Here is a 72,089-nt window from a genome sequence, read left to right as displayed (position 1 = left end):
AGAGGAGTGGCACAGGACGGAAGGAATGCATTAGTGAGGAGACATGTGGGAAGATTGTGTGAACAACACGCATATTAATGAGGCAATATGAATCACACTGATTACAGCAACAATTAAGGACTGGTCGCTCTGCAGCATGTGGCAGAAGGAGGGATGAAGGAAGAGGGCAAAGCGAGACAGGAGCTTGTCAGACAAAGGACTGTTTGCTTAAGTGGATGGAAACTGATTTTTCATAGTCATGTATTTATTTATTTGTATATTTATTCTAATTTTTTAAAAAAAAGTTCCCATCTACTTAAATACACCAAGTCGAGGAGAAGGGTTGGAAGCTTTGCAGCAATTTTGGCATTGAGACCAAATCATGTTACCACAACTTGTGTGTTCATGATTCAGACTGACCCTTAAAGCATTTTCCATCAATACAATCACTGATAAATGAGTTGCTCTAAAATGGTTAAAACATTTTATGTTATAAAACCCAATAAATATACGAGCAGAAGTCACTCTCTTTGGGCCAATAATAGGAAATTGTATATAACCCTGTTATCTCACTTACTGAGCTCTTTGGACCCCAAAGTTACACATAAGACATCCTGTAATCTTATAGTTCATTATCCAGTTCTTCATTTGCAAGGAATAGACAAGACAATTACAGCCACACTACAAATAATTTAATCACAACAGAACGTTTACAAAAGGAATCCTTTCATAATAAATCCAGTTTAACGAAAGACTGATTTACAGGTGGAAAGCTGAACAAACCTGACATGGCGTCCAGGTGAGCGTGTGCTGCATTGCAGTCTGTGGGTAGATCGCACCTGTAAATGCAGTCAGCATCTTTGTGACGATCCTCGGGGAGATTGGCAGCTAATGCATTTAATGTAATGTTGACAGCTTGTGATCTGTACGATACAGTCTGCACTGGCAGTGTGTTTGCTCATTTATGATGAAAATGTCAACTTTTTTCTTTGTTTTGTTTTTACTTGCCTTGTACTTTGCATTCACTTGCCATTTGGATAAAGGCAATAAAAACTATTTGGCTAGGTAAAGGAAAGGGGGGGGGGGGGGTGTCCTTTCAGACCAGTTACCTTCTTCACTGGAAATTTAAGAGTTGCGAATAACACAAACAGATCAGAAGATGCCAAAGGCCACCTTCAGTGTAAATAAGCCGCACCAGCCAGGTACTCGGTTTCTTCCCACAGTCCAAAGACATGCAATTAGTGGGGTTAGATTAATTGGTGATTCTTGCCCATAGGTGTGAATGTGAGTGCAAATGGTTGTCTGTCTCTGTGTCAGACTGGCGACCTGTCCAGGGTGTTCCCGTCTTCTTGCGCTATGGCATCTGGGATTGGCCTAATGGACGTGAAGGGGTTAACTGCTCTCTTCTTTTAAATTGATTTCTTTATTGCTTGATTTTTATAGACAACAACAAGAAGAAAATTAGTGGGACATTTCCTTTGCCTCACCTTTTTGTCACACCAACCGCTCATTTTGAGTGACCAAGCGTGATAGTTTCACCCTGGGTTTCAAAACTTAGTTTGGTTATGGGAGGTTTTACTTGTCAGGTGTACTCATACCCTAAAGTGCTCTTTTGAAAAGAAGCATATTTGACTAAAGACAATTCTCTATGCATTTTAAAAACATGGTTATTGTTATTACTGTTGTTGTTTGGGTTTTATATTTATAGCGCATTATCTAAAATGACATTCGCTTTTGCTTTCACTTCCAAATAATTGCCAAATACTACACTTAGTTGTCTGTTTGCTCATTTTTGCTTCACCTAATTGCATCGCTGCCGAATTTCAGCGAAAGAAAATGTTATATTACAGTAATTACAAGGAAGTCTGAAATAAGGTTCTAGGCTTGAAGAATCTCCCTGTAACCATTTAGTATCCTCTAATTCAAACATTAGAGAAGCAGTTTTGTGTCACTTCTCAGCCATTTCAGCCCTTCCAGATGGTGTCCATGTGAAAAGCAACACTGGTTGCCACTGCGTTCTTGAGCAGGTGTCGTCTGCCTCATGTTAATTTATTTTCACTTTTTCGTCTTTTTGTGTTGCCATTTAGATTCAAACACCGGGGATACCGAGACATAACACTTATATCTTACTTATTTATTCTTTGTTGCTAATCTGCATTCTGCTGAGGAGTGATTGGCAAATATTACAAAAAGCATCGCTGTGTGTGTGGAGGAGAAGCAGAGAAAAGAAAGGTGTTATTGTAAAAGAAGAGCCGCTGCTCATCTTTGTAACATGGACAGGAAGTGTCCTTCTGTAACTGTGTGCATGCGTGTGTGTTTGACCTGCAGATGTTCCAGAGCTATACCCTGGTCAGGGCCTTTAAAGGGTCAGCTGCAGTCTAGGTCCATTCGTTTCCTGTCTACACATACACACAAAAACATGCAGGGAAAATGTGTGTGGGTCTTTCTTTGTACATGTGTGAATTTGGCTGCATGTTTCTGTGTGTGTGTGTGTGTCTGTGTGTGTATGTATATGTGTGTGTAGCCTCTAAGCAGGATGTGTGCAGTAATCTAATTAGGCTGTAACTTGGCTTGCCATGACCTTACTAACCATAGCGAGACCCTGCCTAGGCCCAGATCACACAGAGGGTCCCCTGTCTGGATAAACAACACATAGAGACAGGCAGGCAGAGCGAGCCAGAAACAGGTTTTAGACTCACACACATAAAGCTATAAAGATGGACTAACATTAAATGGTGAGTGTGAGAACCGAGGGTGAACTTTAACAGTTTTTTGTGTGTGTTTTTGTTGTATCATTATCTACTCAAGCCTTTTTTTTTAACCCTTAAAATATAATATAGGAAACAAGTACACATCCACAGTCCAGCAGCCAGCATCTCTCTTGCTTTTTGAATATGATTCTCTGATTGGAAATGTGTAAATGTGACCTCCACTTAAGCCACATAACAACATAATGATTTCATAAATCCTGGTATTTATTACTGCATTTTTACCTTAAACTGAAAAGGAGGATGTAGCTGTTGTGGCTTAACCCACTGTTTAGTGAATGATTTTTTTAATTTTTCAATAGTAACATTAAAAAAGGCTGGGCAGTTCCTCTTATTCCGTATTACTGAATATTTTTATATCCAAATTTCTTCATTAAGCTGGCACATTTGGAACTGTTTTATGGGAGCAATGTCTCGGAGACCTGACAATGAAAAGCTTATTAAAGCAGCTGTGAGCTGCTTTTTATCAGAGATCAGAAAGTTATTGCAAACTGTAAATCTTTCTGTTGTGTGGCTCGTCCAAGTTTGGATTTTTAGTGTTTGAAGCATCCAAACCAATCGCCCGTGCAGCGGAAGACACGTCAGTCGCAAAAGGTAGTTCCTTTTTTTTCTACAAGGATTCGTTTTAAGCTTCCCTCTTTGGGCAAATAGAAAATTTGCTTCTGTTAATGTAATTTTGAAAAGAAAAAACGATTGTGGGCAATCCTCAGAGATTACCATTTAGACGTGTCACATAGGAGAGAATTCATCCCTGTGAGTTTAGGTTTGAAAGTGCACGTGTTTACATGTGTGCTTATTCTGTGAGCCTCCGGGGCAGAGGAAGGGAGGGACACAGCTGTCTAAAATCACTATTGGGACAGAGAATAACCTGGGGTCTGCCAGGCCTTTATGCTCGCACACACACACACACACACACACACACACACACACACACACACACATCCAACACACGCAGCTCGTGAAGGAAGTGTTGTGTACAGTAGAGCCTTGGGGTCAGAATTCGCTGGCCTTAAATTACATTTCTCAACATGACAGAAACAGGAGCAGTGTGGAATCATTGTTTCATTTTGGATTTGTTTGGGTGCTAAGGTGGCTCACAGAACAACACTAAACTGCTTTGCTATGTTGTCTTTCCATCGCGCAGCCACATGTACCTCAACAAAATAAATGCTATCCATACAGCATCTATAGATCTTTTTCATTTTTTGTTGGCATCATCAGATCCTATCCTGTCTTATGAGGCTGTAGCTCCCCACCACCACCACCACTACCATTTATCTTAACGACAAAATATTAGTAACACTTTTTATAAGTGATTTGAGTATACCACCACCAACAACTACACCCCAGAAAAAGTATCTATGCTTTTTTTCATTAAATGGCTTCTAATACACTGCCAGAACACTATATTAGCAACTTTACAATTGCTTATCCCTAAAATGCTCAAATCAGACAATTGTGGAGCAGCTGTGTAATTCATAAAGTCCTGCAGATACCAATTAGGAGCCATGTTAAATGCTTAAATCAAACTACAAGCCAAATTTGTCCATACATTCATACAGTGCATTGTTCTAACCACGCATGAATGTCTTTGGACTGTGAGAGGACATCAGAGCACCTGTAGGAACCCCACAATGGTACAAGGAGAATAGGGATGGGAACTGATAAGAATTTAGCAATTCTGATTCCATTATCGATATCACTTATCGATTTGATTCCCTCTCGATTCTCTTATCGATTCTCATTGGGTTAGTGAATAAAATATACCGGAAACGGGTAGTAGGCCAAAAAAAAAAAGTAGAACAAAATTAAAACTGGTATAAAAAAAATAAGAATTCATCATTCAAAAGTAATACTATTAATATTGTAACATTTTAACATAAAATACAACTGCAAGGTGTGCGAGAAGCAGCCTCTGAGCCAGCCAGACTCTGGAAGTCATCATCAACTAAATGTTACAGAAGATGGACATTATTCATACAGTATAGTGAAAGCAGTACAGCAAAATAGGGCTGCAACTATCGATTATTCCATTGATTAACATATTTTAACTTCCATATTGCAGTTTTTTTTTGTTTGTTTTTTTGCTGTGTGAAACAAACAGCAGTGGATGGAGCAGCTACAAAGTTCTCTGTTCTTTACTTACTAATCAGGTGGTTGATGAAGGTCCTCCAGCTGTTTCAAGTTAAAGGTTTAAAAGGTGGTTACAGGGAAAAGCGCTGCTGCTCTGGATGCTAGAAAAACATTTCCTTTCGCTCCATCCGAGCTCACCGTCTCGGTAACAGCGCCGCCTTTTAGCGCTTCCTGCGTGTGCACAGACTGCTGCTGCTGAAAAACTGTGAACGTAATTTTGTAATGCCTTTTATCTTGACGCTTCTGTCTTCAGGCTGTTGGATATATTACGAACCAAATAAGGCGTGTGTGTGATGTAATCACGTAAATCCGTCCTCATGTCAATGGAATCAATAAGCGGAATCGTTAAGCAAGCAGACTAACGATTCCAAGGAATTGACTTGCTGGGAAGTGATTCTCTACAAGAACCGGTTCTCAATTCCCATCCCTAAAGGAAAACATGCAAACTTCACAGATCATAAAAGCTCCAGGTGGGGTTCAAACCAGAGACCCTCTTGCTGTGAGGCAACAGTGCTATCCACTTGTGACGGTGCAGAGAGAAAAGTTCCTTTATTTCTGAACAATACGTGCGGTACACTGACGGTGTAGAGAAGAGAGAGAGAAAAAAACAGTTCTTACTCTGTAGTATAGTACAATGCAAAAAAAAGGAATAGGCGCCCCCTTGAGGTGATACCTACTCATGTCTAGGAACCCATCCGTATACTGACTGTTACATATGCCCCCCTGGTAAATAAAGGCTGTCCTCAGCCGCACACGACTATAGACACCAGTACAGAAGTTAACAAAGCAACACATAGCTGTAAAACTGCAGGCACACATGGGGCAGGTATCAAATCACACCTGTACACATATCAGTGGATAACCATATAGCCAGCTTGGGTTCCAAAAACAAACATAAAATGAGTGTAGAAATCTTCTTCGTTTTATGAACACAATCCCTCCAAAAGACAATCAAGGGATAAACAAAAGTCTTCCTATGTAACTATGGGCGACAGCAAAACCACCATCATCCCAAATAATCAAAAGCTTTTGTGTGCACGTTTGTTTTGTTTAGTAACCACAAAATTTTCAACATAACATATTTAACTGAAAATTACATGCACATATCAACCTGAACAAATATAACTTTACACTCTGTCAAGCCTGTCAGTATGATAGATATTTGTCCATTTATGATCTGACCAACCAGTCGTGATCCTGGGATGACGCCGGGCTCTCAGATTGTAACGGCCAGCACTACCTGAAGCTTGGCCAGACTCAGTCTCATCAGCATGGGTCTCACCGGCGCTGAGAGGCACCTGTGAGTGTTGAATGTCATATGGCACATCACAAAACACATCACCTGGAGGGAGGTCAAGGACGGCGTCACTCTGAAGAGAACCGTCCTCAAAGTCATCGTCCATGTGATCCACTTGTGCAGCCGCACCGGCAGTCTTCTTGCAGTTGGCAGAGTCCCAAGTATGGAAAGGCTGCATGTTCACGACATGGAAAACCCCAGCATCGGCTCCAGTTTCAACATCTATCAGTCTGTAGTTCACGTCGCTTAGTTTCTGACTGACACGAAAAGGGCCTTTGAACAGCGGTGCCAGTTTAGCTGTAAAATTGGCCAAAGCATCCGACCTTGGGTGAGACTTCACTCGAACAAGATCACCAATCCCAAAGGCAGAATGGCGGCGTCTCAAGTCGTAGTAGTGTTTCTGTCTTCTATGGCTGAGGTCCAACGCAGCCCTGGCGTGGTGATGAGCATCCCTGAGGGTGGCTCTCAGAGTCTCCGGATACTGCACGTCTGGGTCATCCAGTCCATCACAGCTTGGCTGAGTGATCAGATCGAGAGGTGTGTCCAGCTCACGACCATACAACATCATGGATGGGCTAAGACCTGTGCTGTCATGCGGGGCTGTGCGAAGTGCAAAACAGATTTGTGGTAGAAACCGGTCCCAAGCAGTGTGTTTGTCACTCACATAGGCACGGATAGCTGTTTTGAGTGTTCTGTTCACGCGCTCTGTCGCGTTTGTTTGTGGGTGATAGGCTGTAGTAAGCCTGTGTGTTGAGCCTAGAGCTGACACAGTGTGTTCAAACAGCTCACTAACAAAAGGAGAGCCTCTATCTGAAATGAGGTAGGTGGGGCTACCATGTCTAGCAAATATTTCACTTAAGAACTTGGTAGCTGCGACCTGAGCTGTGGCTTCTCTAACTGCACACACCTCAATCCACTTCGAAAAATAGTCCACAAAAACTAGCAAATAAGCATTTCCCGATTGAGTACGGGGCAAGGGACCCACAAAGTCCACCCCTGTGTATTCCCAAGGTTTTTGGGGCATGATAGGGACCATGAGACCAGCTTGTTTCTGTTGACTTGGTTTTGTGAGTTGGCAGACTGAGCAAGAAGTGACATAACGTTTGACATCACGTGCCATGCCAGGCCAAAAGAACCTGTGTCGTAGTCTCATTAGTGTTTTGGAAACACCAAGATGGCCAGCAGTGGGGTGGTCATGGTAATAGCTCAGCAGGGTTCCACGAAGAGATGTTGGGGCAAAAAGTTTAAGTTCCTTTAATGGGTGTAAACTGCACACAGCCTTTCGGTCTCTGTAGTACAGCAAACTGTCGTAGACAGTATACTGTTCTTGGCATGTACTGTCCATTTGAGCTGATGAGTCTGATTCAATGTCTCTGAGGATCTGACCGGTCACAGGGTCATCCATTTGTAGCTGCCTCATGTGCGAACGATCCGACAATAACACTGGGGGCAGGGAACGGAGGTCCAAACTGCCTAGAACAGCGTGTTCTGGCAGGATATCAGTAGGACTGTCACTTGGATTTGACAGGGGATTCCTGGAAAGAGCATCAGGAACTGCATTGTGTTGTCCTGGCTTGTGGACAATTGAAAAGTCAAAGTCTTGTAGTCTCAAAGACCATCTAGCCAGCCGGCCAGAGGGGTTTGGACGGGACATAAGCCACCTAAGGCTGCTGTGGTCTGTGAAAACAGTCACGTGAAGGCCCTCAACATATGGCCTGAAGTGCTCCAGAGCCCAGATGACGGCCAAACATTCTTTTTCAGGGGTTGAGTACGGTCTTTCAGCCTTGTGTAGAGAACGACTCGCATACGAGACCACAATATCTCGGCCTTCTTCATCTTTTTGCATCAAAGCAGCACCCAATCCTAGATCACAGGCATCAACATGAACGTAGAAGGGTCTGGCAAAGTCTGGAAATCTTAACACAGGAGCTGACGTGACTCGGTCTTTCAAAACATTCATGGCTTGCTGACATTTGTCGTCCCAGTGAAAAACAGTGTCCTTCTGTATGAGCTTATGGAGTGGGTCAGCATGCCGCGCATAATCCTGGACAAAGCGCCGATAGTAGCCCGTGAGTCCCAGGAACTGTCTGACCTGTTTCACTGTAGATGGCGACTGAAAATCAACGACAGCTTTGATTTTATCATGGTCAGGTTTTATGCCTGCCGGTGTGATGCGATAACCCAGAAATGTGAACTCACTCAGACAGAACTGGCACTTTTTCAGTTTTAAAGTGAGGCCAGCTGCTTCGAGTCTGCTCAGGACCTCCCCCAAATCTTTCAAGTGCTGCTCGAATGTGGGCGATGCCACCACGATGTCATCAAGGTACACCGCGCATGTTTTGTAGATCAGGCCCGCTAACACTGAATTCATGAGCCTTTGAAATGTTGCTGGCGCATTGCATAAGCCGAATGGCAGCACACGGAACTGGTAAAGGCCACAGTGAGACACAAAAGCTGTTTTTGGTCGGGAGTCCTCTGAAACAGCAACTTGCCAATATCCTCGAGCCAGATCCAGGGTGGAGATGTACTTTCCTCTTGCCAGAAAGTCGAGGGATTCGTCAATACGTGGTAATGGATAGGAGTCCTTTTGTGTGACTTGGTTTAAACCCCTATAATCCACACAGAATCTTGGATCAGAACCAGGTCTATTCACAACCACCACTGGAGCAGCCCATGGACTGGTGGAGGGTTCGATTATGTTGTCCTCTAGCATTTGTCGCACTTGATCCTCTATCAAACGCTTTTTGGTTGGTGATGAGCGATAGGGTGGAAGATTTATGGGCTTGGCGGTTCCGGTATCGATCACATGTTCTGACATTGCAGTGTGTCCAAGGCGGCCATCAAAAGTGGAGCCGTGGTGAGAAAGAAGATCATACAGATCTGATTTTTGTGCCTCCTCCAGGCTTGCCTCGGCCACTTTTGACTCTATGGTGTCTGACAAAATAGTTAGAGACATAATAGTCTGTCTAACAGGAAACATTTCAAGGTTGTGTTCCTCATTTTCATCCACGGCAGGACATGGACTGTCATCAATAAAAACTGTTCTTGTTGGTATATGTATGGTTACTGAGGCTCTCATCATAAAGTCCATCCCTAATATGAAAGGGGAAGACAGGTTATGGATGATGGCGAAGCGTTGATAAAAACGCTTGTTCATAAAGCCGATACTCAGCCAAACCACTCCATCTGGAAGGCAAGGGGCGTTGTCCGCTAGGTTCACTGGTGGCCCCTGCCACTGATGTATTTTCTGTGGGCAAACCCCATTTGCATTAATGAGATCTGCACGTACAGCCGAAAGTGAAGCGCCTGTGTCCAGAGTCGCCTTGATGCAGGTTCCATTAAAGTTCAGTTTAGTCTCAAATGGAGTGTTCCAGGTAGAAGTAGAATCGTTGTCCTCCACATGACCAAGGACGTAGAATTCATTCGCAGGAGGGTGAGGCTCGGTTAACGTCTGGGGGGAGGATTGCCTCGACGAAATATCCTCCCCCCCCTGAAGTTTCCCATTTGCCTTTGGGGTGCTGTGTCTACAGGTGGGCTGAAGTTTCCATTGTCCGTTTCAGCTCCCGGTGTGTCTAGGGAAGTAGTGGGAGTGATCTCATTATGGAACCGAGCCGACATGTGTTGTTGACTACGGTCCTGATTGCAGGAAGGACACGTTTTCGATGTATATCCGGGGCTTGAGCACTTATAACAGTATGGCTCAGCTCTCTGCTGCCGCCATTGTCTTTTTTGGGGATTCTGATGGCTATCAGGTCCCAGTACAGCATGCAGTTCATGAGCCCTGAGCAACAACTCCGTCACAGAAGACACGGGCGAGCCATACAGCGCCACCCTGTATTTTTCAAGTGAATGTTTACATATTAGTTGAATACGCTCTTTTTCAGGTGGTGGGCAACTTAGTTTATTAAACTCACTCAACATGTGAGCCACAAATGTCGGTAGTGGTTCCTCAACCGACTGGACACAGTCAAGTATGCCTCTGAGAATTCTTTCTTGGTTGTCAGTGGGCAGAAAGACTGTTCTGAAAAGTTGGCAGAAGTGCGCCCATGAGTTAATGTGTGAACTAAGGGCTCTAAACCACTTTCTAGGCTCTTTTGTTAGAAAATGGGGCAACTCATTCAGAATCTGGACGTCCGTTAAGTTCAGAGTAGACTTGTATGCTGACACAGCCTGTAACCAGTCCTCTGCCTGCGCGTCACCATCCCCAGCGAATACTGGTGGTTCCAGCTTGGCGTGGTGTAGTGCAGCAGCAATCACTCTTGTGGTGTTGGTTAGCTCAGCTGAAGGAGTCTGTAGTAGAGAGCTATGCAGGTCCCTCTGAGTTCCAGGATTAGGGAAGGTGTCATTGGATTGCCTCGCACTGATATTCACAGGAGGCACATATGGTGTTGAGGTGGCCACAGGAGCTGCAGGAGACTGTTGTGCAGAAGGTCCCCCAGGCTCACAGGAACTAACTCTGTCCAGATGATTCAGCATTTTCTGTTGCAGGGACAATGTGTTATGAAGGACATGCCTCAGCTGCTTGACATCATCTTTTAATTCCAGAACCTGCTGACGGAGGTCTGGAGCTCCCTGATGTGGCGATACAGATTGACTAGGTCTAATATCCATGTCAGGGTCAAAAATAGAAAAATCTGGTTCAAATGCCATTTCGTTCTTTCAACCTTTATGGTAGAGTCCAAAAAAAATATGAAATGTGAAATCTTCTTGTACAAAGAAACAAACGAGCTCACAGGCGTATTTCTCTCCACCGCCACTGCTGCGTTATTTGTGCAGCACCGTCTGTCCGTATCATTGTCATTTAAATATATACTCCTCTTCAGCAGACTAGCACAGCTCTCAGGAATTTAATCCGACCGGGACAGTTCATTACGAGGTCCAGCGATATGCAGGCAATGACTAGCTCCAGCTAACACTGATCACGACGTACTCCTCTCAGAAACTGTACTCACCCCGTGAAACAGACATCCACATCCACCGTGAGCTTGTAAACATTCACCTCTAGTCTGAAGCTGAATCGGTATCCAGGAGGGAAGGTCCAAAATATGTTCGGGCGCCAATTGTGACGGTGCAGAGAGAAAAGTTCCTTTATTTCTGAACAATACGTGCGGTACACTGACGGTGTAGAGAAGAGAGAGAGAAAAAAACAGTTCTTACTCTGTAGTATAGTACAATGCAAAAAAAAGGAATAGGCGCCCCCTTGAGGTGATACCTACTCATGTCTAGGAACCCATCCGTATACTGACTGTTACACACTGCACCACTTCGCTACCTTGTTGTAATAAGTCGATAACCACTCTTTATAAATGTACTGACCAGAAGCGCATCGCAAGTCCAACATTGCAGTTGATGGGCTGCAGGAAGACCACATCAGGTTACACACTTGTCAACCAACAACAGGCTCACCAAAAGTGCCCAGCTGAAGACTGGAAAAATGGAGCCTATTCTGATGAATCTATAATTCTGCCAAAGCTGCAAATGGGAAGCCCAACATTTGGCATCAATGCAATCAGAAAATAAAGCACTGTACTTATTACACAGGGGTAAAAGTACTTTTGTGGTTTCTTATAGAGACCATTGGTGAACATCTGATTATAATTTTGCACCATTAAGTACAAAAGTGGATATTTTGACGTCTTAATATCCACCAGATCACTGGCAGCCTGTATACAATTACGGTTGGGCTTTGTTTTGGCCACATGCCAAAAAGGCAAATTTTCAGAGACTAGAAAATATAATATTTCAGTTGAAATTGCATACATCTTGGTATTATAGTTTTCTGTTTGGTTGCTACAAGCACATGAAATTTCTATTTAAAAAATAAAAAGGCATGGACATTAACCAAACCCAGGCTTGTACCTGTACCTGTATTCTTTTGGTCCACAGAAAGATACAGGTAGTCACTCTCAGGTTCAATATTGAGCCCAGATACATTCACGTAGACTGCATCCCTAGGGACAAAAAACTGGCTTTTAATGTCCCCCTGTTACTCACAGTTTGGCATGAATCTATGGGGAAGAGCTGGTTTTTGTCAACAGTGAAGTATTGTTATTGTTATATATTGTTATATACTGTAGTATTGTTCAGACCCTGTGGATCCCCTTTAGGTCACAGTGTATGATCTGGCTACTTGTACTGAGCAAAGTTCGCCCTCGATAACCTCCCAGTCATCAGACTTGAATAAACAGGATTTTTGGATGTGGTAGATTGGTGGCATGAATGTGCAGCTGGTAAACTTGTGAAAGAAAAAAAACGATCTGATACAATCATTTCAACAGGAAGCATAAAGGTAGGAAAGACAGAATCACTTCCAACACCTTGCACACGCTATTGAACCAAGAACTGAGGTTGCTGGAGAGCAAAGGAGGGCCCTAATCAGCATTTGTGGTTCCTTATAAGGTGCTCAATAAATGTAGCTCAGAGGTGAGTGAACATGTAACAGAATATAGATAATTGTTACATTTAATTATTTCCTCATTTCCAGTCTTAAAACCAGTACTTCATTAGGCATTAATGCTGACTGAATTAATGATAAGTAAATGTTTTCCAGTCAATTCCAGAGCTAAGTACTGCATTATGGAAGTGTTCTTTTAATAAACGGTTTATAAAGTAAAGACAAGTCCTGTAATAATACACTGGTTATTAACTGCTGTATTACTGCACCGTGTTCCCTGCCATTCTGAGTTTCTTACTTGGGTAGTGTTCATTACAGTGTCCTCAAGGCTTATGGCTCCAAATATATTTTAACAGCCATCTGCGCCAGTTGGCTATTCTTAATCGCTGCACTGTGTGTAGAATGTGTGTGTGTGTGTGTGTGTGTGTGTGTTTGTGTCTTTGTGTGTTTGTGTGATATTACCAACCCTACTGCAATGGATAAAGAGAGTCATCAGCAACACTTGGCTCAGGCAACGTGCCTCTGTGGTATATGCTGCGATGCCAATATAAATGGCAACGGAGGAGTCTAAATGTCACTCATGCACACGCAGACACACATGCAGAGTTTTGAGGGATAAGTCTTAATGCAGTAGCACGGGCTCCTTGGCACAGACTGCTAGCCAGACTGGTATGTGGTCTGGGGTAAGTGGGGAGGCGTTGGCTGGGCTGACACACTACCAGACGTGACATAGTGCACTCTATTCTCTCTTTTCCTGACTGTTGTTCTGTCTCTGAGCTGTGTAATCATTCCTGTCCACAGACTGCTTTATGCTACCCATAATAAGTGACATGATGTATAAAAATGTTAGCAAGAAGTAGAAATTACACCAGAAAAATGCGGTCAAAAAATGGGCTGTGCAGAAAAATGCAGTGGATTATACGATATCCTCCAATAAGCTTACAGATAAATATCATAGTATAAAAAGCAAGTCACATTTGCCTAATGAACGCCAAAAAGGAGCATGATCTGATTTCCCATGTCACCCTCCGTCTTTCCTATCTGTATCCAAATAGTTCACATTTAACTGCAGTCCATAAACATCAAACTGCGATGTAAGTTTTCCCAGAGGAATAATTTACATGGATGTTTTCTGAGCTTTAGCCACTACGGTTAATGCTTGGTTAATGTTGGGCATCTGAACTAAAGGGGAACTCCGCTGCTTTCAGACAGGAAAATTGGGTTTACTGGTGAGTACTGCACAGTCTGTGAAAACAGTGGTATAATGTCATCCAAGGCCCTCAAGGGAATTTTGAAAGTGTGAGAAAATAAGCCATTGATGTCATCAAGGTTATCTTGGCTTGGGCTTCAGGCTTTCAAAAGAACTAGATGTATGGGATTAGAAAGGGGAAAGAGCCTGAGACTGCCTACTTCAGTCCAGGTTGAAAATTCCCTGCACACCGTGCACAGGTTGACCGCCTGGATCCAGAAGAATATCTGGATTAGTTTGTGATATTTTCTTGGGAACAGTTTTCCAATTTTTCATATTTCTCTTTGATATGTCCTCGTGAATATGACACCAAATATTTAATTTTCTCAATGGTAAAGCTTTCCAGAAATTCCTTCATCCAGATCCAGATCAACTCTAAAAATTAAAAACTTCTAAGTTGAATAATTTTAATTCAGCTCACAAATTAAAAACAGACTAACAGACTACATGAACTGAATAAATCATGTATGGTACAGCGTTGCAGTATGGGAAATATTAGGTTTGGGGGTTTTTGGAGTTAAACAAGAATTCAGCAAGAAGATGACCAAACTCAGTGGGTTACAATAGGTAATGTGTTATCCTGGTGGGTTACCCTGCCATATTATGTGCTGGTCTGATGCTGTGTCCATATTTGTGTGCAAGAACGACTTCCCAAAATGAACATTCAAGTCTTTGAAAATGAAATAATATAAATGTCAATGGGGTGCGGTTTGGTTTTCATGTGAGGCAGTATCCAGAGGATTTAATCAGGTCAGGTCTGACAGCTGTGTTTATAGGCCAGGTTCAGAGCTTGGTTTGGTTTGTAGAATTTTAACCTGGAGCTGTAATTTAGATTTAAAGTCAGGATATCGCACTGGCTTGAATTTGACTTTTTTTTTATCCGTTACATGGCTCAGTGTTGAATTACAGCTCTTATATCTTCACCTCTGAATACAATTTCCTTAGAAATAATGGCCAGCCTGTAATAATGAACTAGTTGAGATGAAAAATGATAGAAAAGCTGGCTTGCTCTTTGTAAAAAGTAGACATCGGGCATTTGGTTCTCTGATGAAAGAAGAAGAACAGACTCTTGGTTTTTGAGGGGAGTACATGCTGTGATGGCCAATTTTAGGAGGCATAACAAAGAATGAATGTGAAACATCATAAATAATCCAGGAACATGCCCTACACTGAGCCTGCTCTTCTTCCATGGAACAAAGTGGCAGAACCATCCCATGGTCCAAAGATTGTTGATCTGTGAGACTGACTTTCTTTGATTGCCTCCTTTGCGTCTGCCCTGCCCCATCTGACCACCCTTTCTCTCAGATGAATTAGTTATATTAGAGGGATATTGTGTTTGGCATAAGGGAGCCATTACCCACACCCTGTGATGCATGTGCCAGTTTAGCCAAGGTCCTTTCTGCCTCTCCATTCAAGCCCAGCCTGGCGGGCCATGCAAGATGCCAGGCTCATCTAGTCTGGCATCACTCCCAGCTTGGCCAATAGATGACAGAGGGCTACCGGGGATGACTGGAGACAGATAGAGGGGAGGAAAAGAAAGCTAAAACTGTGCAGCATGGAGAGAGAAAAGGAAGGGGAAGACAGGGATAAAGCTACAGAGGGGAAAGCATGATCTTAAATGAAATGACTCACTGTCATCTGAAGATGTGCCCGTTCCTGATGACCCCTGGATGTTGTCAGTTGGACTTAAACGCTCTGTGATGACTTATGATGATTATTTTAGATGATTTGGCACATAGGCTTTGTCCAGTAATAGCAAAAGCAGTTAAACTGTTCTTGTTGCTTATAAACATTTAAGACCTGCTTTACTGATGTCACAAAGTGAAAAAATAAATAACAGTTAAAGAAAAATATTCTAATGAATTAAAAAAAAACTTTAGTTCCTGGAAATGATCGGTTATGTTTTTATCTGATTTCAGATCAGATAAAAACATAAACAAATCAGATAAAACCTAAAATATGAAAGAAGTACTCTTCAGTTTAATTTCTTATTTGTCCATTTCTGCAGTGCAGATCAGTTCAGCTGTCTGGTAATCATGAGATGTTGGTCTGAAAAAAAGGCTTATCAGCCATAAACCACCCACCAAAACATCTGCTAGAATGTGGTCAGTACGACTCTCGGGGTATGTAGTGGCGTCTGAGATAAGATTATTAGCTGCAGGTCATTTGGATCCAGTGGGGTCACCACAGAGTTTCAGCGGGGGCTTTTGGTACCTGTGTCAATGTGCTGTTTGTTGTGTCATTAAGCTTTTTTGCACTGTGGCTGCCATCATCCCACACTGTGTCACACTGTGAGATATTTCTGGTGCAGAATTTTGTCCCAGGCTGTAAGACTGCGACAATGCCCAGCTTTACGCTTTCTGAAAGTGCACCATAGTACCACACTCAAAGATACTGCCAAGATTTTCTGACACTAGTCATCTTTTATTTGGGATAGCTTAAAATCACATAGTGTATACATGTAAACCCAACTTTAGTGTAGAAGTCACGCCTTTCTCACTCTTATTGGTTTATGACGTCTGATGACCTCATTTGCAACATATCTTCAGTCTTTAACCTGAACAAAGGCCAAAGTCGCTACAGCAGAACAGCTGAATAATAAAACCCATTACAAGCACAACATGTAATTCGACACATATTTGGGGAATTAATGAACATGGATGGCTGGCAAGTTTCTGTGATTGTTTTTGCATAAAAACATTTTTTTCACACACTATATTTTTACGCATTTGCATAATATCAACACTAAATCAGAAATCAAAAACAAATATGTGTCATTTAAATATTTAGTGATATTTTACAGTCACTCTCATACAATGTGAAAATGTAATCACACTGTTTATCACAAGGAAATGTTAGATTATAACCAGCTGTCTGGAGACGGGAGGGTCACATGTCTAATCTGACGATAACTAACAACACCAATACAGCGAATAAAAGAAGCATGGTTATGCACATTTTGTTGTGTTCGAGCCTTGACTTCAGTTCAGATGAGGAGGAAGAGGATGAGCTGGAGATGAGGAAGGAGAGAACACTGGTGGAGGAGGCCGAAGAAGAAGAGAGAGAGAAAGAGACAGAAATGTGCAAACATTATGTAATCTTTAAATTAAAGATGCCTAATAACTGACACTTTTCAGCAGTTTTTCAGCTAAATGTAGGTGTTTAGTTGTTCATGAGATTTTCCCCGTTCTTTCAGGATTCTCATTATTCTGTTGGAGCACAGAGGGTTAAATCATGTGACAGCAAGCGCAGCAATCCTGCTGTTTGTGGGGAAATGTGTGAACATTTGCTAGTCAGATAATAGACTTATTTTAACCGATGATGAACTATCTATATTACGTGGGGTACTGTTGGATCCAGGGTACGGGTCCTGATCTGGACCTCGCATAGTTAACAAAACATGTCAGTTCTCTCACACTGGCTCGCATTCCTCACCAAAATGAGTTTAAACAGTCCAGTGTGTCCTGTGTGTTTTCGCTTAGACATATTTCTATAGCCTTGAGTCACTTCTGTCACTGTGGACAAATGTTCAAACCTCTAAAAGTGCAGCCATATGTTGACTGCCGTTGTGGAGAAATCCAAATTATTTGGCCACTGGTGTTGGAGGGCATAAAACTTCAGCATGCGAAGCGGGAAAAAGGGGACTAACGTGTTCTGACATCAGAAGAAGCGTGGGTTAGGAGCTACCCTGGTGACGTGGAGGGATTTAAACCCTGTGGCGCAGGGAGGCATTAATGCCATCGCCTTCAACTTTCACCTCTCGCCTCACTGGCCATGAGGATCGCTGCCACACAAAGACAGCTGACTCGAACTTGAGCCTGGAATATAAATGTACCACAACAAAGAATAGGCTCTTTTTTTATCACAAAAGTTCAGGAGTATTTGGATTTAAAGCGGGAGCTGTAATGAAAGGATTATGAGAAGGATTTCATGTTTGTTTTCCTGTTTTTGTTGCTCCAAATGGTCAGCATCTGCCAGTCTGGGAAAGCATAAAAGTTGTTGGAGACTTCAGACCATATTTTCAGAGAGTGGTTCATCCAAGAGTTAGAAAGACAAACAGTGTTAATGATTAATGGGAGACAGGAGGGGCTACAGCGTCTACGAAGGAGTCCAAGTTAATTATCGTGCCATAAGTGCTGCTTTCAACTTTACACACAAGTGTGCGAACAGTGCATGTGTGCCTGTGCTTTAATTTCGTGTATGTGTCTGTCTGTGTGTGTGTGTGTGTGTGTGTGTGTGTGTGTGTGTGTGTGTGTGTATGGGCTGTGTCAAATTACTTGACTGGTAATTGGTAGCAGCAGGCCTGAGACTGTGAAATACCATGTAAAAAGTATCACTTAGTGTCATATCAATTAAAATAATCAATTTCTAATAAGATATTTTGATAAGAATTCATCTGAAATTATATGCGATATCTTGACATAAAGGAGAACACTGTAAAAAAAAAAATCACAAATCACACACATTTAAATTGTCTTAATAAAGATATAATGACTTCAGTCTAATTTGCGTGGCATAGTGGAGGATGCATGTGTAGCTGTGTGGTACAGTAGGAGGTGTGTGAAAGCAGGAAGCAATGGTTTTGGAAAAACTGTCACCATAAGGAGGTGTGGACACGACAGAAAGCCTCCCAGTGGAGCCAAGCTGGGAAACCATCCAGCTCTGCCTCAGCAATGAAAACTAGACAAGGTTGGATTTTAAGAGGGAATAAGATGACATTTTGAATGTTAGCCTATCTATGAGGCACCACAGTCATGAGAAGACTGCCACACCAAGATATTTAAAAGCTCTTTCTGGTATTCTTCAAACTCTTTGTCTTTAACAGACCTTTTTCTAGGCAGAAATGTTGCCTTGTTGCAGAATGGAAAACACAGGTGTGTTAATAATGGCTGCATTCCACATTGGTAAGGTCCCACTTTTGTTCATGCCGCCGACTCTCAGCTAATGGAACTGAGCTACCATTAATTCCATGTGTGCTTTCCCTATTGTGATGAGTCAAAATGTGCTGCTTCTACTTAACTTTCAGAGGTTTAAGTCATCACTGCCATCTCTAACCCTAAGTTTGGACACAATATAAAGGAAAAAGATAAAAATAGTTTTTGGTTGTGTGACATAATGATTTTTTTGTCCCTTAATTTCCAAGAGAACATTTTTTAAAAGAAAAAAATTACATATTTTGACAGTATAGGATTAAGCCTGACCACCAAAACACTCTACTTTCAACCAGAAAACTACAAATTGAGTCTTTGTCATTTTTCAATTTTATTTGCTCTCACTGTTCAATTAGGATTTTAGCCTGATAATAAGCAAGTATAGTTTAGGACGTTGCCTTTCAAATCAAGTGTCTTCCATACATTTTTGCCATACAGATGTCTCCTTCAATAAGCCAAATAAGGGGGTGGGTTGATACACACACACACACACACACATATATATATATATATATATGAACTTAAGCTAAAAGCTAAAGATGTCACTGGTGACATGATTAATGTTCAGGTTAATTTCAAAATGTAACTATCTAACATAGTTTGCACAAATGACCCCCAGGGTCATTTTCAAGGGGTCTTTATTGTTATAACACAGCATATCAGCTGAAATCAAAGCAATTTCCTTGATACTGAAGAATTCTCATGCCAGGCGCTGCACTTGAGGGTGTTGCTGGTGAGGTCAGTTATGAATCCAGTCTTTTAAAAGAAGAACTGGAGCATGAAAATATATCTAATTAGTGATTAAAAAGAAGGAGAGAGAGAAGTCAGGGAGAAGGTATAAAGGTAGTTCTCCAGGATTAATTTCCGACTTAGTAAGAATGAAGATCTCAGAGGTGCACAGAAAATGTCAGCCGTTAGTTGCTGCGGTGCTGGCTAGTGCTTGAGGAGACATTGGTTACAAGTGTTTGATTTAAGTATCAGATTTTAACAATTAAAGACCAACTTCATCTACTGTCAGTGGCTGCAGCCGTGTGTACGCTCAGCTTCCAATTCAAAACAGCTTGTGAAAAAGTTTTGAACAAGTTCCAGTTTCTGTAGAGTGGAGTCCTTGCTGTTCCTAACCACAGTGGTTTCTATGGGCAAAACCAGAAAACCTTATACACTACAAGTGGGTAAACCTTTCTGAACACATTAGTTATGCTGATGTTCGGGAAACATTTTCATTCTGATATTACAGAAGTGTACAGCTCTTGTCTTTTGCAGTCTTTTAGCATCTTCAGCTACTCCTTGCTGTCCGCTTCATTGTTCAAATCTTATTTAAGTTCTTAAACACTTCACACATGGCCTCTGGATTACAGTGAAGGGGTGGGGCTTAATATGCATTATTCCATGTGTCATTGATCTGATGATAACTTTGATACAATTATTCTAAGTGGCTCTTGAGGAGGCCCAAGCAGGGTGTGGATGTGCCTGCATCCACGTCTTTTTCCTTTAATTCTCCCCTCTCTTCATTGAAGATAAATGTCTTGATTTGCAGTGCCTGTGTGTGTATGACAGAGATGTCCTCAGTTCACAGCGGGGAACCGTTCCATTAAAGTTGGCGAGAGGTTTTCATGGGGATCCTGTTCACTCTGCGCTCGCTCGGCTCTTGATCTCACTGCACGATGAAAACTCACGGCGCATTAAATGAACAGCCCGGGTCCTCGCTGCCTACGGAGCATATGGAGATGACTAGGTAAGAAAAATAAATAAATAAATAAAACACAGACTCCCCAGGCTGCAAGCTTCAGAGGGGAAACTTTTTGAAAGTGTGACAGAAGAGCACTGATAAAAACAAAAAGGGAAATGTTAAGTTTAGTCTTTAATGAGTGTGTGAGGTGTATAATAAGAAAACTTTAGTCAGGTGTATGTGCTGCATGTATGTGACTAATATGATGAATATTTCAATGGTTGCTGGCCAACTTATAAACTACTGAAAAATGAATCCCAGCTAAGCAGCAGACCTACTTTCTTTACTTTATGTTCTTCAGGTCAAAGTTCAACTCAAAGGTGCTTTCTCACATTTAAAGCCACTAAACCCGTTCGTCGTGTTTGTGGTATTTGAAAAAATATCCACTCGGGTTGAGTTGGTGCGACTTACGGACGATAACGACGAAACATTAACGTTGAAATCCACAGAATTCTGGGGGCAGAGTTTTTATATAACTCTGTAAAGAATAATAACCTGATATTATGCAGCATGAAATAAGTGACTTTGCTGTTCAAATTAGTGATATTAAATGCTGATCTGATATCAGTGGATAATTAAGAAGCTGTATTCATCATTCTACATAAGCTTAAACTTCTCCCAGCTTTGTAAGATAAAATGTATCCAGTAAATTCATCCAAGAATAGAAATTTCCTGAATTGGCATTTATTAGTAATAATAAATCATAATAAGAGCAGGGTTAAAAAAAAATGAAAATAAAATGTTTTTCTTATTCACCTATCTTTCATTGGAGCTCATTGTGACAGTTTTTACTGAATACTGCTCTCACAATGAAGGCACCCACACACATCACAGGTGCAGTGAAGGTAACAAAACAGGTGATGTGAAAAACAATATTAATCTAGTTATGTTAGCATGCAAGCAATAAAAGCTTCTAGACAAGTGTCACACCAACAGCATTAGAGTAAAGCATCATCATCATCATCATCATCTGAGCTAAAGAAAGGCTGCCAGCGTTTCAGGCGCCAAAACATCCAAACCGCTGGTGCTCTGCTGCTGACGCAGGACATCGCAAACAGAACAACAGAGAACTGAATTGAATAGATTTCCCATGAACTACCTGCTGCCACAGGTACAAAATCCAAGTTATGCATCAGGATCACCAGCATCTGGTCCGAATGTTGACTTCATCACTACTTCACACATTACTCTGCTGACAGCACCGAGAGGAGCTGCTTCCTCACTGAGAAGTTGGAGTTGTGCGGCCTGTGGTCTGCAGCTCAACTTCTGCTTGTTCCATTACAATCACAGTATTTCAGAGTGCTAAGCTCACTGACAAATTCCACTTCCATCGAGTACTTCATAGCAAACGTCTGCTTGTGTTTCCCTAATTCTATGCTTTTCTTTATGTGAAGATGCAGCAGGGGCCTCAGTGCACTCTATAAAGTTTGGGACAAAAACACAATTTTTGCAGTTTTGGCTCTGAACGCAGTAGACTGTAAATCAGAAAATCAATATGTGACTGAAGTGCAGACTTTCATCTTTAATTCAAGAAGTTTTACAAAAATGTTTGCCTGAACTGGAGAATTGCAGCCATTTTTATACACAGTCTCCCATTTTCAGAGGTTCGAAATTGGACGAACTAACATAAATTTAAATATAAAGACTCTTTTTAAAACTTGGATGAAAAAACTTTGCAGTCCATGTCTGTGTGAAGTCTAGAACCCACAGAGATCACCAAATATTGTGTTTCCTCTCTCTCGAGTTGTTCCATTAGACCTTTCCCGCAGGCACCTTGAGCTGCTGCTCATTTGTGGGTCTCTCTGTGTTTGGTTTAGTCTTCAGTAGCTTAGACAGAATCATGACATAGATACTGTATACTGCAACCAGCCACCAGGACACGGTAAAGGTGGCAATATAAATGAACAACAACCAATCGGCAATCTTAGAGAACAAAAACTGGAGTCCACTGCAGGCCACTTGAGACCATCAAAATGTGCTCTGCATTTGAATGGAAACCTGACAGAAGCAGATTGTTTTTACAGCATAGTGTGTTCGGTATGTCTTTCTCCATTCTTCACTTTGAATATGAAGCATTTAGAACACAGACATTCAAAAAAAAAATCTTCCAATTCTCTCACAGAGTCAGTAGCACCATACAAGTTGAGCTAATAGCTAAACAGTTACTTCATACTATTTGTGCTTTGCTGTAAGCCTAATTAATATCAGCTTTCATGTTATTTCATATGCTGTCAGTTCACCTTTGTATCATCACACTGACAGGTGCTCCTCACCTTCTACCCCCTGCAGTATCGCTTTGTTGGCCTGTTGCTTTGGAGTCACCATCTCTCCTCGGGGTTGCATTAGAGTCTCTGGAGGTGAGGCAACCAGTTAGAGACCTGACGCCACGAGCACATTATACTACACGCTGGTGTTTGCTACAAATCATCCTCCTGCATCTGCAGGTGAAGTGACAATTGTGTCGTTCAGGTGATGTCAGCTCACCTCTGCCAGAATAGGTTTGGACATGTTTGTGCATGTGTGCGAAAACAGACAGGTGCAGTTTACTTGTGTTCAAGTGTGCTTTTCATTTTAAACTTGCGTCATACTTACCCCATGCTTGTCACTGAGTATGCTGTAGCAGGAACTGTATATTTTTGAGCACATATGCTGTCATGTGTGTGCATTTGTGTATTCACTTTAATCTTGTGTGTGTGTGTGTGTGTGTGTGTGTGTGTGTGTGTGTGTGTGTGTGTGTGTGTGTGTGTGTGTGTGTGTGTGTGTGTGTGCGCGCGTGTGTGTTGACACTGCTCCCTGTCAAAGGCGATTTGAGGCCAGTTCAGTCACTGTCAGGGCCGAGGCCAGCTGGGTTGTGGGGCGTCTGTGTTTATCAGCTCTGTTAGATCCTGTCATCCACCAAGCTCAGAGCAGAGCACTGGGGACTGATCATCATCTCCTCCAGCAGGTAAAGAACATTGAAGTGACAGGAAAGGACCTCCAACCACACACCACATGCACACACTTACACTTGAAGAAAAAAATACCCAAACTGTTGGCCAATCTCAGTGCCAGCTAAACCTTCAGATGTAGAAGAAAGGTATGTATACAAAGAGTATTACCACTAAATCCGAGTAGAGTGCTGTGAAAAAGTATTTTCCCACTTCCTGGTTTCGTTTTTTTTTTTTTTTTTTTTGCACGTTACATTTAAATGTTTCAGGTCATCAAACAATTTTAATATTAGACAAAGATAACATGGGTAAATATAAAATATAGTTGTTAATTAATGATTTCATTTATTAAAGAAAAAAAAAGCTATCCAAACCTACCTGGCCCCGTGTGAAAAAGTAACTGCCCTCCTCCTGTATTAAGTCATGATTTGACTGTGATTAAACACGTTTTGTGGAAGGCTGAGTTCGATACACCACACCCAGTACCCACTAGTGGTGATAAACTCGGTTCATTTTATAGACTCGGGCCAGTAATGTGGCTCACTCAGTAATGTGATCTGGTTCACTTAAGACACCCCCCACCCACCAACATAAGATTAATTAGATTTCACATTTTTATTTTACATTTTTATTTTAATTTATATTTCACACACCAAAAGACAAGAGTTAAACGAAAATAACAACAAAAAATGACCAAAACCGGAAAATTACAATTACAAGCTTGTAGCTATAATACCAAAATTAAAATATATTATAATAATGTAAACTTAATAAAAACATAAAATGCCTAATGTGCCAAAGGTAGAAGTTGAATATAAAACCATGAAATACAGATATATAAATAAAAAATGCAGGGTGCAAATTAGAATATAGGCTAGAAAAAGGCTAAATGTGCAGATGACAATAGCATGTGCATAAAATCAGCCACATAATGAACACCAGTGCATTTACATACTTATTTATTGCAATATTTAACTTATTATTTACCTAAATGACTGACTGGAGTGAAGTCAGTGAGCTGGCTCAGCTGAATCAGCGTGTTTCCAGCTAGTCCATTATTAACGCAGTTCAGCCGAATAAACCGGGTGTGCCGTGTTTTCAGTAAGTCCGCTACTCCGTTGCCCGTTCTTATTCACTCACCTTTTGGACTTAGCAGCAGCAGCTAGTCAGAGGACTCGTATGAGCCGGGTTAATGGAGGCCTCGGAATCGTGATGCACGATTCAACTCGTTAACCCGGATGATTCAAGAACCGGCCAGCGCTAGTAGCCACACCCAGACCTGATTACTGCCAGACCTGCTGAATGAAGAAATCACTTAAATAGAACCTGTCTGACAGCTAGGCTAAAAGATCTAAAGAAACTCAAGTATTTGCCCCCTTACAGATGAGAAATGAAGTCACTGATATCTATCAGTCTGCAAAGGGTTACAAAGACTTTTCCAAAGCATTGGACCTCCAGCAAACCATAGTAAGAGTGATTATCCACAAGTGGAAAGAACTTGGAACTTGGAACAGTGGTGGTTCTGTTACATCTGGCATAAATCTAACTCTTCCTAAAGAGAGCATCATGCCAACAGTCAAACACGGTGGTGGTAGTGTGATGGTCTGGGACTGCTTTGCTTTTTCAGAACCTGAATGACTTGCTAGAATTGATGGAACCAACCTGCTCTCTCCCAAAAATCCTGAAGGAGAACATCCAGCCATCGGTTTATGCCCCGAAGCTCAAGTGCTCATGAGTTATGTAGCGGGACAACGATCCGAAACACACCAACAACTCCACATCTGAAGAGCTCAAAAAACAAAATAAATACATTTGATTGACAAGCTTCGGCATGACCTTAAATGCTTGAAAACCCTCCAGTGTCGCTGGATTAAAACAATTATGCAAAGAAGAGTGGGCCAAAATTCCTCCCCAGTGATGTGAAAGATTCATTGCCAGTTCCCAAAACCACTTGATTGGCTGTGCCACCCTTGGCAGCAAGAACTATAGTTACTAGATCTATTAGGTTTCTAATTAGACCATCATTTAAGTGTCAATTGACTTTAGGATATTATTGTATTTGATTACTGTCTAACTGAAGAACGTATAATTTTAGTTTTCTCTAATTTGATGTTTTTTAAGAGTACAGCTTGTTATATCATAATAGTGTGACAGTGTATAAAATAAAGTGTGAAAAACATACTTACATGCGAGTGCAAAGAAATAGACTAATAAAATTCTAGAATTCCACTGAAGCACAAAGTTAAACATCCTGGATTTGGGTTTGGTTGATGCCCACCTGCAAATTAAGGTCCGGATTTTGATTTGTTTTTTTATACTTTTTGCAATATCTAAATGGTAGAGCCATATGCTATGTATGACGTTATCTTTCCCCCTTTGTTTCTTTCTTAGCCAAATGAATGAAAATGTATTTATCAATTGTCCCATTAATTTTGATTTTTTTTTTGTGAGTAAAAAAGAAAACAAAAATAATAATGAAAAACCATCAGTGGGCCAGAGTCTTTACTGATTTCCCACATTTGGCTATAGAGGCTTAACACACATTTATATAAATAATTCCTCTTTGTGTTGATATTAGCTATACACTATATAAAAAGAAAGACGTCACCACTAACAGCAATGATATCAAGGTCCAGCTTCAAGGTTCTTTGCACTGGGTAAGTTACATGTGTAAGAATAATATTTTCCAGATAAAAATGATCACTAATTTCTAAGTCCTACTCAGAGCACTCAGAGCAACAACTGACCTTCCAGAAAAAAAGCAAAGGTTCCCAAGTTAGTCTAGTTTACTAAAAATTTCTACTACTGCTAAATTACATGGTAAGCGAAAACAATGAAGAATAAATAACTGTTTTGTGTGTTTTTGGTTTTTTGCTTGTGCTTATGTCCAGTCATCTAAGATGAAGACAGTATCATGACATAGATATACTGTAACCAGCCATCAAGACACGGTAAAGGTGGCAATACAAATGAACAATAATCAGTCAGCAATCTCAGGGACCAGAACCTGAAGACAATGCAGGCCACTTGAGGCTGTCTCAAAAAGTGAATCAGACCTCATAACTCCCATGCTATAATAATCAGTTAAGTCACATTGAAAGGCATCCTCACAGCTTGGTACAAAATAAATGTTTTTAGCCTCTTTGGAGTTTGGATTAGCTAGTTAACAGTATCAACCTTTAAAAGTAATTGGTAGACATTAAACAGTCAGAATAAGCAGAAAATTCATACCGCAGGCACAATTAGTTTTCTAGCTAATTCACAGGTTCAGCGCAGTTTCATGTGTGGCAGTGGCTGAGGGACCTGGGGATTTAGGCCATTCCACAAGTGAGTGTTTTCTGTTAAACAAACATCTGTTCATTGTTTTCGCACAGTGAGCTCACCCACTGGACAAAATTACCCAGGAAAAACATGCCCATCAAACAGTGTTTTTTTTATTTTTCCCCCTCAGTGTATTAGCCCTCAAACACTCAAAAAAAGAGTTCACTCAAACTTTACTCTTGTTTTTGATATTATAATCATTAGCAACACCCTTCATACAGAGAGTCTTAAATAAGTGAGAAATGGAAATAGGAAATAAAGCAGGAGGTAGACATTAAGTTAGAAATGTAGAGGGATGGAGATGCTATAGAGTGGAGGTCAGGATAATGACTGTGGACAGGTCCAGAGGAGCAGACCGCCAAGCCGTGTGCTCCACCACTAATAGGATTAAGAAGGACGGGATTCCCCCGGAGGACTGGACATACTCACACCAGAGAGAGACGGAAGGACCAACGTCTGTGCCTCGCCTGGCAAATACACCCGCAGGACTGGATTTAAGTGTGTGTGTACGCGTGCATGTTTTACTTCACCGAAGACAAAATGTTCTCACAAGGATACAACGATGGAGAAAAATCTTACAGAACCAGGGTTGTAATAGTTTGGTATTTTACATTATAGTTGTTTTATTTCATTTTAACTTTTTTTTTCTCTAATTCATTTTTAATTTGTTTTTAAGTGGTTTTGCTCATTTTTATTATTTATTTAATGCTCAGTTTTAGTTTAGTTTTCATTAGTTTTAGTTTTTCATACTTTGTCAGGCCGGACGAGCTACTCAGAGATGCTAGCTTGATTAGATACTCACTATTAGGCCTGAATTAGTCCTCCAGGCTGGATCTTTGCAGGCTGGAGTACGCAAGTGGCCATCAGTGCATGTCACGTTACGTCATAGGTTACTGCGTAGGTTCAGAGCGGTTTCTGTAGCTGCCTTGTGCGCGTTTTTATTTATTTTCGGTGCAGTTTTCAGTTTAATGTTTTTTTCAAATTCAGTTTTTGTTAACGATAATAACCTTGGTCAGAACTGGCCTGGCTGAAGGTGCCTGTTGTACATTTTTAGACTTCAGCTTACACCGAAGGTTAGATGAGTTTAGCTTAGTTCAAGGCTTTTAGAGGGGTGCTTGAGGGGACAATCCTGTGATCACTGTAAATTGCTTATGCCATGAATTGTAAAAGTAATTTATATTTGTGTTTGAAATATTTTACAGATTTATATTTTACATTCATTTTACATTCAAACATTAACAAAAAATAAATAAATTAACCAGTGGGAACTAAGCTGTCATTGGTGATGGCTCTGTCTCTGACCCTATCAGAATATGGAAGTCCCTTTGCTTCACTCTTCCACGCCAAGCAAACAGATGAAAATGGAACTTGAAAACAGTCCCTTGAAAATGGCTAATGGACTTCAGGGGTGGCTGTGATTCAGGTGGGAGAGTAGGCCAGTTGGAAGGTCGGTGGAATGATCCCTGACTCCTCCAGTCTGCATGAGTATCCTTCAGCAAGATACTGAACCCTGTGTTGTTTGTAAAGCAAGAGTTGCTTAATGCTTAGGCATAGACAGAAGTGCTGTATGAATGTGTGTGCCATTGGGTGAATGAGACTTGCAGTAAAAAGATATTTGAGTGCTCAACTGGCACTATATACGTACCAGTTCATTTAACATTTATAACTGTTCATAAGTAATAACCCAATCCTAGCTCTTTATTTTGGAGAAAGACAAAACAGACGTTACTTTTTTAAAAAGTTTATATAGTTTTTGATGTGTATCAGAATTACTTTTACTTGTTGTTGTTCTGAGTCTGCCAAGAGTTGGGTGAACAACTGAATTTTAAAACGATGTTCTGAATTTGTAGGGTTAAAGTTAGAGTTAGGGCTGGGGTTGGGGTTGGGATCATCACAGATGATGGTTAGAGTGAAAAGACACCCGTATGTCATTCAAGGAACCCTTAAATGGGCGTTCTAGATAGTCGGAACAAACAACCAATATGATTGTTTGGTTGGGGAACTGTGTATATTCTTTTTCGTAGTGTTCTCTAGTTTTCTCAGAGTCTTTGGTGTTGTACTTTTGCCTCTAACTTATTAAAGTTATGACTGTGTAACAACAACAGAATCATTCATGCAAATCCCTCACTCCACTCCTTATACAGTACCAGAGGGAAAGCAGGAGAAAGAAACGCCCGTGTGTGATGGCGAGTGATGGTGACACAGAGCACTGCCTGAGAGCGTCTTCACGACTCTGTCCAAAACATTTGAGCCAACAGAGATCCAGAGCTGCACGAAGCCTGCAACACTGCTCTTTCCCTTCTGACACACTCACATACATTCCCATTACCACGATTTATGGCCTTTGTAATTTTGCATATATGGAGGTGGAAATGTGCCTTTACTCTAAATCACTGGTCTTCTTTTCTGAGTTGTCTAATATATATTTTTGTTTTAGCGTATTTATGCATGCTATGTTTTTCAGTGTGGAATTGTTTTAAGCATACTTATGTTTGTGCTGATAAATTTCTGGACTCAAATATAAAATATATATGAACTATATTGATTATTTTATATCTAAATATATAAAAAGTTATTTCAGTCAGTGACATCCCATTCTTACTCCACAAGGTTTAATATGATGTCGGCCCACCGATGGCAGCTATAACAGCTTCAGCTCTTCTGGGAAGCCTTTCCACAAGGTTTAAGAGTACTTATGGGAATTTTTGACCATTCTCCTGATGATGGATGAGAAGGCTTGGGTCGCAGTCTCTGCTTTAATTGATCTCAAAAGTGTTCTATTGGGTTGAGGTCAGGACTCTGTGCAGACCAGTCAAGTTCTTCCACACCAAACTCACTCATCCATGTCTTTATGGACCTGCTTTGTGCACTGGTGTGCAGTCATGTTGGAACAGGAAGTGGCCATCCCCAAACTGTTCCCACAAAGTTGGGAGAATGAAATAGTCCAAAATGTCTTGGTATGCTGAAGCATTAAGATTTCCTTTCACTGGAAGTAAGGGGCTGAGCCCAACTCCTGAAAAACACCCCCAGATCATAATCCCCCCCCCTCGACCAAGCTTTATACTTGGCACAATGCAGTCAGAGAAGTACCGTTCTCCTGGCAACCGCCAAACCCAGACTCATCCATCAGATTGCCAGACAGAGAAGGATGACTCTCACTCCAGAGAACACGTCTCCACTGATCTAGAGTCCGGTGGCAGGGTGCTTTACACCACTGCATTGTTCTTGGTGATGTAATTCTTGGATGCAGCTGTTCAGCCATGGAAACCCATTCCATGAAGCTCTCTATGCACTTGTTCTTGAGCTAATCTGAAGGCCACATGAAGTTTGACGGTCTCTAGTGACTGACTGCAGAAAGTTGGTGACCTCTGCACACTACACACCTCAGCATCCACTGACCCCTCACTGTAATTTTACATGGCCTACCACTTGGCTGAGTTGCTGTTGTTCCCGATAGCTTCCACTTTGTTATAATCCCACTAACAGTTGACTGTGGAATATTTAGTAGTGAGAAAATTTCACGACTGGATTTGTTGCACGGGAGGCATCCTATCACAGTACCACGCTGGAATTCACTGTGCTCCTGAGAGCGACCCGTTCTTTCACACATTTGTAGAAACAGTCTGCATACCGAGGTGCTTGATTTATACACCTGTGACCATGGAAGTGAGTGGAACACCTGAATTCAATGATTTGGATGGTTGGAAATAAAGCAAACCAAAGGGTTTTTTTTTCCTATAAACATCTATAGAGCAGGGCTTCATTCCACAGGAGTTGCCCCCTGCTGGGCATTAGAAAGAGTGCAGGGTGAAGTTACGTCAACACTGGCATTGACTTTTTAAACCTGAAAGCAATATTGTCCGTACAACCTCTGATAATCAGGTTACCACATCTTCAGAAAGAAAAGAAAAGGTAAAAATGGTCCTACTCAAGACTCAAAAGTCAGTCAAATCAGATGTCACATTTCTTTTAAGATGGAAACACTCCTACATGTAACTACAGGAATGCCTATTTGCATTCCAGGCAACCACAATTCTTGCATTTCTTATGTGATATTTCTATGAACACATTGGCCCCATAACCTCTGGCACTGTTGTTGTTGTTGCAGTCCTTAAACTACATATCTAGCTTTACCTTTTTTGGAGCAAACTTCTGTTTGTGAAATAGTTACTGTATTTGTTCTATTGATTTGTGTTTCTGGACACAAATCTTCTGGGACTCATATCGTTTGATTCGTGTTCAAAACTAAAGATTGTTCACTTATAAATGGCAAAAAAAAAAAAAAAAATGGAAGAACAGTGGATAGCTTTTTATGTGGGTCAGCTAGAATGATTATTTTCCTTGCTCCCTGATTGCAAAGACTTTGAGAACAGATGTGACATATTCTGATCACTCAGGGTTAGGGTTGGTGATATCACCGACCTTAGAGGGTTAAAATGAAGTGGTGGCAATTTTGGGGTTTTTTTTTGAAGCTCCGTTTTCTTTGTTGCAAGAGATGTGTAAGGCACACACACACACACACACACACACACACACACACACACACACACACACACACACAAACATGTGTGTGTGTGTGTGTGTGTGTGTGGTGTGTGTGTGTGTGTGTGTGTGTGTGTGTGTGTGTGTATATATATATATATATATATATATATAGCTAAGCTTTTATTGTTCAGTTTAAATAGGTCACTATTAATGGCTCTACTGCTGAGCATGAGAAATGTAATAAAAAGTCTGTGATACATTTTCTTTAAATGGTGTACAATCTATTTAGCAGCACAAAACAAGACAAATGCACTATGGGTGCAGGGTGACCTGCTGTAACCATCAAACTTCCACATTAAATTGCTCACATTATGTATCGTGAGCATTCACTTTATTCTAAATTCTTTCTTTTTTTTTTCTTTCTCCTTTCCTAAAGTCAGCCTACATGAAGCCCCCCCTGCTCTTTATCCTTGTGTTGGCCCTCATAGGGATAGCAGCACAAGTAGACACACAGATTTGAACACACACATTCCCATGGGTGCCATGTTTGAACACTCCCCAACCCACTCACCCACCCACCCTCCAGCTCAGTAGTTAGGGAGCATATGCTGGGTGCTGTCTTTGTGTCCTCGGAGGCCCATGGGACTCAGGCCCCTGCCCGCCTGCCTCGTATGCCTATTTTATGACCAGAGCCAACTGGACAGGGCTGACGGATGGTCCCCTGAAGCTGGGGACAGGCTTGGGGGGGGGGGGGGGGGGTGATATGATGGTGGTAGTGGTGGGGGGCAATTCCTAGGCAATTACAGAAAGTGTGTGTGTGTGTGTGTGTGTGTGTGTGTGTGTGTGTGTGTTGAGGATGTGCTTGAATGCAAGAGGGAGAGGTGTTTGGGGGTGGGGGGGGGCAGGCATCGTGTGAGTTGGACTTTCGGAATCCATTATCAGTGGGCCTAGCTCTAGGTAGAGTTATGTCGACACGCTGAACCTAGAGTGTGTGGTGATGTGACAGATCGGGTGTGTGCACGCTGCATTTCTGCATACGTGTGTGTGTGAGAGTTGTCCACAGATGCATCTGATGTGCAGTAATTGCTGCCCTTTCCGTTAACTGTTACAGTTTGTCTTGAGAGGGGAAACTCAGTTCAGTCAGCCCGGTCTGAATCTCCCCTAAAGAAAGAAGTTAAGTTTGGCAGCAGCAGAGACAAAGTGGTAATTCAGTGGAAAGCGAAACATTCCTGCTTTGTGTATGGCACTCTGTACATGTTGTAGCATGCTGTGCAGCATTTATTCCTGAATTGTTTGACTTCCTGCAGAGAGCACAATCACTGTTGTGTTTCTGTAATTGACACCTTTGCACCAGGTACTCCTCTCCATTAAAAACTGTGGCCTGCAGAGCTGTTCTCCTCTTAAAGGTGCTATGTGTAGTATTTTTTTATTGTCAACACATCAAAGCCAAATTAGTCATAATACTTTTTACCCCTCAGCCTCAAAAGGCTGGTGGGGGATTATCATCACCCCGCCAGGTGGGTGGGTGGGTGTGAGGCTGACTTTCAACATTGTGATCACGATGATTTGAGAATGAGGCGACTTAGGATTTTCAGATTGATACCATAGATGCAACTAATAAAAAACTCAGACGGGTTCCAATCTCAGCGACCTTAACCTCAATGTCAAGGTCAGAGGTCAAGCGTTCTGAAACTCTTGTGAATGCAATAGTTTAAGAAGGAGGTCACATTGGGGTTTTTTTTAAACAATGCCATAGGTGTATTTACTCAGGAAGGATATCACATAGGCTTCTGGTACTGATAGCTTAGCTACACTGACGATCTCTGACATTCAATTTGGCAACCTTGATGCAATTTATGTGATTTTTATTTTGCAGGTTTCTCAGTGGCTCAATATAATGTGTAGCTATAACAGCACCACTGTTCAGTCTTTTGACAAAGTTACATTCAAAGTTTTTTCCCAATTTTCATTCAGTGAATTTTCATAATAAGAAGCCTTCTGCTGTTAGATCTCATAGATTTTCAGGTCAGGGTGCAATTTGATAGCAGAAGTGTTAAAAGACATTCCACAATTATTTTTTCACTTTAGAATTTTTTGCCTTTTATGTAAACATGGACGGGAATGTTTTGTCAACATTGCTGCAGTTTATAGTCAAAATAATGACGAGCTTCAAAGAACTGACTCACATGTTTCACAGATGTAAGTGTTTAATTTTTTTGATCATTTGTTACATAAGGAGAGCTGATGTGTTTAGAAAGACCTCTGACAAACAACCAGCAGTAAAGTGTAATCACTGTTTGGTCATGCATACTGTCATGGCTATGCAGGGAAGAATACATTGTGATTAACAGAGCATTCATACATACTTCTGGTGACATAGGTGTTTCAGGGTATGTTTGTTTTTTTTTTTACATTGATAAGCATTTGTGGCTGCCTGCCTGTTTTTAAGTGATTGTGAGATTATTCAGTTTTTCCAACAAGAAATTATGACCGAGGGCTCTGAAACACACCCGGCAGGTTCACTGGAAGAGTCTTCATTTCCTTATAGGGTTGGAAAGACATATTTTTATGTTCCTGCATGCACTAATGAATGTGTCGGTTTCAAACAACAGTATAATTATAATCTTGAACACCCGGCGAAAGATCTGAAAGAAACACAAAAATCACTACTTGGTCATTTAAAGCCCACAAAGCACTGTGGTGGAGACTGATCATATACATCGCCTCCCATATGCTAAGAATCATCATCGTTTTTCAACTTGAAAACATTTTATCAGGATTCTTTTGGGATGAAGATGTTTAAGGTAAAATATCACAAGGCTGATATGCTAATAATTTCCGTGTATACCGTATGTTATAGCTCATCTGATTAGTCGCTCCAGTAACTCTGGAGTGCAATTGTTGCACAGTGTAATAATAAAGCAAGAGTTATATTTCTGAGGTCAAAAATCATAGAATTATTATTTTCTCTGTTCCCAATTTCCAAGACTTTGAAGAACAGTTCAAATAAGAACTGCTTATTCTGATAGCATAGAGCCAAGATTAGGGTTAGGGTCATTATCGATGATGACTCAGACCTTACAGAGTTCAATCAGATGTGTCCCAGATCTGTTGCCACATCAGACACAGTTGCCCTGGCCTCTAATACACTGGCTAACTTTTTAGCTAGTTTCTAAGGGAAAGGTATTTTTAGCAGGTACCTGCAAGAAATACTTCTGAGTTACCTCAGAGATTAACTCTGAGGTCTAAATTATTATCTGTCATGACCCATATCTACCCACAAACCATAACCCTAATGCTATGAACCAAGCAAAAATAAATAAACAGATTTTGACACATCAGAATGATTCTTTGTCCCCACTTGCTCGACTGATTAAGTGTAGAGTTATCATTGATTATGACTCAGACCTCAGATGGGTAGCAGTAAACCACTTAGGGATAAGGTTTGGATTAGGTTTCACTTTGACACATGCTAAACAATAATATGTTCAGCAGCTAGATATCAACTTTCTTACATGCTTTTTGCCCCGAGCCCTGAGAAGGTTGCCAAAGGCCCCGAGGAATATAAATGTATTGCCACAGGTACATTTTATGACACTGGAGCCTGTTTTAGGAAGTTTTCAGCATTTGAATTGCCAGTGCTGGATAACATATGACCTGTGATGGTTTCTCTTAATAAGGGTTCAGAATAATGGTGAAAATATTGTCTAAGATCTAGACAGGTATCCTCATAGAAGAGGTTTGCTCATTGCACATCACTGATGGTTCTTTGCTAGCTAACATTGCAGGCTCTGATAAGTATTTTCTGCTTTCTCAACCATTTACCTGGTAAAATAAAAGTTGAAAAAAAAATCTGTATGAAGCGTGGAAAGAAAGGGGAAAAAAAGCAACGTGGGAATATGGATATTACATTTATTTTTATTGCACAAAAGTACAAGAGCACAATGGTAAAGTGCAAACTGTGTCCTGCTAACACATCTTTGGCTCGTTGCAAATACCTGCACAGACAGCAAGCTAAGCAAAGCTAGCAAAGAACCCAGAGTAATGTTAAAGCTAAAGATGCCAACCCCAGCACAGCAGCCAGACTCTGAACTTCAACAGAAGCAGTGATGAGCAGTCAAACTTGTAGAATTGCAACATCCACTTGGAGTCTCTTTGGACCTGTTGACTTTTTTAATGTGAGTTTTGTGTTCAAACTTAAACTGTAAGTTTGTGTTGGCTTGTGGGACTGTAGACTGAGGTTTATATTGTTAATTAATTATGTGACAGTGTATTTCACGTCATCTTATGGAGTAATGTGAAAGTAATGTAACTAGTGTTGTAACAAGTTACTTTCTCCGGTGAGTAATTAAGTAACCTGTGGCATTATGTACAGGAAAAGCAATGAGTAATGTAATATTATGCCTTTTTTTTTGAGTAATGACAACAACACTGTCTTGTTTCAACCAGGTAAGTATTTTTGGACCCCGGTGTGTGTGAAGACTCTTTGCCAATCACTGATAAAATGAATGATTCATTTCCTCTTGTAATATTTTCTGTGTATTTTCTATACACAGCTAATGACTGAAATACAGGAAAATTTTAATAGCAAAAAGAACATTATATATATGCACTTCACTTAATGCTCCATCAAGATAGTATTAAAGAATAATTAAAAATTATGCAGAAATCTGTGTAAACATGTAACCAGCAAAACTGAGTGCAAGTATCAGTTCTGGTGTATTTCATTATTCAGGCTATACGCCTAGTTAGCAGTATATTGCTCGAGGCAAAACACTGAGAAGGACGCCAAATGTACACCATCAGCGATTCATTCTTATTGTTTGGTCACACAGACGTGTAGAATTTGATCTACATTCAGTGTTATGTGACCCGAATTATGAGGAATGCCTTTAAACTTATATGGGCCCTTTTCACACACAGAAAAATCAGTGATTTTATTGAGGAAAGGAAGTAGGATGAGAGCAGTCCAGGTAGTGTTCAGACATGTAGTATGTGCTTCACAACATCTTAAGCGGTGATGTGAATCATCATAAAACATAATTTACATAATTGTCCTTATAAAAGTAGGAATTGACAACGTGCATGCTTTTGTCTGTCTGTGTGTGTGTGTGTGTGTGTGTGTGTGTGTGTGTGTGTGTGTGTGTGTGTGTGTGTGTGTGTGTGTGTGCATCTGTCTACATGTGTGGGTGTGTTTTTATAGTTGTGGCCTTGTAAAGGAAGTGCAGTAATTACATGTTTATGTAATTAGGTCAGTAATTCAAAGGAATAAGCTTGTGTGTTTCCCATTAGTAATAAAGTAGCCCTTTGTGGCCCATATCTGTCACAAAGAGGGTTTCTCTTTCATTAGTTAACACACTAATAGACATATCTCTTAACCAGTAATGCTTAATACACACATACACAGATGCTGCTTGCACCTAGGGACACCTGCAGTTATGCAATACACACATGAGGGTGTCTGCCTACAACATAACATATTGGCAAAAAGAACATGGTTGTGTTTTCTTCCTGTGCTGGCAAAAGTAAATACACAGGATTTATGCACAAATGAAAGGGGACACACACACACACACACACAGTCTGAGGACAGACAATATTATGTGCTGTGCGGACTGTAAACCCCCTTGAGACAAATTTGTGATTTGTGATGTAGTGCTATAAGAATAAAATTGATGCTCACTAATGCACACATATATACACACACTTTGGCCTACATGCACACATGTAATTGCACTTGTACTTACACATAAATGCATGCAAACAAAAAGGTATACAGACACACATTACAAAACACAGAAAATGCTTCCAAACAGGCACTATGATCAGAGTTAGAAGCTCACACTTTTGCCCTCATTGGCGAAACACACACACACACACACACTCACTCAAAGAGTCACAGCGCTCTCCTCTTCTAGGCCTTCAGAAGGTATTTTCTCTCTCTCGTTCTCTCTCTCTCTGCCTCATCAGGCCCTGTAGCAGAGGGCAGGCAGTAGCTAATAATAGGTATTGACTGGTTCAACGTGGGATGAGCAAGGTTCAACCATTGGATCTCCAAATGCGCCCGGGGGTCACTCGCACAGCGAACATGTCTCCCCGGACCCGCCTGAAAGAGAAGGCATTTTAAACTTTCATGACTTCTCTGAAATCGCGGCTGTTTCGCCTTTCAGGCCTTAACTCTTTGTACTCAAAGCGCTCGGCTCGATCAATATCCGAGGAGGAGAGAGAGACGAGGAGAGGAGAGGATCGGAGTGTGAGAGGAGGGGATGGAGTGTAGACATCTTTATTTCTGTGGCTAAAACTGGTGTGCACAACACACACAGGTCTGGTCTGTTCATTCCCTACTGCTGTGAACTTTCTGAGCACATGTGTGTGCACTCGGACGAGAAGATGCAGCCAGAGCGCTGCTAAATGCATGCAGCAAAAGACTTGATGAATCCAGAAAGAAAGGCTGTTTGGTGTGTATGACATGACCATATGCAAGTGGCTATAAAGTCATACCACAGTCCTTTTTTCTGTGCATGTTAAAGTACCATCAATAAAAACAACAAACATGGCTTGACCAATAACTTTTTATTTTATGTTTTTCTATTTCAAAAATAAATAGAAAAAACTTTTACTAAATGTTTATACTACAATCTCATCATTTCACTTACTATATACAGCATTCGTTTCTTTTTTTACAAATCACATGTTGATATCATACATAGTAAAACATAATTCTCATTATATTATGGATCTTTTTTATGTTCTGGGACTGTTTCACTGTGTTTTACCATCATCCTGTTTACCTCCCAAAAAGGCACCTTATGGAAAACAAATAGAAAAAAGCCTCAAGTAAATGTTTAAGATTTATTTCTGCCACATAAATCTAATATGTCTTATTTATGCCCCATAATTATAAGACTTCAGTACTCAACTAAATATTATGTTGTTCAAAAAAAAAAGCAAAGCCACTTTCAAATCAAAGTAAATCACATTATGAAACATTTTAAGACTTAAATAAAAACTCACTGATGTCAGGAATAGGAAATTTATTACTTTCTATTTCTTTTCTTGATGTCAACTTAATATATTTATTATTTTATAATATTTTTATTTTCTTCAGCCGCCATGAGCCTAAGTGTGTAATTTATACAGTAAGTGTATAATGATTTTTTTTATATTGTAAATGTTCAAACCAGAGACTGGCACCCCTTGTGTTTTATTACACGATTGTATCGTGACTCCCGTGTGTTGAGTTTAATGACACTAAACAAGATGGAAAATAAAATTTCAAAAAGCAAACACAGTGGACATTAAAAAAAAAAAAAAATAGCAGTGGCATAAGCAATGAAATACTTTGTGCTTTTGTGGAGCAAATAAAAATTAGGGGTGACTTTGGGTCCTCTACCTATCAGAAGGTCTGTGGTTTGATCCCCAGCTCATCCAGTCCACATGCCAAGACGCTGAATCCCAAATTACCCCACACACACTCACATCAGAGTGTGAGTGTGTCACACCGGAGTTAGAAAGTGTTTAAAGGCAAAGGATAAAGCGCTGTATGAATGTGTGTGTGAACAGGTGAATGTGGCTTGTAGTAAAATGTGCTTTGAGTGCTCAGAGTAGGAGTGCTGCATACTGTAAGTACCATTTCATTTACTATACTCGTACATTTGAGGAAACTACTGTGCCTACTTTACTAAACTGCCTTTGTGTCAGAATATTCTATATAAGTGAGATGAATAAAACTTTATTACTGTATAAGTAGAGTAATAAACTTTACTTACACAGTTCAAACACATGCATAAATTTCATACAACACAATTTTGCCTTCAAGAATCCACATGCGGAGTCAAAAAGACAGAGCACCCATATGCAGCAATAGTGTAGAAAATGTTAAAAGGATACACTGTCAGATTTATCCAAATGCAGCAGGCAGACAAACAGCAGAAACAGAATGTGAGCAAACCAGCAGAGCCCTTGTGATTGGCCTCAGGCTGCAATGGACATGAACAACCTCTGTGTTAACAGCAAGGAAGCCTGTTTTGATTTCTGACACATTTAGTACAGAAAAGGCTGCTGTATTTTAAAATGGTTTCTAGTGAGCTGACTCACACTGGTCCTAAATCATTCCTAGTTTTGCAGCATATAATCTGCTGCTCCTACTCGAAAGAAATTCAAGATAAATTTAGAAATTCAAGATAAATACTATGTATGGTTTCCATGTGCACCTGTGTGTGTGTGCGTGTGAGAGTGAGTGTGATGCCTTCAGGTAAAGAGAGGTTTCACCACAATGTGACTACAGCTGCTGCAGAGACAGAAGTTAATACCCAGGGCAGGGGGACACAGGGGAGGGTGTGTGCGTGTGAAGGGCACTACAGCTGCGGCCCCTTCAGATGCACAGAGTGGAGGAGAATGGTGTTCACACAGAGAAAGGAAGTGATCAAAAAAAAAAGAAGAGCCACACGACCACAGTGTAAAATTTCAACAGATCTGAACTTTCACAATCTTTATCTACTTCTTGTGTATCCTATGAATGTTTATCATAGACTATAAACAAAGATGGAGGTAGCCACTGTGGTGTGACCCTTTAGTTAGTGAAGCCCTGTTGTGAAGCCTCAACTTGAGTATTTTCAGTGTCGTCATCTCTGTGTTTTAAATCAGCTGTGATGATCAGCGGGTGGATCTGACTGGGTCACTGTTACGTGGTAGGACTATCCTAAAGTATACCCTGCTTCATCCTCATCTCTCACTCAGATAGGGACCATCATTTACTGACTGAATCCATAAACTCATCAAGAAATGCTTTTCCAGGCCACAGATCAAGAAAGGGACTTTATAGGCATTTATACATTAAGACTTCTTTTTGCAGAGCCCCTGGTGGCTGTTAGAAAGAATACAGAACTATTATGTAAAGTCTAAACTTTATCTAAACTGTCTTGTCTTTTTCATGTATTTTCTTATTAATACAAAAAATGTCAGCGATGTTCCTGTTCCAACACATGCAGACAGAACAAGCAAATATGATTCAATCATAGTCTATAATATGTGATAGATAACAAAGCAGGAGGGGGTCACATGACTTTGGTATACTTTTGAAATTTGTGATGTTTTTAATATGATTCTCATGATCCTCATCCCCAACCGGTGACTGCCCCTCCCTGAGGCTCGTTCTGCTGGAAGTTTCTTCCTGTTAAAAGGGAGTTTTTCCTTCCCACTGTCACCAAATGCTAGGGTGTCATTTTGACTGTTGGGTCTTCTCTGTACTCATGTTATGGTCTTTACCTTACAACATAAAGCCTGCCTGCTGTGATTTGGTGCTATATAAATAAAACTAAATTGAATTGAATTGAAATATAAAGTGCATGTGTCACTCTTTGGGTTTAAAGGTTTAAACCAGCTGGTGATGCTAAATGAAATGAAATGAAATGTCCTCTGAAAATAACATCCTCCAAACCAGTATCAGTCGTTTGTACTGTAAAAACGATCCATACGAGTGCTTCCATAATGAGCACCCCTACCTGTGGCTTTGTCTGTCATCTGGTCATGTTTGTAGGTAAAATTCCCGTAGCTCAATTCCAGGCTGTTCCAGTCAGCATGCAAAAGTATCCAAAGGCAAAATACTGAAGTGCTTGTATGAATGACAAATGTTATATAAAGTGCTTTGAGCACTCAAGTACAATAAATAAGAAACAGTTTATTTATTTATTGTTTTAACTTTTCCAGTTGCATCTAATGCCATTTAGTCCTTCAGAAATATGAGAAAATCAATTTTTACATATTTTGTCAGGATTTGCAGAGAAAAAAAAGCATGTTATTTCCTCACTTTTTTGTGTACGACTGCTAGATGTTGCTTAATTTTATTTTAAAACATAGATATTGGTTGTAAAACGTGTCTGCAGAAATTACCTACGAGGTCGTTTTTTTTCCAAGGATAGGCTCACTACACTGGGTTAAATACAAAGTTTACGTGTTCAGAGCTAAACAGCTGCAGCTGAAACAAGGCCATTTCTGAAATAATGAAAGAAGTTGCCAGTAGGAATATTGTTTATAAAATAAGTTATAAATAGTGAAAGTGACCTTTTGATTGCAGTGTGACAATAAACAGCATTTGAAAAAGGAAGTGCCAAAACCTGCAGCTCCTCTGATGGCCACTAGAGGCTTTCTCCTCTACAGCATTAAAATGAAAAAATTAGCAGCATTAAAAAGCATATTTACAGTCTGCTACACAAAAGGTTTACTCTATTGACAGTTTACTTCTTCATTACAACTGTTCAATGGGTGATTTTGTTTTTAATTATTATAATTCAACCATTTGGGTTTTTATTAAGTTAGTGGTGTTACTGATTTGATGTGTGAAACTCAGGCAGCTGTAGCTGATTTCAGTCACTAATCGAATAATATGCCAAAAATAATTTGTTCTGCTTTGTGGTACAATGTGTCCAAGATGTTGATGCTTCACCTTTAGTGAATGGTAGTATTTTATTAGCCTGTCAATTAGCACTAATTGGCAACTATGTCTGTGTGGGTGGTGCACATGTACAGTCGATGCATGAAGCTTGCTACAGAAGCTTGCTAGTCTTACCTGATAAAATAAGATAAATTATATATGAAACATAAAAATTGGGGTTTAGATAGTAGACACAAGACTCAAAAGCCAGCAGTAACGTCCATCTTTTATATACAGTCAGTGTAAAAACTGAATGAAGGTAAATGTAACTGTAAATGAAGTAAAGTTAAAGTAGTAACAACAAGAACTACAAAAATCTAACACCAAAAAACAAAAGCTGCATGTTTTACTCACAGAAATCATTCTGTAGCTTTGCTGACGGTTGGTTTTGTTGGTTTTGTGCACTGCCACACAGTATTCTCCTTTACCTTAGTTTTCATTCATGAGTCACACAAAGTAAAAACATTTTAACATGAGAACATGAGACAAAGTAAACCATACAGAAGAAGAAGAAGAGGAAGAAAGTGAATCAGATGAGAAAATAGTGTTTCTATATTTTGAGTTGGGTGGGCAAACCAGGCTGTGAAGACACGCTGTCATGTGTTGTGCGACGGTGGCGGTTGGCTTCACCATGTGTGTTTGGCATTAGTCTGCTAGGGCACCCCTGTAAATTAGACACTGCTTGTCTTGGACAGGGTCCATCCAGATACACCACTTCTTCCCACTGCCAGCTCCACCACAGACAGCAGAACATTTGTCAAAAGTGAGTCAAGAAGAAAAAACCCGACATTGAGAAATACTCAGTTTCTTGGTAGGATGAACAAAATCAAGTGCTGGTTTCAATAAGCTGATTTCTCTTAGAGGAGAGTGTAAGTGTGGGTAAAAGGCAGAAAAATGGACAGGCTGTGAAAAAGTGTTTTTTTTTTTGGAATTAGAGAAAATAAAGTGAATGAACACGTGGAGCTACCCACTGTGGATCATCTGCCTCCATCTCAACCCTCTGCATGTCCTCCTTCGTTACATCCATAAAACTTCTCTGTGATCTTCCTCTTTTCCTCCTGCCTGGCAGCTCCATCTTCAACATCCTTTGTCCATTAACTATATCCACTGTCCCTCCTCTGCACATGTCCTAACCATCTCAGCCTCGCCTCTCTAACTTTGTCTCCAAATCTCTCATCCTGAGCTGTCCCTCTGACATACTCATTTCTAATCCTGTCCATTCTGATCACTCCCAACAAAGACCTTAGCATCTTCAGCTCTGCCACCTCCAGCTCAGCCTCCTTTTTATCAGTGCCTCCGTCTCCAAACCATCATTGCAGGTCTCACTACCATCCTGTAAACCTTCCCTTTAACTCTTGCTGCTATCCTTCTCTCACAAATCACCCCGGACACTCGTCTCCATCCACTCCACTCTACCTGCACCTCTCTTGTGCACTGTCCATTGCTTTGGATGGTTGACCCCGGGTGTTCCTTGTTGTTGTTTGTTTATTTATTAATTGTTTTATAAATGGCTCTAAGATGCATTCCCTGACTCGTGTAAATTTTTCTCAGATCTGCACTGAACTTCATGAACTTTCACATTTTATTGTATGTTGGTGAGTCAACTGAGTGCTGTGAAAAAAACGTTTCTATATTGGCACAGAGAAGCTGTCAGCTATACTCAGTCATGATCACTAAAGGGAGAGGATTTGCCCTTGAAAATTTAAAGGACTTTTTAAATTTTTTTAGCAACACTGAATTACTAATTGAATTGTTTGCATGTACTTTTCGGTGTGCTCTGTGTATGCTGGCAAACACCCCAGCTCAGGGTATTTCTGCTAAATGTTCTCCCTCAGATGCCTCAAGCCGTTATACTAAAGCTGCATGTTACCAGTCTCACCCTGGGAGACAAATTTAAGTTGCTCAAACCCATGAATGACGAGCACACTCCTGGTCTTGCTCCCCACCTGACTCAATTCAAGCTTTAAGACTGACTTTTGTCCTCTGTGGTGGTTTGAGGTCCTTGGAATAATCTGCAGCCAAGGCCAACTTTGGACAACATGTTTGGCCAACTTTGGATGACCTGCTCTGGTGGAGCAGATAGAGCAGAACATCTACTAATTGGAAGGCTGGTGGTTCAGTTCCTGGCTGCTCCAGGCTGCATGCCAAAGTATCCTTGGGAAAGATGCTGAACTCCAAGTTGCTCTTCAGTGCAACCATTGAAGTGTGACCGTGTGTGAATGTTAGATAGGAAGCACTTTACCATTAGAGTTTTTAATCAAAGTTCATCTTTGAATAGGTGAATTTTCCATCAACTATTTTTAAAAAAAAATTGGGCTTAATATTCTTGACTGCAAATGAAAAAACTCTTGATGTATCAGCTCAAATGTTTTTAAGTATCTCAAGTGGAAAAGATTTGCTGACTTAGATAAGCAGAAGAAGATGGATGGATGGATGGATGGATTGATGGATGGATGGATGGATGGATGGAATAAAAGCAAATACCGACAAAGTGCAAAGAGAGAAAAGACTCGGATATTAATGGCTGCGTACATGAAGCATGTGATACCTTCTCGAGCTTCTGCTCCACTGGAGAGACAAAAAAATAACAAGACATGCTTTCCTATGTGTTTTATACATTCACCAAATGAAATTTGACTGGCTTATTTAAATTCTCACCAGTGGACAATGAGCATCACCAAGATTCAATCCTTCACAGTATCGGATACCAGAAAATAATATTTTAGTAGCATTAATTTTTTAGAAATTTATATTCTGTTGTACTTCTTAAGTAGCCCTTTACAAGCCTTGGTACATAATTTATAGGATATTTATTTATGGGTAATTGTTGGCTTGGACCACACGGAGAATGTAAGGTGGTCAAAGTGCTAAATCCAAACGGCAGTCTGCTTTGGTCTTAATCAGCAAAAAAAAAAAAAAAAAAAACACCTCTGTGGTCTCACAAAAATGTCTGGTTGTATAGTTTTTCTATAGAAAACTGACCTTCAAGTCTCTTGATCTTTGACCTCTGTAAATATTTTCCTGATGAAATACAGTGATGGTCTCAGTTGCTAGTTTCCAGTCTTACTGAATACAACATGATCTTCATTTTGTGAGTTATTGTTCTCTATTAGACACAGAAATGAGAACAAACCCAGAGACAGTATAAAAGCTGGACTGAAGCCGACACAGAAGTGCTGTAAATCATTTAGGAACCACATGATATCTGCGGTTACAAGATGACCTTTGGCCCTATAGACATCTATGAGAAAAAGGCCTTGAGCCCTGACCTTGTAAACATGTTCCTGATGAGTTTATGGACTCAGTCATTCAATTTGAGTCTATTTTGTAAATTTTAGTAACTCTGAGTGTCAGAAAGGAGGACTGTCCTGTGTATGCTGACTTGCTAATCACTTCTAACTGACAAGTTATGAGTGATTGTGCAGCGTTCTAAGTTTTAAGTCACATGAATGGTAAAGAATCTTTCAAAATATTCCTGGACCTGAATCCAACTCCAAAAATTAATCACTTCTAAGTCAAGCCACACCCTATCCATAACTTTTCAAGTAATTCCAACTCATTTCCATTCTCCTGGTATCACCCAATGCCATTTTGTCAAAGCCGCTGGTGATTTACACACAAGGTGTCCTTTGGTGTCTGTGCCCTGATGCACTGGATTGTGACATTAGTGAGATGGCTCTGTCACAGCCAGCTCATTATTTTTCAGTGAGCAGGGGGAGGGGGGGGGGGGGGGGGGGGGGGGGGGGTTACTATCATCTTTTTTGTAACTCAAACCAAGTAGACTTCAGTGAGTAAACCTCACCTGAGAGTGAAAGGGAAAATAAGAAGCAAGAAAAAAATGAAACAAAGTAGCAAGTGAAAAAAAAACCCACAGTGCAAATCTAAAGGGTCCCAACAGGACACAAACCAGTGCATCCCGACTGGGAAACCATTGACTAACACCACCAACCCTCAGGCTGTCTACTGTAGACTTTATAGGGCTCTAAAAGAGTTGTCACTCAGTGGCTGATGTTGCTGCAGGTGTGTACAGCACTGACACCAAAGGACGCCTTGTGCTTTATGGGGAATCTCTGATGGGACAACAATGCCTACTCCATAATAAAAAAATAAAACGAAAGAAAACACCTCTTCACTTAATCCTTGGAGTCATCTACAGTAGAAGAATTAAGTATATGTATTACACCTTGCTCATATTGCTGTATCATTAGACCACACCACACAGTTGACCCTCAATAACTTTCTTTTTTCTGGACTGCTGACATCAATTTTTTATATTCTTAAACATATCCCAGATATCACTTCGATTTTCTGTTCGCCTTTTCTTGCTCAGTCCGTTCTCCTCACCGCTACCCCCCTTTAGACACGCCCTCTTTCTCTCTCCACCTCACACACATATACACAACGTGGGCGCTGACAGTCCCTTGAACTGTTGACAATAAGTTGATGGGCTAAAGCCTCCAGTAAACATCTCTGGTGCCACCTCTACCCAGCTGGAGCTACTTAGAGAACACACACACACACATACACACACTTTCCAGGCCTGACTTTCATTAGTAAGCGTGTTTATGTCTGCGTTCATGTGGCCTGGCGGAGAAATCTTCCCATTTCGCTGCCCTCTTTGGTTCCCTCAGTCAGAGCAGAAAGCACAGAGAGCTCGAGGGAGAGAGAGAGAAAAAGAGTGACCACATTCAGCATTCCTTGTTTTATGTATGGACAGCTTGTGTGTGTGTGTGTGTGTGTGTGTGTGTGTGTGTATGAGTGCACCCGGTCACCTTTGATGTTAAAACACATAGTACATGCTGTTCTCATTTGTGATCCCACCCATCTTACCGCGCTGACATCGACGGCCAGCCACCCTGGGGCAGATGGCACCAGGATCTGCATTTATATGTGTGTGTGTATGTGTGTGTGTGTGTGTGTGTCTGTGCGTGTGTGCATGCATTTCAACAATACGATGAAACAGTTGACCCACAGGTCACCGGCCCGAGACAGGCTTAATTTTTTAACAATTAATCTTCTTCAGCCAGGAGACACAGAATGAGTCTAAAAACTAACACACACACACACACACACACACACACACACACACACACACACACACACACACACACACACAGGCTGATGATGACAGGCATCAGACCGGTTTGTCTGTGTGTGCGTGGCTGTGTTAATCTGAGATGTGAATATGAGGAGATTAGATGGACCCAGGGATTAAAATCTGGCCTTTACCTCAGAGGATTCGTTCCAGCAGGGACATCCTGATGGACACACAATCATCCACCCACACATGAGTGCACAACACTCTAAATGTCTTAAAAAATAGAGATACTTGCAGCCAACTCACAAAAATACAGAGAAAGCACAAGTATTTCTAATGGGAAGGAGAGAATGAAAGACAGATGCAAGTCTAGAAATAATGGAAAGAGAGGAAGAAAGTAAAGTGGCAGAGCAACGTGGGTCCATACAAAATGGAAAGGGTTTTCTTTTTCCCTTATTCAAAACCTTCTGGAAAGTTAACGCTGGCCCTTTGTTTGTTGATGAGGAGCCTCGCGTAAGTTAGCCCACAAATATACACATGACCCCAACAGGCCTTTTTTAAAAAAGAAAGTTATTTCAAATTTAATTAGCAAGACTGTAACTATGATGCTTATATTTGTGAAATACAGCTCCATCACATCCATCATAACTTCTCCTTTAACCCTAGAACACTAACATTTTTGTGACACTATCATTATCACTTTCACATGGCTGAAAATCACCTGATGTGAGTGTCCCAGAGTTAAAAAGCATTTGAAAATACAGGCTTACTGTATTGAACTCCTATGATGACATCACTGGCCAGCCTATGATTTTCCAATTTGGGAAGTCGTTTTCCATCTTTGGTGTGTTCATGTGATTTTGAGTCAAAATGTAGATATTAGACATAGTTGGACAGCAGTTGTGAAGGACACTGTGTGTTTGCAGTGCTGCTAACGGATCAAAAGCAAATTATTTAATATAAAAAAATACAAAAAAAGAAATAAAAACCTGAAACAAATTGTTCAGCTTGCTAATTAGTAATTAATAAGTAATATAAACATAAACATCAACAAACAACGATAAACATCTTCTTTGTTGAGGTATGACGCAGTAACAATATCTGCTACTCTGTGACATGTGTGTAGTTTGTTACACAAACAAATGGCTGCTGTAACTAATCTTGGCAGTTTATTTGGTATGACAATAAAGTTACATTTTCCACAGACTAATTCAGTTCAATTCAATTTTATTTATATGGCACCAAATCACAACAGTCACCTCAACGCGCTTTACATTGTAAGGTAAAGAGTCAAAACAGTCAAAACGACCCCCTATGAGTAAACACTTGGTGACAGTGGGAAGAAAAAACTCCCTTTTAACAGGAAGAAACCTCCAGCAGAACCAGGCTCAGGGAGGGGGGGTCATCTGCCGTGACTGGTTAGGGCTGAGGGGAGAGAGACAGGACGAAAGACATGCTGTGGAAGAGAGCTTAATAATAACTAATTCTTTAATTTTTTTAAAGTAATGTTGCAATAACTTGCAACATAAGCATCAGTGGGTCACCTTCATTTCTTTTCAGTCAGTGAAAAGAGAAGAACGCATGTGGTACCATCATCCAAATTCTTGATGAGAGCATCCATATATATATATATATATATATATATATATATATATATATATATATATATATATATGGATGCTCTCATAAATATCATAGTATATATAGTATATATAAAAGGTCAACATATGTATCTGCCATGATGTCAGACACTGGTTAGTGTGAAGCTTCAGGGTTAATATTTCAACTGTCAGCACCTTGGAAACAGGACCTCATGGTGAGGGGTGGATATGACCAAGAAACGAAAGGATATTTCACACCCATAAGTTAAATAAGACATAAGACCTCAGCTTTACTCAGCTACTCAGCTTTAATGGCCCTTTATACACTAACTGGGACCATGATTTAGAAAATGAATACCATGTTGTATTCAATAGGACCTGAAATTAGGGCTCAAGACCATAACCTCACCAGCAAGGTGTTTAATGAAGTCACAGATCATGAGAGCTGAAGGGTCATTTCCACATACACTTCTAAACAGGACATCTTTTTGCAACCAGATGAGCTGCCCCCTGCTGGCCATTAAAAAAAAAAAATGGGGCACTTCTACACTGGTTTCATTTCGCAGCCCTGCACCAGGTACCAGACACTCTTGTCCTTCACTAACCTACACTTCTAGTTTAACTCTATTTTCTTTTAATCATCAGTCTAGTGACACTTGCTACCCTATAATGTTTTAAAAAATGATTCACTCCCATTCCACAGGAAATTATTAAGGTAAGTTTCAGAAAGTGACTCATTATGAAGGAGACGAAAAACAAATGTGTCATCTGGAATTTAAGAAGCATGCATATATATATATATATATATATATATATATATATATATATATATATATATATATATATATATATATATATTACATAATATACTGATAATACATTCTTAATTGTCATGAAGTGAAAAAATAGTTAAAGTATTGAATAAAATATACTGAAGGTGGCACAGTAACACACAAAACTTTGCGCAATAAACATGTATTAATGTATATTTTTTTCCCTGGGCATTATGCTAGTGTGTGTGTTTATGTGTGTGTCCAGTCAGTGTCGTGCTGGGCTACATGAGGAGACAGGGAGCATGTTGGAGCTGACAAGGCCTGTAGGGTCAACATCAAGCCAAATCAACTGCACTTGGGATCAACCACTGCTCCGGCTCTGTCAAATTAGGGCACTGCGCCAACACACACACAAGCACACACACAAATACACACACACACACGGACACATGGACATGCACACAAACAGCTGTCAGGCACACACTCATGACTGCCCACTGCCCCGGAAACATCAGAGCACATCTCTGCCCTGAGGTGAGAATAGCAGTTTGTGCATGTGTGTATTTGACTGTGTGTGTGTGTGCAGTGTGGGGCAGTCACAGGGTCTGTGTGGTGATTGCTGGAACGTAGTGGTTGAGCAGCATGAGATTTCTGTTGGTTTGTGTGTCTGTGTATGTGCCTGTGTCAATATATTTTTGTGTAAATTATGCGTTTAGTGATGTTTATACTTGAGTGAGTCATTCCTTTAGTGTGTGTGTGTGTGTGTGTGTGTGTGTGTGTGAGAGAGAGAGAAAGAGAGAGAGAGAGAGAGATGGAAAGGGTGAAAATATAAAATACACAAATCTGGATGCAAATGTGTTTGTGTGCATGTGCTTTATGTCAAAACATCATTCAGGTGTGTGTCTTTGGCACATGTGTTCATATCTGTATCTTTGTGAAAAACATGTGTGTGTGTGTATAAATGTGAGTGTGGGCGTTATGCCCCTAGGGTGTCATCAGTGGGGCCATAAATGGGCATCTGTGCGTGGTCCAGTGGAAGCCAGCCGGCTAACTGGGCTATCTGGGCCACCTCTGCCAGCCACTGCCAGCTGTGCCACTGGATGCCCACTCTGCACTTTATCAGCATCATAATTATTTCAGCTTCACACACTCTACCCAGACTAGCCACATCATCACTCCATCTCCACCCCTCCAGCTCACTTTGGATTATAGAAAATGTGAATGATTTAAAAGATCTTTCAGGATCACATGTCCTCACAAAGGTGAACATATATTCTTACATCTATACTTGACAGCGCTGAAACTGGCACTGTTTGACTTTTTGTTGGTCTAACAAATAAATACAGCACATTATGGTAGAGACGTTCATCCATGCAGTCTCAAAATACAGCTAACTGTACTCTTAAGGCCTTTAGAGGTAAAACATCTTGTGCTTAAGCTAACCGGGCTTGTAGCTTAACCTCTTACCAGGTCACTGACAACTCCTCAAGGGTTAGGGATAGATTTTGGATTTGGTTTGTGCACTCCCCTTTTTTGGATCCCTCCTAGGGGAAAAGCTTTTAATCCTCTGAGGTCTAAACCTGTGTCCACACAATGAGCGAGTCCCTCGTCATCCATTGCTTTGAAGCTTATGGTTGGCTACTAGTGGGCATTCCTGGCTCCACTTACCCAGGTGTACCCTCTAATGTACCCTCCAACTGGTAGTCGCTTCAATCGCTCGCCGCAAAGTGGAGAAAAGTTTATCCTGCAATCTGCTCACTTTGCATTACTGGGATTTTTTTCTAGATGCTTGAAGTTGGCAAATATAATTGACTTTCTCTGGTCTCTGGTCACCAGTCGCATCCTGTGTGGACACAGCTTAAGTTATCAGTGAGTGATGATATATTTTGCAGACAAGATAATGTACTTTTTTACATGTAAATAGATTTTGATGCATAACAGAATGATTATTTTCTTTGTAACATATCAAATTCATGTCCTCCTTGGCATTTCTCCAACTACCCATTGACTCCATGTTGAATAGTTTCATTATGTTGCCTGCGGATACTGTTGGCCATTCAATCTGGTGGTCATTTACTTTTTGTTATCAGGTTTCCCTACAGCTGTTTCATGTGACGTCATACCTACTTTAGTCCTCTCAGGAGCAACCTGACGGTAGCTGTCTTAAGGTGTGAATGGTTTTAATGACACACCATTGTGTCCAATATGGACCCAGCGGCCTGAAGTTGCTCTCAGAGTAAATTAATACCCAAAAGTACCCAAAATGAGATCCTACTGTATGTGCAACATAAAAGTACTCAGTAGTTTTCATTTCAGTGAGCAAGTCAGAAGGGAATAGTCTACATTCTTAGAAATAAGGGTGCAATTAAAGTGTTGTTCTGTCTTTACAGGTAGAATAGCAAATATACTGCTTTTCTACTTCACTTTTTTATTCTATGCCTTTAGTTGCTTTCTAACTAGCACACACTGAAATGAAATATGGTTTAGACATGATTGAAGGGAGGGATAAAAAGCTGTAAAAACTGTGTCTAGGCAGACATTTATAATGTTGCTGTTTTTATATACATCAATAGTTGTGTAAGAGATGAAAAAAAGAACAAAAGAAGTTCCAACCTCGCCTCCTCACCGTCAAAGGGTCAGGTTTCTTTCTGCCATATATGACCATATGTGACTTGGCAGTATATTTTTGAATTTTCAAAATTGCAGTCTGGAAAATGTCACAAATTGCCACATAAAGAAAGTGCCAGTACAAACCAGTTTTTTTCTCCATTTTTATTTCCAAATATTTTTATATTTAGACCAGGGCTATCAGGAGCGGTGTGATCCTTCACGCCTCTCATTGGGCAGATACTGAAACCAAATTTCCCCCAATGCATCAGAGCGTATCTGCATAGAATAAAGAGCCGTATGAATGGGTTAATGTGGTTTGTACTGTAAAAAACAGTTTCAGTGCTCAGCAGGAGTAGAAAAATGCTATATACAGTACCAGTCTAAGTAAGTTAGACAAGCATGACAATTTGGTTTATAGTTTTTTCAAATAATTCAGTGAACGAGGATTGAAAGTCATTGCCCAGTTGTTCAAGGATATATTTTACACTTACATTCACATATTAATTAAGGTGCCAAAAACCTCCATAACACTGACAGGACAAAAAAATATAGTTTGACTATTTGAAGTATGTGTAGTTTGGATTTTAATCCACTTATTATCCAAAAATTTACTATCCTGGAGCAGCTTTTTAATAAATAAATAAAAGCTTACATGCTACTACTACTAGTAGTCCCCGAGAACAGAACAGATGATGTGTAAAATGTGTGGCATTTCTCTTTAACACAGTCACTCATTGAACCGGACCCACCCAGCAGCTTCTCTGTTCGTCTCACCACTTCTTCTCTCTTGCTTGTCTCTCAAAGGCTGGTGACAGTCAGGTCACTGTGGATGCTTGAGTTACTGAGGGTGAAGCTTCAGGTCAGTGGGGCTCCAGGGGTGCACCTTCTGCCCACTGAGGTATTTAAAGCTCAGTATCACAGGGGGAGGGGGACTCTGACAGATTTACAGAATTATATATATCTTTTTATCCCATATTGTACCTTGATTCAGTTCAGTTATATTTTATTTATATAGCACCAAATCACAACAACAGTCACCTCAAGGCACTTCATATTGTAAGGTAAAGATCATAAATGATTACAGAGAAAACCAAACAGTCAAAACGACCCCCTATGAGCAAACACTTGGCGACAGTGGGAAAGAAAAACTCCCTTATAACAGGAAGGAACCTCCAGCAGAACCAGGCTCAGGGAGGGGGGGTCATCTGCTGTGACCGGATGGGGGTGAGGGGAGAGAGACAGATAATTAATAGTTAAATGCAGAATAGGGTATAAACATACAAAGAGTGAAAAGAGATGAATGAACAAGAAACTCAGTGTATCACGGGAAGCCCCCAGCAGTCAAGGCCTATTACAGCACAACTAAGAGAGGGTTCAATGCCATCTGACCATAAGCTTTATCAAAACCCTTATCAAACAGAGAGAAGAAAAAAACTTGGGATTACTTTCACATATGTTTAATATGAACATCCACCATTGTTAGAAGTATATATATATATATATATATATATATATATATATATATATATATATATATATATAAGAAAAAAAAAAGGAAAAGCATAAGACACTGAAATTTATTCAGCCCATCAACCAACAAGTCTGAAAACATACCTGAGGCAGGACACTAAAATTCAACAGAATGATGCGTGTCCAGGTTTTATGACACACATGTAAATAATAAATAGTTTTAAATTGATCAGTGTGACACTTTGGTATGGACTTTTTCACATTTGTTTGACTTTCATCTGATCTGTGTAGCGTAACGGCGATTATATGTTTTCTGTTGCCTTGTTCAGGATTCAATGCATATCCCTCCGGGTGTTCAAATATTGAACCACATGCCACAAAAACTGAAAATGGATGTTTTGCTAGTTAAATACCTAATTCACAAACATACAGAACCGACTGTAGAGTTAATTATATGCACTCAGTGCGTTATATAATTATCCCTTGTCCTTCTATAGTTCACATTTTGATTGTATCCATATCCTTATAGACTTTAAACTGTTAAAGCATCAGTGGATGTATTTTTTGTTTTGTTTTGTTGAGTATGTGTGCTGTTATTTGTTAACTATTCTATGTGTTCATGTCAGGTCAACTCAAAGTTTTTCTCAATTAAATATTGAAGAGCTAATTTTAGGCTTCAGGGCCAGGACAGTGTCAGTAAAAAAACAAAACTAAAAAAAATATAAAAATATTGAAGCATTGACCTGGTGGATGTTCAGAGGCGGGACTTTCACAGATCTGGCTTCTTCTGGCAGTTTTGAGGCACCTCCTTTCCCCTTTGTTTCTTTCTACAACCTGTTCCTAAGGAGATATTGTGATATGGTGGATCCTGCTGAGAGAGTGCTGTTGCCATTGGGGAGGTATTTGGACTGCAGCATTTAGGTAGGTGGTACATTTCAAAACTAATGTTCGCAAAACAACAGGACCCAAGTATAAGATTGTTACTCCAGTGTTATAAATGTTATTCACTTCACCTCGATGTTTTCATGCTGTACTGTGGCTGATAAGTGTATATGTGCCGTAAATATACTATATGCATACACTCAAAATATAACATCTCATCAGTTCTTGCAGTACATCTAAGTCAACAGGCCATCTTGTACAGAGTGTGCGTGTGTGTGTGTGTGTTCACGTGCATGTGTCTGTGTCACTGTGTGTATAGAGTGGTGTGGCAGCGTGGGTCTCATGACAGATCAGGGCATTCAGGCCAGTGACATTCCTCCAGAGCCCCAGATGCATCACAGGCCGGCAGTGTGAAAAATGCTGCTCGGCCTGATCCACTCAGCCGCAGATGAATGGAGCACTCGGTGCACTCACCCATAGATGAATGGAGTGATCTGTCTTGTCAGCGGAGGTCGACCGAGAGGTTACAGTATCCAGCATATACCTGTGTGTGTTTGTTTGCTGACTCCGGAAACTAGCTGCAGTACACTGCACACACAACGTGAGAAACAAAGACAAACACTGACCACATATGAAGTATACACACACATACAGTAAAAGCACATAGACATTACTGCGCTGAGATATAGACTCATTGTTTCACCCAAACTCTGTCCATACATACAGTACCATGCCCTACCCACCACTTCTATAACCTTGACCCTAATCTGATTTGTTGAAAGAAGACAAAAAATGTCATCCTCATCCATATAATCATAAAGGCCGCAAATCTAAGCAGCTGCCACCTTCTTCTGTCACAGTCTAATACCAGTGGACAGTTTGTTTTGTTTTCATTTTATAATGCAGAAAGCAAGTGCTAGAGTTTAAACATTGTCACCACAGATATGAAGACTAGAACACACTCACTAAAAAGTCACCTTTGTGAGGCAACAGTGCTAACCACCGCACCACCGTGCTGCCCTAAATTGAATTTTTGAAATGGAATAATTTAAAGGCAAGGGCAGAACCAAAGGGTGGCCATAGGAGGTCACAGTAACCACAGACTAAAGTCTGGTATTTTGCTCAAACAATGTTGAAACTCGCCAGATAGCTACACACATTAAAGTTACATTTAGTAACTAATATTTTCCTGTCAAACATTCTTGCTGAAACTGTGTTTCCCATTATCAAAAAGGGAGACCGGATGGTGTGGTCTACTTACTGGGACCATCACACTGCTCAGCCTCCACCAGGAAAGTTCCAGGGTGCCGGAAAGGAGGGTCCAGATAATTATCAAACCTCGGATTCAGGATGAGCAATGCAGATTCCCTCCTGACCGTGGAATAGTGGGCCAGCTCTTGAGTTAGACCAGTAACATGGGTTTTGTGGACTTGTATAGGAGTATGGGGTTCTGGATCCATTGTTATGGGCCATCAGGTTCTTTTATAACCAAACTGAAAGCTACATCAATGTCCTTGGCACAAAATCGAGTGCATTTTCTGTTGGTGCTGGACTTTGCCAGGGTTGCTCCTTATCCCCTTCATGTTATGGACGAGGTCTCTGGGGTAGCGAGGCTGGGGAAGGTGTCTGTTTTGGGAACCTCAGAACAGCATTGCAGTTTTTGTAGATAACACGGTTCTGTTGTGGTTCTGTTCTAATGTGCACATTAGTCAGTGGAGCAATACAACTGGATTAGAGGTGTGGGATTGTGTTGCCATGACCTGACCTCATTTACCACGAACCAAGTAATTATCCACAAATTTAAAATCCATGTTACACCTTGTAAAGTGAAACCTTTAAACACTTGATTTATCTGTTAAGCGTGACACTGCCATGTTGTATTGTGGTGTATTTATACCACTATTGTTTCCAGTGCTAGCATGTTCTAATATTACCCTTGAAGTGCTTTTGGGTACAAACTAAAAAAAATCTTACATACTACTCTAGTGGACTATATAATGCTTTAGTGTGGGGAATTTTAGATGTAGTCTTGGACATGTACGCAATGCCATTTTCCTTCTAAATCTTAATTTTAGCCCAGAATTCAGAAGTAATTACAATTAATCTTATAGTGTTTAGAGATTTAAAAATAAATCCCCACACACACACACACACACACACACACACACACACACACACACACACACACACACACACACACACACACACACACACACTCCCCATCAAACACTGCCCTGGCATCCCTGCCTTTCTCTCTCACACACACATACCCACAGAAGCACACATACATAAACTCACAAGCCAGCCCATCTCCTCAGCCATCAGCCCAGAGCTCCAGCGCCCTGAGCAGTGGCTCTGACACGTCTATATGTTTTTCCACCTGACCTTTTGCCGTCCTTTCTGCCACAGCCCGTAAACCATAAGCTGATATATGAAGGCAATTTTTAGCGGTGCCACTTGTATCTGAGTGATTGCGTACGCTTTACATTTGGGGCGCCTGCCACCTTACCACCCCACCTCCTCCAGATCTCTCTATTTGGATAGCAGGCGGTGTGGGGTGGCGGGGGCAGAGAAAAAAAAAAGGAGGGGAGTAAGGAGAGGATGAAAGGATGGGTGGATGTGATGCCAAGTACACATATCTATCTACTCCCAGGGCAAAGCGTTTGCTGGGTGATAGCCCTTCATTTGGCCAGGCAGCAAATTATAGAAGCTTTATGAAAGGATGGGTCTGACTGCAGCCATGTCACAAGTTTTCCAAACAGCTGTACTTTAAAGAGTGGTTTAAAATTTTATTTTTTTTATTAGAAGATATAAACGAAACAAATATATACTGAAAACTGATCATTTGGACTGACTGGACTGATCATTTGGCAAAAAAAAAAAGGTGCATAATAGTGAAGTTTCATCTCATAACAGAAAAAAATCTCCTAATTGTGAGATTATGATAACATCTGCTCCTTTTTTTCTGTGTACTGTTACACTAACTCAAATTATCATGAGATAATTTTCTTAGGCTCTCTCATCAATATGACTGTTACCTCCTGATAAAATTTTGTACCTTTTTTTTTAAAGTAAACAAATAAAGGTTCAAATAGGGCCTAATTTGAGTAATCTTATTTGCAGTATGCGCTCTGATGAATGATGCTGAAATTAGAACGCTTGAGAAATTGTCCAAGAATCTTCAATATTTTTTTTTTGATTTTCTTTCAGTTGAAAGCAATTCAGTGACCACACAGTTCAGTTCATCACTACACAAATATCTTTCTTTTTTATTGGATCACCTGTTTGAAGAAGTTCTTGATTACTTTAAATTTCTGGGATATTATTAATTATACTCATCAATTATTTACATCTTTAAAACAGTAAAGAGGAAAATTACATTTTTGTTTTGATGGCACAGATTTTACCCACAGGCTAGCACCAATATGCCTATCTTCTCTTTTCATTATTCACTTTTTCCCTTTTTTGTTCAGGTGTGTTTGTAAATTCTTATTTTATACAATGCAAAGTAAACAATAGATTTTATTTCAGAAAGGGTTTTTTATATTTCCAGGTATAGGTACTATAAAAAGAGCACTGATTCTCCATTACAATAATATTGTATAGATTATACTGTTTTATTTTGAGTTTTGCTGTAATTAGAATATTGTCTTTTAAACAAGTGAAGTTTCAATGCACTATATCACAATACTGTTCTGGAAATGCGGCAGTATATTCTGACAAAATTTAATCTGAATTAAAACATGGAAAAAATATTGGTTTTAAGTATGACCATCAGCATGGTGGTCTTAAAAAATCTTTCTACCCACTAGTTTTGATGTCAGTGATGCAGTTGGTTTAATCTGCATTAGTTCATTTTCCTGTAATGTACTGAAGCACGAGCTCATTAACATTTTAACTCGTGTTTGAATAGGTGACAAAGTGCCCCTTTAGGCCTTTATCACAACAGCAGATTGAGCTCGTTAGCTTGTTAGCATAAACTTATGCTATGGGAGCTATATGGCATTAAGCCATGTTACATTACCACAACACAATGACACTTGTTAACTTATTAGCATAAGCTCCTATTAAATGGACAAGGGGCTGTATTAGCCGGTGTTACAGTAATGGAAAGGCTTTATTACCTGTCATCATACATGCTCAATCATCCAGGTAAGGAAATCCCAGAAGGTTGAATCTGTTGATCTGGGAGTAGCGTTTTCAGTGGAAGAAACGTTTCGTCACTCATTCAAGCGACTTCTCCAGACTGAAGAAGGTACTTGAAGTCTGGGCTTTATTAGCTTGTTAGCATGCTAAACAGGTAGAGGTCTGTGAGTAGCATTCTAACCTGTTTAAGAGCGCTGGACCAAGCCACCAGTGTTAGCTAGTTAACATAATCTTAGGAACCGTGTATGTGTGTGTGTGTTTCTTACCTCCAACACTTTTCAATTACAGCTGCTCATTGTCAGCTTGTAAATGGCTGGGTCAGCTGGCTGGAGTTCTGCCTTTGAACACGGTGCTAACGTCCCTACAAAGACATCATTAGAGAGCCTCAGCCCAGCGAGACACACATACTCCTATATCACCCCTGAGGAAAAAACTCCATAATACACCACAGACGGAAAAATTAACAAAGTACAAAAGAAAAAAAAAAAGTCCCTTTCAAGAAGAAATTAAAGAAAAAAAAATTCAATGTAATCCCTTCTTTTATTTTCTCTGCTCTGTTCTGTGCCCTTGCATAATCCCTAATTTGATTTTTTTTTCTTTTTTATCATTAATTTTGAGACACAAAAACTTTGAAAATTCATTTCTCAGTTTCTCTTGATCTAAATATTAAGTGACACCCCCACCTATGCCCCAAGAAAAAGAAAGAAAGCTTTTTTTATGATGTTAGTGGGAATACAAGCACTACTGGTGCTGCTAATTACAATGGATGATTGAGAAACTCAGTTTGAAGAAAAAAAAATAAAAAGCACTCATGCATTTTCAATATGATTTGCATTTTGATTCCAAGTTGTATTTTATGCAACATGCCTGCCCCCCCACCCCACCCTTTTTCTTTGGTTCTCACTAATATCTTCAAGGATCAAAGGCTTGCATTGGGTTTCTCTCATCTAGTTTTTCTCCTCCAAGCATTGTTTGCCTCCCAGGACCACAGCAGCACAACTTTTGCACTAGTGCCAAATTTATAGGAGAGGGAGAATTAGCTATTCCAGGACTCATTTGACATCAAAAAGGGGAAGATCCACTGAGGGCACAGATAAAAGGGGTGGCCCATTCTGACCGATAGCTACCTAAAATATACTTTGTGTGTGTTTCCATTTTACATATGAAAGCCTGATTGGTACTACTGGGGCAATACAGAAAAGTGTTTACAGTCTGTCTTTACAGGAAGCAAATTTTCCCTGACAGTGCAGATCTGTGAAGGGAGAAATGAGTGAACGTTCAATCCGAAAAAGACTATTTTATTAGTAGAGCATCGGTCAAGAATTTTTGTTTTGTTTCCAAGCTAAAAATCCAACCTATTCAGAAAAACAAAAAAAGTTTAAAAAAAAGAAAACACACAGTCAAGTTCCACAATCAGACAAGGCAAAAGATCTGTTCAACCCCTATTGTGGGCACTAATAATCTTCCAAACACTGTATTTTAATACTTCTCCTTATTTGTGAATCACTGCAACACAGGTGTGGCTGGTACTGTATGTAGAGTGGGGGTCCACATTTCTGGGACTGCATTTAAAATCTGGAATTTTTTTTCATGTAAACCTGGAAATAATCAAGTTTGAAGATTTAGAATGATTTAAAAACATAACATGTATGATACAAACATGTATCATATCTGTATGGACATGATCAGAGGCATGTTCAAGCAAATTAGCTGGCAGCTATTAAGAGGAGTGGGTATGTAAGGAAACAAACAGGAGAGGACAATTAGGCAGTGAATCAAACCTACAGTGAAACATATTCAATATTCAAGTCTGGAAGTGTTTTCTGACTCTTGACTTAGACAGCTGCACCAAATCAACTCTAACCTGATTAGGAGAAGTAGCACTCCATTCTTCAGAGATATGTTTGACCCTTTGCTTTGCATCTTTGTGGGAAAGCTTAATTGTTCTTACTGCAGGACTGTTCATTTTTCCCACAGATGAATCAGTGATTCTAAACGCATCACAAAGCTTTGCAAGAACTACCAGAGGACCAAAATAGGCTAATGGGTGATGACTGCCATGGCCCTTCACCACAACACCATACAACATTTATAAGAGCACATGAAGCCTGGAGGGCAAACATTCCCAACAGAAACTCTTAAGAATATTGTTAGATCACATTGGGACAATATGACATATCTAGTGTGACCAAACATGTTGAGTACTGCTGTAATTAAAGTAACAGGGGGGCAGACCATATAGATATTTAAAGATATTCTTAAAATTTTGGTACATTTTTCAACTTTTCATTTTTATTTTTAACTAATATAGTCACTTGTCATAAATTCACAAGAAAAACATCTTTTAGTCATCTCAGACTTCTAGAACCCACCGTACCTATATCAATAACTCTAGGGTACTTGGGAGGACTGTCACTAAGACTGACACACTATGTTGTCCTTTATTTTGCCACCATCCACCCCCACCACCATTGTCATTGTGATCACATTTTGTGGGCTTGTCAAAGTATTGTTCATTAAATGACTGACAATGACAGTAAAACAAAGAAGCTCTGAAAGACAGATGGCTGCTTACTGAGTCAGAAAACCTAAACCACAGCAAACTTTTCTTCAAAAAGTTGTCAGTGACACTGAAATAAAAAACAAACAAAAAAAAAAAAACATGGACTTACAGAGGCCTGCTGATAGTGTTTAACTTTTTGATCTCCACCAGGTCTCAGGTGAGCAATTTACAGTTAGGATTTGCACGTTTTCTGGAACTAGAAGTTATTTTTCAAATTGAGTCTCAAAAATCAATTTTTGCCTTGCATTTCTTCTTTCTTAAGTGTTTCTGTTTGTGTACACCAAATAAGCAACAATTTCATGAAAAGGAGTTGATTGTAACCCTACACCAAAACCCTAAGTGGGTCCATAGCTGATCAGGTGGATGTTTTAAATGCTACATAACTATTAAGCGCTCAGAATTTGGTGATGATGATACTAAAAAGTGGTCCAAATGGGAATGATGTAAGTTCCCGTATTTGTCAAACTTAACTGGAAAAATGGAACTATACTGTGCAAGTATTCATCAAGTTTTTAAAAGGAACTTTATGGTTCATCTCTGACTGAATGTCCAAGCACTTCCATCCATCCATCCATTTTTTTCTGCTTATCTGGGGCTTAAGAAGAGAAGCTCAGATCTCCCTCTCCCCAGCCCCCTCATCCAGCTCGCCCAGCGGAGACCCAAGGTGTTCCCAGGCCAGCCAAGAGATATAATCTCTCCAGTGTGTCCTGGGTCTGCCCCGGGATCTCCTCCCAGTAGGACGTGCCTGGACTACCTCACCCAACAGGCTTCCCAGGAGGGATCCTAGTCAGAGGTCCAAACCACCTCAACTGGCTCCTTTCGATTTGGAGGAGCAGTGGCTCTACTCTGAGGCCCTCCTGAGTATCTGCGCTCCTCACCCAAGCACTTCATTAGAAAAAATCAGAACACCCACTTTTTCACGCAATTATCAAGTCCAGCGTGGACTTGATAACAGCTAATGTTGTCATCATCATCAGAATGGGGAAAAATGGGATCTCAGTGAATTTGCTGATGGGATGCTTTTTGGTGTCAGAGGGGTTGGTTTGAGAATTTCCTAAACTACTGATTTTGTTGGTTCAGTCTCTGGATTTTATTTAGGACATCCAGTAAGCAGCATTTCTATCTGTAGATAGAAATGATTTTGCTGGAGAATGTCAAGAAAGGTTGGAGTTGACAGAAGGGTTGTGGGAACTCAGACAACACTTCAGCATTATAGAAAATGTACACAAAAAAGGTCCAATCTTAAGACCAATGGACTACAATAACAGAACGTCAGGTCGGAGCATGAACATGAACATGCGGCTGAAAAATTTGCAGAAATTAACCAAGTGGAGTCAGTCAACCAACAGTGGAGTACGTATAATCCAATGAAAAGTTTTCCAACATCTAGATGAATCAGAGACATTGAATACTAAGGCTGTTTTGAGGCCTGACTCAGTAATAGGATGGTGTTCTTCCTGTTTCCAGGACACAAGGAGAACACCATCCTGTTGTTTGACGGATTGTATTCGTTCACCTAAACAAAGACCTTTAAATAATCTGATTAAACTCTGACATGTCAGCGCTGCTGCTGGCACAGATTGCCTGCTGTTTCAATCCCTCCACCACCCCAGTATCCACCTTTAGGCTTCGAGGTTATTTCAGATATGAGCTGTCCAGCTGAAATAACAGAAGAAGAAAGTGGTAGGCATAAGTAAATTTAAAAAAAAAAATGGAAATGAATGAGTGAAATCTACTATCACAAATTTTCCTTTTTATATTATGTAAGTTTATGTGTGCAAAAGGTTTGTTCATAAAAAAATCCAAGAAATAAATATACACTTAGAACCTGCCCTGGGTCTTCAAACATCACTTTTGTCAACCTCTGAATGAACGCACACCTTGTAACGAGTTTGTAATGCTTTTCTATTATAAATGACTGGCACAGGCATTACCTGTCTACAGTAGAAATATTAAATCTCTGTGGAGACAGATCACATAATGCAGATGTCTTAATGAAAACTTCATTAAGATGGAGGATAATTACTGTGTCCTTAATGATGCACTCGCTGTGCTTTTAAATAATTGAGGTGCTCAACTTTGATGTGTTTATACCGTAGCAACTTCATCATGCAGACTTGATCTGCGATGGATTGGCTTTAGTGTATGATAAATGTGAATTTTTGTGTGTGTATGTTTGTGTGTATGTTTATGTGTCACTACATGTCTCTACAAGCATTAATGTTTCTATTTGTCAAATGAAATGCAACTTCTTTGTTAGTTTTATTGCATTTGTAATGTTTGGTCACTTATTCAATCTCTTTGGTTCCCACCAAAATATCTCAGCTCTTAGATGAACTCTTATGAAATTCTTTAAAGACGTCTATGCTGCTAAACTGATTAATTTAGGCAGTTCATTGACTAAGCAGGTTGACATTTGTGGTTCAGGATGAAATGTCCTGACAACTGCTGCATGAACTGCCATTCATCTAAGTTTGTGACTAACCCTGTCATCCAAAAATGCCAAAAAAAAAACCTTCAGTTCCTCAGATGGATATAACAGACTAGAAACCTGCACCAAAAGCGAAGTGATCCCAGTACATGGTGTTTACATCCTATAGGCCTATGTCAGCTGTACAGGGGGTCATTCTTTAAATACCCTACTAATTTATATGGATTATTTACAAGACCCACTTTGAATGACAAGTTTGGTCATGTTCAGCTTTTGGTTGTTCTAAAAGGCACTCTAAAGGGGTCTCCACACAGGAACAGAGTAGCAGCAATGACCAGAGACAGTTGAATGTCAAAGAAATTCATCATCTTGTAGCAACATCAGGAACTGGGTAGGTCATGAGTTAAATTTATCTCAAACTCTGAGTCAAGCAGTTGAAGTGACTAGCAATGGATGCTGTTGACTGAGTTTCTCAGGTGAGCACGTTTTGTTCCTGTTTTTGCTTTCCAAAATTATCACTGAATTATAGATGCATCTTACTAACCAAACTATTCCTATGGACTATTATGAGTTTTTATACTTCATCTGACTTGACTGGATAGTACTATGTGCTATACAGAGACAAAAGATTAGGGGAGACTGAGCCACTGGGCGTGTGACGTCATCAAACCAGTTCCTGACTGATAACCAGTGTCTGCCATCTTTGTTGGACTGCTCAAAGCTATCAAATGTGCATTGTTTTTACTTAGTAAATGCCTCCACACTCAAGATCTCCCACTCTCAACAACCTAAACGATTCATTTGGGTCATATGTTTCCCTTTTCTCAGTTATCAAGAATTGAAAAAAATCAAGAGAAGCCTCATAGAACATAAAAAAAAAAAGAGTATTTACACTGCGCTGTATGGGGAGTGTCGACTGCAATTCCCGAAATCACATATTCTTAAAACTACTAATATTACTGACTGTATGTTTATGCATGTATCCAAATTTCACTACCACAATGCATTTAGAATGTATATGCAGTATAACATTCTTAACTGAAGCATCGTTACATGTACAGACATGTGCTTGCAATACAAATCACTACTTCTGTGGTTGGTTCACAGATGGGGAACTAATATAGATGATAATATAAGAATAATTATATTACTATTACACGTGAAGAGTTCACAAATATGCAGTTCTAAAAAAGTTACATCATGAAGGAGAGGATAATTCAGGAGAATAAACTTAAAAATAAGAATCCAGATGTGGGATGGATGCTGTCTCTCCTAACAACACCAGTTTTCCCCAGAAAGTTTCCCAACTATCTATAAAACCCACATCCTTTTTTTATTGGACACCACTCAGACAGCCAGCAGTTTAAGGAGAACATGCAGCTAAATGTGTCGCTCCTGTTCCGATTGGAGAGGGGACCAGAGAGTCCAACATTGTTTTGGCAAAGTTGCACACCAATTTAATAAGTATCCGGTTGTTAATTGATGACGTAGAATTCCATTTCCGGGTCCAAACTGTCATGTGATCAATATGTCACAATGCTGTGTCCCTGGTTGTTTTAACCCATCCAACTCGAAAAAAACACACTCAGCTGTCATTTTACCTTTGAGAAAGAGAAGCGGAAATGGCTGCAGTTAATAAGGTATGTTACAATCATCTTTAATAGTGAACAGTCATTGGTTATGCCATTGCTGTTTATTTAGGAGCATTTGGACCCGGAAATGACGTCAGACTCAAAGACCAGATAGTGACCGCCAACTGGCGTAACCGGGTGTCATTTCTGCTGATGTGAATTACTATTTTTTTCGCCTTTAGGCGACAGTTTGTTGTGATTTGGCGCTATATAAATAAAATTGAATTGAATTGAATTGAATATTTTACCAAACCTACATTTATCCTTTTCTGCCACTTCTAGAGTTCTTCTATGTTGCCTGCTCTGGCCCCTAAAAGACAATCAACAATGGTTGCTGGTGTCGCTAGCTTCACGTTTCTCAAAACAGATTCACCAATAACCAGAGTTTGTTCCTCAGCAAGTGTGTCGTAGAGTGGGGAAAAACAATTTGAGACGTGAACAGGTTGGTGGTGTTCCAGGGGCTTCTGTTTAGGACTACATTTCATCCTCACAGTCACCCAGCCGGCCTGATTTCCCAGCTCCTCGGGACAATCTGCTGGGGGAGAGCTAACAGTGGCTAGGCTACATTCATCTGCACCAACTACAGGGGGCCTGGCTAGCTACAGGATTTTAATGTTTCACAAACATTTCTGGAATCAGCAAAAACCCATTTTGGGTCACTGACCCTTATTTTTCTCCATTGATCATCAGATTGAATTCATCTTCTCAGTATCCATACTCACTGACTCAGTGACTCAACATTTATTGCTGACCTCTCTTTGCTGGTAGGAAATTGATGGAATCTGTGGAAGCCATGTTGTTATTATTGCAGTTTATGGCATAGCAAAATCAAGCACCTTTGGTGGTCATACTTCCAGATATTCACGAAACCATCAGACACTTGATGCAAAATATACTTTGCGTGTCACAATGCAGCCATCACATATAAATGGCGGCTTTGGAAGTCACGTGATTTGCTGAGCACTTCACCAAACGCGCTTCACTCATTCTCCCTTAATCTCTTGGTGCTATATAGATAAACGTTTAAAGAATCTAGCTAGCTTTAGACATACACTGTGTATAATAAATGGTGGCGATGCCACTGAGTGGTTTTGGACTCCTCTGTTTGAAGCTTCGAAGTGAACATTAGCCTCAAGGTTGCCACTTGGTTTTTCATTCAAAAATAGTAACAGATGGTTTCACAAAAACCGAGATGGCAACAGCAAGGCCGAACTCAAAGGTTCAAAATGGTAGTCCATAAGCCAGTGCATGACCCCACAGTGGCTATGCTCATCTTTCATATACAGTCTGTGGGATTAATAGATAGATAAATAAAAAATCAGCTGCTTAAGAAGTGTGTAGGAGTGTTGTGGTCTCAGCATAGCTGCTATAGTCCTGGCATGCAGTTATATTATCGAGGAGGTGCACATTCACTACATTGTACCCACATTTGTATGTGTGTGTGTGTGTGTGTGTGTGTGTGTGTGTGTGTGTGTGTGTGTGTGTGTGTGTGTGTGTGTGTGTGTGTGTGTGTGTGTGTGTGTGCAAATTGTGTTACTCAACCATGATTGTTTTTCTTTCTTTCCCATGTGGTGTGGGTGTGTTTGAGTGAGATGGGGGAGCAGCTAGATCACAGCTGTTGGATATGGGCCAGTGTCATGTGGAGCTTAACTAGCCTTTAGGTTAGTTTGGCTTCCACACTAACCAGGTCGAAGCTCAGCACTTGCTCAAAGCCTTCACCTGGTTCCACACAAACAAGCAAACACATGCATCATCATCTCCCTCTCACTCTCTTTTTCACTCTCTCTCTTTCTCATACACACAAACACACTCAAGCAAGTTCAATTCATCTTTTGTTTCTTCTTCCTTTTTTGCCTTCTTTCTATCTTCCACACTTATAGTGACACACAAATAATTCTACTAAAAGTCAAGACTGTATAATTTCCCTTTCTCTTTTTGCCACCCCCACACGTGTCACACACACATGCCAAAACATATTGTATGTTGCCACTGTCAAAATGCAAATACACCCGCTTCTTGACTCCTTGCCGTGCATGGATTTTTTTTTTTGTTGCTTTTTTTTTTTCATGACTTCATTAGAGAGGAAGCAGAACCTGGGTGACAACTTTAATTACAGGTGTGTGCATACACACTGGGAGCTATTTTCTCCCGACTCCACCTAATGATGATCATCATCAATATCCTCATCACTGCCGTCACCATCCGCCCCCACAAGGCCGTCAAGCTGGGAGCAGATGAGGGGTTTTGAACAACATGCATTTACGAGTCAACACCCAAATGGGTATTACACTGAGAGAGCCTGCCCTAGATGACTCTTCAAGATGTGAAATGGTTAAATCGTGGCGGGGTGAGGGGCAAGGGGGTGAATTAGGCCATAGAGGTGTGTCTCTCTGTGTTGGGGGTGGGTGCATATGTGGGGGGTGTGGGAGGGGGGAATAATTGCCTTGAGATGGTGCAGAAATAAGCCCTAATGGTCAGTAATCCAAGCCTGGAGAGGGTCTCTCCACAGTGCTCCACTGAATGCCGGTAATGGGCTTCCAGCTCTGTCACTTACATATGCATAGATCTTTCTCCATTAAAGCTGGTTTGAATGACAAATATGGGTGGGTGTTAAAAAAAATATATAAAGAGAAGAAGTGGAGGAACAGAGAGGGAGAGAGAGAAAGAGAACTGGAGGAAGATTTTCTCTGGGTTGGCAGTAATTTGGCAGCAGCTCAGGCCCCTATCCTTAAATCTCATTAGCCTATTGTTCGCATGATGCCGCCTGGGTGAAGCGCAGGAGCAGGAGATGCTACTTGAAGTGGGGTAGATGATGATTTGGACCTGGCACATCATTTTTTCCAGTAACTAAAGAGTACTTTGGCACTAATGCAGATATTAATACTGATGGTTCCTTCCATCCTTTTCATATTTTTACTTTGCCACCTTCAGCATAATTCCATTTTAGCAACCCATGTAGGTTTAGGGTTTGTTTTTGGTTTAGCTACTCACTAAATAGGAAAATCGTTCAGAAACTAAGATGCTACATTTCAAGTCAATGCAGTGCTGTGTTAATTTTTTTAACCACCTGACATTTTTTTACATTTTGCTTTGAAAATGTGAAATGGGTGAAGTGATTTATTGGAGCAATTGCAAAAATATCTAGAAATATAGAATATGAGGTAAAATGGAGTTTTCACAATTAATGAGCTTGAAAGTCAATAGGTGTGTCCAAATTCAGGGGCTGCATCCTTCGAAGGCCACATTTCAAAGTCGATTACGTTACAGTGAGGCGACGAAGGTTGTCTAAATTGTCCAAAGGCTCCTCCAAATGCGGCTGACAAATGTGTCCTCCTTTGCCTGGATTTGAAGGACGACAGGTGTATCCTTCATGGTCTACACTGTCCCAAGATTCATTGCGGGCTGAAGCTGTTGCAGGAAATTATCAAACAAAATCACCAACGGCAGATTTAATGTCTAACTGAAGAATTATCAGTATCTTTGTAAATGAATCATTTACTCATCTTTATCCCTTGATGTACCAGCAACAACAGTACAACTGCTGCAGTTCCTCGAGGATTAAATAAACCAAAAAAAAAAAGAGCAAAAGTTCAGGCTCCATATTAATAGCTTCTTTTCCACAGCTGTGCTTTGCTCTGTCATGGTTGCTAGATGACAGGACCTATGCTGAGGTAAGGGCGGAAATAACTGGTGACGCAGATATGAAGACTAGATCATCCAATTTCACAGCCACTCTCTTCCAGCCTTCACGGTCTTTGCGGCCTCCAAAGGACCCGGCCTACATAGACCACCCCCTAAATCTGGACACACTTAGTATTTGGTATGACCACCTTTATTCCACAGCAGAGCCTGAACTCTCTTAGGCAGCTTTCTTTTCATTTCTTTAAGTAGACTTCAGTTGTTACCATATCACCCAAATAGAGCACCTTACTCTCAGACTGCTGGCTTACTTTGGTTCCTAGGATACTTAAGAGTAGAATGGGAGGCAGAGCCTTCAGCTTTCAGGTCCCTCTTCTGTGGAACCAGCTTCCGGTTTGGATTCAGGAGAGAGACACCCTTTCTATTTTTAAGATTAGGCTTAAAACTTTCCTTTATGATCAAGCTTATAGTTAGGGCTGGATCAGGTGACCCCGAACCACCCCTTAGTTATGCTGCTATATAACTAGGCTGCTGGGAGGTTCCCATAATGCACTGTTTCTTTTCATTAACCTTATTTGTTTATACTAAACTCTGTATTCACATCTGCCTCTGCACTTTTGTATATGTATATTGCACTACCGACTCATTCATATCCTTGTATTCTTTGTTTTGTTTTATGTTCAGAGCACTAAGCTCCTGTACAGCTTAGTATAGTTAGTATAACAGTATAGTTTGTATAGTAAGTATAGTTTGTTAGTCTGTATTGTTAGCATAGTTTGTTTATCTATCTATCTATCTATCTATCTATCTATCTATCTATCTATCTATCTATCTATCTATCTATCTATCTATCTATCTATCTATCTATCTATCTATCTATCTATCTATCTATCTATCTATCCTGCCAGCCACCCGGTTTCAGATCGGGCAGATCCTTCTTCCCAGTGAGTCTCCTCCAGGTCACACTGTACAGTAGCTGCCCACATGAGTGCTGAATTTCCCCAGTAGAACAATGAAATTCCCAGATGGAGCACTCTCCAGCACCACACCCAGTGACTCCAAGAAGGTTGGGTACTCTGAACTGTCGTTTGGCATACAGGCACAAACCACAGTCAGGACCCATTTCCCAACCCGAAGGTGCAGAGAAGTAACCCTCTCAGGGGGATACAAGTATACCCACCCCTGCCCACAGCCTCTCACCTAGGGCAAACCCAGAGTGGAACAGAGTCCAATCCCTCTCAAGGAAACTTGTTCCAGAGCCCAAGCTGTGTTTTGAGGTGAACCCATCTATGTCTAGTTGGTATCTCCAAACCTCACGCACCAGCTCAGGCTCCTTCCCCACCAGAGAGGTGACATATCACATAGCTAGTTTTGGAAACAGGGGATCAGAGCACAAGGACCTCCACCCGATCCACAAAGCACCGAACACCTACAGACCCTACTGTGAGGGGTGGGCCACCAGATGCTCGCCCTCAAGTCTCGACATAGAGGTTATTCGAATTGCTCTTTGTTTGGGCCCTCACCCACAACCAGTTTGCCTTGAGAGAACCTACCAGGTGCAAATTGCAATGTAGCTCCTGGGATCACTGGAAGACACAAACCCTTCCACCGTGATAAGGTGGTGATTCACAGAGGGGTTTGATAGAATTATCTGAGAAATAATATGACTTACTTGGATATAGCTTCTCCAGGAAGCTTGTGTTACAGTTTTGGTATATGATACCCTAGTATTTTATTAGGCATCAGCCTAATAAAATACTAGGGTATCACTCATCATAGAGGCATCATGATGATTCATGATAGCAGCATCTATGTTAATGCTGAGACTTCAAAACATAGAGTCCAAATCCAGTGGGTGACATCATGGTGGCTAGATGCATATTTTATATACAATCTGTCTGAGACCTTAATATTTAGTTATATTAGTACATTTTGGTACATGGCATAAATGAAATGCTGCTCTTTGTTTTAAATGCATGCTGTCAACTGTGCTATTAAGTCATCTGTGAATTAGAACATATTGAGAACCAAAATCAAAGGTCTGACTGATCCCAAAAAGTCACTGAGCCCCCCCCTCCAAAAAAAAAAAAAAAAACACACAAAAAAACAGACTCTGAAGGAAGGAGATGAGAAAATGCAGGCTGTGCATGTTGATGTGTTCAGGCATACATCTGTGTGCTTTTTTTCTGTATGGGGGTGCTATATAAGAGATACAGGTCTATTGGGGCCACAGAGGGGGAGGACGCAGGGGGCGGAGGAGTCATCATAACGGGAAGCTCTCCCTAGCCTCCTCATGCTCTTCATCCTCCTGAGCTGCCAGATGGCACACACTCAAACCCTCAGAGGAGGAAGCAGCAGCAAACCCACACACAAATACATATTTCAACACAAGCATAGTCAGTGTCACATGCACACGTGCGCAAACACTCAAAAACATATTTAGTTGAAGAGCAGTCCCAATCCACTTTCAGCCACCTAATCAGCTCCAAATCACCTGCTTTGTGTTTTAAAACAACTCCTTTCCCACGACGTTCTCCTTCAAAACGTTTTAGAGAACGTAAGCCTGGTTATTTCATCCTTGATGTTAGCAGGCTTCATGCTGTCATTGAGACGTGTCACCATATGGATGCAGGGACACTTAGGAAATGCATCACTTTGTGACGTTTTTGTCGCTTGCTGTCTTAGTTCCATTTCCAGAGCAAATGTGTCACTCTTTGAGCCCATAAAAAGAGAATCTGCACCGAGCTGGAGTTGTGTCTGTGTATGTGTGTTGGCCAAGTGCAGAAGTTCAAGGACGTACATGCCCTGACGTGAAGGAATGACTGTACCTGGATCACAAGATAAAGCGCTTCATATTTCACTATTGCTTCTCTAAGTACTGCGACTCTAATAGGAAAGATGGACTTGTGCGATATGAATATGAGAATATGAGTGGCATTCCTTTGTTTTCCTTTACTGTGTGTATTTGCACCGGTGTGAACTTGCTTGTGCGCAACTATAGATATGTGTGGCCTGATGCATGTGACAGATGTGTTCATAAAGATATTTGTGTGCTACCTTTGCTTGGAGAGCACACACATACACACTGAGCGCCAGCAGTAATAGATATCCAATAGCCGGGAGCTGTGGAAGGGTCCTGCTACATCTGTCAGCCCTGCCTGGCAAAGGCGCGGCAAGTTCAGATGCTATCGCCACAAACGGCTGCATCAAAAGATTTAGTGTCCCCGCCATCCCTCCAACCCCTAAGGTGGGCTGTGTGGCGCAGTCCGCTGGGCAACACAACAAGAAGGAGGTGGGGGTAGACACAGAAGAAAGACAGCAGGCGGGGGACAGATAAGAGAAAGGCGACAGCAATATCAGCCAGGGGCGGGTGGTAGTTGAGGCAGAGGTTGGAGGGGGGTGTGGAATAAGAAGAAGTGGTGAAAGAAAGAAAGAAGAAGCACAGCAACTCTCTTTTTTTCACCTCTTCCTGAGCAGCACTCAAAAAGCCAGGTTAAGCACAATGCTTTAAAAGTCTCGGTGCTGCATCAGCCTAAAAAAAAAAACGCATGCAAGTCACGATAAAGCTGATCATTCAAACTACATGGAATTACAAGGCATTTTCTTCTTTTTTCTTAAAAAAAAAAAAATAAGCCTGCAGATATAATTTTTTAAAAAGAA

The sequence above is a fragment of the Archocentrus centrarchus genome, chromosome 15 (genome assembly GCF_007364275.1).
Source record: "Archocentrus centrarchus isolate MPI-CPG fArcCen1 chromosome 15, fArcCen1, whole genome shotgun sequence".
Classification (NCBI taxonomy): domain Eukaryota; kingdom Metazoa; phylum Chordata; class Actinopteri; order Cichliformes; family Cichlidae; genus Archocentrus; species Archocentrus centrarchus.
The sequence above is the reverse complement of the archived record's forward strand: the minus strand, read 5'-3'. Positions refer to the sequence as shown.